Raw genomic sequence first — 72,089 nt, 5'->3', positions numbered from 1 at the left:
AGATTTTGTTATTACCAGGTAGAAAATTTAAAATAACTATTATTCTATTTTAATGTCTCTAATAGAAAAAGTAGGCAACATGAAATAAGCAAAAATTAATGCAAGCAGAGAGCAGAGCTGCTAAAATGGGCAAATGCAGAAAAACTGGGTGCTAAAAACACTATCAAAAATGAAGAACTCCTTAGATGGACTAATCAGTAACCTGAACAGAGACAGAGAAAGACCAGTGAGTTTGAAGGTAGGGCAAGTGAAACTTCTTAAACTAAAATGCAAAGAGAAAAAAAAAAAAATTCTGGGGCAGAAAGAAGAGAATATTCAAGAGCTATGACAATTTCAAAAGATGCAGCCTACTTATAACATCAGCAGGGGAATATTAAGCAAAAAAAGTGTTTTAAGTAATAGCAGACAAGTGCTTTCAAAATTAATTTCAGAAAACAAATCATAGATATAGGAAGTTAGGAGAACACCAACCAGAAAATTATAGCTCTCCAACAACATAAAAAACCAAACAACCAACCAAAAAACCTACACCCATGCATATCGTATTCAAACTGAAGAAAGGAAAAGGAACCCTTCATAGGAAAACAGGAGGTGGCAGAGAAACACCTTACCTTCAGCGCAACAAGTGTGAGAATGATGTGGACATTTTGTTAGAAAATATGTAAACAAGAAGGGATAGCTAAATAGTGTTAAAAAGAAAATAACCCAAACCTAGATTCCTGTATTTAGCAAAACTGTCAAGCAAAAGTGAAACAGGTATAAAAACTTTTTCGAATACATACTATTTTAGTCAGTTTTTTTTTTTTTTTTTTTTGGCTGCTGTGACCAAAACACCTGACACGAACAAGTTTAGAGGAGAAGAAATTTATTTGGTGCTCACAGTTTCAGAGATCTTAGTACATAGATGGCTGGGGCTCCAGGTGAGGCAGAACATCATGGCAGAAGACTATGGCAGAGGAAAGCAGTTGGACTCTCCAGAGACAAAATATACACCCCAAAGGCACACCCCCAATGACCCACCTCCTCCAGCCACACCCCACCTGCCTGCAGTTAGCACGCAGTAGCAGTAATCCCTATTAGTGGATTAACTCACCAATTAGATTAAGGCTCTCAAAACCAAATCATTTCACCTCTAAATGTTTTTGCATTGTCTCTCCCATGAGCTTTTGGGGGATATCTCATGTGGAAACATAATACACCCTCCCCGCAAAACTAGAGAAGTCATCTCTAGCATACCTGTGCTAAAGTATATGTCAAAAAAAAGTTCTTCAGAAAATCATTTTAAGTAAAATAAGCCAAACTCAGAAAGTCAATGGTTGAATGTTTTCTCTCATATGCAGAACCTGGACCAAACTAAGGAAAACAGGGAGAAGGAATTCCATAAAAACAGAAGGGAAAACAATGAAACAGAAGAGGATTTGGGGAGAGGGAGGTGAGAGGGGATATAGGAGGAAGGGTAAGAATGAACTTGACAGAACTATGCTATATACATATATGAGTATACCACAGGAAATTTCACCTTTAAATATTTCTATAAAGTACTAATTAAAAATAACTAGATATAATTAGACGGAAGATCAGTAAAGCAGAGAAAGGGGAATCAGGGGAGGAAAGAGCAGAGAAATAGGGGAAGTTCTGGGACCTGAAGTGGAACAAATTATATTACATGCTTGTACAATTTTGTATAACTATAATGTATTGAAAATAGGTCTTCAAGGAAAAAAGATAATATAAATTAGAAACTTGGGTCCACATGAAGTAAAGAAGAACATGGGAGAAGGAATAAATTAAAGTAAGATAAACATTTTACTTTCCTTATTTCTAATTGTTTTAGAAGATAGTTCTTTGAAATCATAAGGGTCATGATATCAATACTCTGTGATGTTTTAATCCATGAATAAGTGAATTGAATGACATCAATACATTAATTGATCAAGGATGGAATGGAAGAATTGATTACTGTTATAAGATCCCTGTACTACACATGTTACTTCAGGTAGGTCTTAAAGTATACATTGGAAACTCTAGAACAATCACTGAAAGTTATTTTTTAAATATGATTGACATAAAATAAAACAGAAAGGAATTTTAAGACATGTTTAATTAAAAACAGAGAAGGCAGAAACAGGGGAGGAATAATGGCAAACACAATAATAGTAGTTATAAACACAATGGATATTAGTCTAATTATCTCAACAATCACATTAACTCTGCATCACCCAAAGTAGAGTAGGTTAAAAAAAAAAATCTGATATTGTCAAAAAATAACCCACATTAAATGTGAAGACCCTGGTACAGAGTAAAAGTGAAAGATTGTTGAAAAAGACATGCTATCATATTATCAATGGGGAAAGGAGCAGAAATAGCTAAATTAATTTCATATAAAAAAACTTCAGAATAAGAAAAATGATTAGGAATAGAGGTATTACACAATAATAGAAAGGTACTTCTACAAGAAGAAGATAAAATATTTAAAAATATTTGGAACTGAATTAAAGTAAAATATAGCTTAAATAAATCTTAAGGTATAACATTTACATTTTATTAAAGTAAAAATATCGCTTAAACACAGTACTTAGAGGGAAACTTGCAGCAATGAATATATTTTTTAAAAAAAGTGATAGAATCAACAATCTAAATTAATACCTCAGGCAACTAGTGAAAGAATAAAAATTCAAGCCTATGGCAAAAAGAAAAAAATAAAAGTTACCAGAAATCACTGAAAATGAAGACGATAGAGAAAATAAAGAACATAAAATGTTTTTTATTTGAAAAGACCAATAACATGATAAGGCAATTACCTATAGGAGGAATGAAAAAGGGATCACCACTACTGATCCTGTGGATGTTGTAAAGATAATAAAGAAATACTATGAAAACTCCATGCCTGCAAGGTTAATAATTTAAATAAAATGAAACAATTTCTTGAAAGAAACCAAATACCAAACTCACACAAGGAGATACAAATAACACGAATAGCAGTGTGTCTATCAAAGCAATGAGATCAATAATCATATTCCAAATAAGATTGCACCAGACCTGAAAGCTTTCACTGGAAAATTCTAGTGAACATTTAAGAATGAAATAATTTTTGTCAATTGCTTCTGGAAATTGAAATAGAGGGAAACCTCCTAAGCAATATTACCTTTGTTCCAAAACCAGATAAAAATATTCCTATAAAGGGAAAGTGGCAAAAATTTCTCATGAACACAGATGCAAAATTGTTCAACAAAATTTGAGTAAGTAGAATCCAAGAGTGTATAACCAGAGTTATACAATAAGACAAAATGAGATTTATTGCAGGTATACAAGTTTGTTTCAATGTTTTAAAACATATCAATGTAATCTACCACATTAACAAACCACAAAACAAAAATATGATTATACTGCTAGATGCAGAAAAAACATTTGATAAAATCAAAAACTAACTCAGGTTAAAACTCTGAACAAACTGAGAATAGCAGGAAACTACCACAGTATGCTAAACAAGTAATATGAAAACCCATAGCTAGCTTCTTAGTTAATGAAGCAAGTATTAATGGTTCTAAATGTCATGTGATAACAACCAAGTGACCCTGGAAAAAGAAAAAAGTACTTCATAAAATCTAGGAATATAAAATATGGATACAGTTAATAGTTAATATTAACATAGCAAATTTGGATTATTAAATTTGATCAATGTATCATTATAGTGTAAAATATAAATAATAGAGAAAACTAGGTAGAGAACACAGTGAATTCTATGTATTATCTTTGTAGCTTAAGTATAAAACTATTCTAAAATTAAAAGTTTATTTTTAAAAATACTACATATTCTTCACTAACTTGTCTAGAACAAATCTCTTTTAAAATTGAAAACTAATTTATGAAGATTTTGAAACTATTTTAGGTACAAAAATCCACCTGGTCAATATATGTTCTTGGTATTTATTAAACTACATAATGCAAGAAGTGCATCTCTAGGAGAATGGATACAAAGTCATTTAATAAAAGAAGTAAAAATAATTTAAGTTAGATAATACCCTAGAAACAGATGCTTGCAATTTATTGTACCAGATCATTTGTGAGTCAAAATGCACATTTTTTCATGCAAACATGATTAGTGTTAAATTAAAAGTGAACTCACAGAAATGACAAAACCCATTATATGTTGGAAATATATATGCATAGTAAGAACTTTTATAATATTGTTCATCATTTGTTACATGATCATTGCAGTTTTTTCAAAATTATTATGAAGGCTGTTACTCTAGAACTAAAATCTTTGTTGAGAGAGAAGAAAACAATAGATAAAAATCCTTGTAGAAACTCTGAAGGCATTTCTTGTGAATTTAAAGTTTCTAGCAACTGAAATCTTAACAGAACTGTCATTTCATCAATTCTAAATGGAATTTCAACACATATGGTTTCTAAAAATACATTTGCATAACTAAAAATATCTTCACACAACAGAAGTCATATTTATTTCAGATAGGAAAAAGAAGAAAAGACAAAAATATTATAGATATATGTATATATATACATATTCTACATATATGTTTTATATATATATATATATATATGTATATATATATATGCAACTTATTGCAAGCCCACATTTGGAAAAATCAACCTAAGTATCCTGAATACAATGAAAGTTGTTAGTGAAGGAAAGTCATTGAATCTACTAAGCTACACTAACTACCATAGAAATTTTCCCTGACTAGTTTAGTAGTTTCCCAAGGAAATTCTATAAAACATATCAACTTTCAAATTGTGGATGATAATGGTTAACTGGTTTATTTCTGTAGGGTGATTATTAAGGCATTACACACACACACACACACAGACTCAGAATGTACACTGAGCTTTTGTGAAAACAAAAAATAGTTGCAAAACCTGTTACTTTGAAATAACAGAATTCTTAGTTGCCAACAACAGAATTTACAGGCATAAAATAGGGTTAAAGAATGTTAGGCTGGGCTAGGGATATAGCTCAGTTAGTAGAGTGCTTGCCCAATCACATGGCCCTGGGTTCAATCCTCAGTACTGCAAAAAACAAAACAACTAAAACAAAAGAATGTTAGGCAGCTCACAAAAGCTTCAAGGAAAATGAGAAAATCAAGCTGAGGCTTTATACCTAGGTAATGGGCAACTTAATTCACATTTGTATCACTAAAAGAAACCATCACTGGCATTAATGAGAAATAGAAATCCACCCTAGGATCCTACTACTGCTGTTTTTTGAGAAGCCTCCAATATGCATGTTCCCATGGATGAATTTAATTCTCATGAGCTTCTTAACATGGTCCTTTTAAATAAAGTTGCCTTCTGGGTTACCTCTTTGGAAAAGCATAGGACATAGTACTTTCCTTCCAGAATTTCAGTCTTGGCTAATACATTTTTACTTGTACCTTGACAGGCATTTTACATTGTGGGGCTTTGTTCAAAAAGTGAAAGTATATTCCAGAGATGATAGGCAACCATGAACATGAAAATTCCTACTACACTCGTTTGCTTAGCTATGTCATATATGTTGATTTTGCTTTCTAATACTATTTTGTAAAATAGTATCTGGAAACCCCCTACCAGTCTGACTGTAAAATTCTATATACTAAAAGCATGGAGATTATTATTAACCTGTAAAAATTTTGGGTTTTATAGAAGCTTTATACATGTAGTCAGTCAAATGCTGCGATCTCCATTGATAAAATTATTTTAGCAAGTTACTTAGCATGATGCTAATAGAAATTCTAATTTTATTACTGGTGCATCCCATAAGGTTTGCTTATAGGCATTAAAAAAAATCACTGGGAAAAGACACTGATATGCTTGTGTCAGCATATGTTATTGAAATTCTAAATTTTTGCAACATCTCTGTGTGTTTGCGAATCCTATATTGAGAGTTTGACCCATATATAAACATAATAATCCAACTTTCAAGAAGGAAAGGAAAAAAAAAAAAACAAAGTCAAGATGTGAGTTGTGGTCAATTCCTAATTTAACTCTACCTTTTGGGACATATTAGAAAGTTGAATTTTCTAAGGTATATCTTTGTGTCATAATTGTTTCCATTTGCTCAGATTTTCTACAAACTACAATGAGAATTTTTACATTTGGAAATGGAAAGTAATGGAAACTAGGTTATTTAAAAATGGTTATTCAGATTTATTGTTTGCTTTTCATCTCTAACATACATTTCATAGGCTTAAAAGAAAATCTTTGAAACTGTCAGTGACTATTTAAAGTAAGTAGCTTCCTAAATAAATGCCTTGTCAGTTTATATTAGAATTGCTTGCCTGATTAAAAAGGAGACAATAATTAAGTGTTTGCCTGTTAATCTAGCTGTTATTTAGAAGTCATTAATGAAAATGGTTTATGGGTTCAAGAAGCATTCTATATTTAAATTAATTCTGTTGCTAAAAACCAGACTAGGTTCACAAAATATTCAGAACACAGAGAGATGTGAGCCACAGTATTAAAACAGACATTGAATGAAGAGTGTACCTTGCAAAGTCATAGTTTATATTTGTTGCTGTCTTTTAATATAATTCTATCTAAATGTTATTGGTATTACTGTTTACAACCAGCATAAGAAATCATATTGTCATAACATTTAAGAATAAAAGGAGAAAAAGTATCAGAGTACTTTTATTATTCTCAATTTTATTTTGGGAAGGCACAGAATTCTCTAGTACCAATAAATTGTATTTTGAGAAGATATTTAAAATACTGCATCTAGTGTTTTATTTTATCATTGAGAAACATCATCAAAAGTTGCTGAATACACAAACCGTTAAATGAAGAGATTTTCAGGTACAAGATCAAAAACACCCATCTTGATCTTTAATAAAATAAAGGCTCTGGGAAAAACAGACAGTCCATGACATTGATATCTCAGGGGTATGAGATGAAGGTGAGGACTTGAGTTAGAGTCATTACCTCAAATGCCACCTAGAATAGCTTTCTCTGACCTTCACAGGAAGTTCACCCCATTAGCTCTCATGGCTTCTTTTAGTTCTGTTATATTCAACTTGGCATTATTTATCCTTTAGTTTAATAGATTATCTAATGCTTATCTTCCATTTACACTGTAGACTACACGAGACCCTGAAACACACCACATCCTTGCCCACCTCCACACCTCTAATCTTGTATTTAACAGTGTGTTCAGCTCTGACCAATGAATACTTTAATAGACTGGGTATATGTAATTTTGGGATTGAAGGAAAATTACAACAAAAATCAGAGGAGAAAAAGGGTAAGGATTAATATCAAATTTATAAGAACAGAGGACTTAGTTGGCTCTATCAATGACTAGTATTGATTCTTCTTTAAAAGGAGGGAAAGGGAAGTAAGAAAAAAGAGTGAACAATAAAGGTTTTTATCCTGAAGACAGTGGGATATTCATTATTTTGTATAATGGCATCCTTAGGCTTGAACTAATTCAACAAAACTCACAATGTTACCTTGTTTAGCAAAGGGTTGTCATTTTGGCTGATAAATCATTGTGCATTGCATAGCTTCTTGTCTTGCTGAGGAGTGTCATGACACAGGACAATGATTAATTTCTTGTATCATTTCACATGCATTACCTATCATGGAAAGAGGTGGTTTTCTCTCTCACACACACATACTCACCCCTAGAAACAAGATTGTATTAATTTCTCAAATCACTTTTACAAAAAATGAGCAGAAATAAATTGGTCACATTGCAGAAACAGATGATTTATTCCACAGCACATTTTTCTTTGGTTTTATCAAAATTCAGTGAGAATCCCCTTGACAAAGAGTAGCTCCACTCCAGAAAGCACCACTGTCACAGGGACCTCCTAGTTCCTAAACAACTCAGTGTCAAAATGACACATGTGTTCCTAGGGAAACTGCTAAATCATGGATTTTGTTTCTATTTTCCTCCAGAAAATTGGTACCCACTATTGCTTTTGTTGAAGTTGATTGCTGGAATGAAGGCGTGCAAATATGTATTGACATCATCCCTGACACCCCACTTCGAACTCCAGTAAAACCTCAGATATTCACAGGGAACAAGAGAGAATATCAAAAGAACTTATGAATTTTCCCTTTTAGCTATTAGCCTTTCTATTCCATTGAGCTCTTTTAGATTGGGTAACAGACATTCAGTTGGGTGTATGCCTACTACAAAGAATTGTGCTAGAACTATATGCACACAGAGGCAAGGCATAGTCCCCAAGTTCCATGAAGCTTAAATGATTGGAGGCATAAAAACAAGAAAAAGGCAGTCGTGGGCACTGTGCCAGGTGCTTACTGATAGAGTAGATTGCAAGGAGTTAAAAAAGACCCCTTGGAAAAACCAATCTTTTATTGAGCTACTAACAAAGGCTCTCCAAAGGTATTAATTCAAAGACTGCAATATCAGCATTGGAAAACTATATGGATATAAGACAATATGACATATTCAGAAAACTAAAAATAGGGTTCTAGCACTATACAGAAAGATATGGCATTTACAAAGCTAATGTACTCTTCTGTGCTTTATATTACGTACTCATTTAATATTCACATCAATCCTATTGGGGATTAAAAACATCACATCCTATCCCCATTTCACCACCAAATTCTCTGGGACAAAAAGGGATGATGTGGTCTACCATATCCCATAGTTAAGAGGTGAAGTCTTTATTTGGACTCCTTGTACTCTCAGACACTGCTCTATATTGCTTAATTAGTTGTTAATTGGAGTGCAGAAAAGTAACATCGGAAAGTAGGGACATCAGAAAGTTGTTGAAATTCAAGCAATAGACAGTAGTAGCCTGTTATAGATACTATAAAGAAGGAGGGAACAGGAAGGAGCTATGATTTTGTTGAGAATGAATTTATATAAATTATTATTTTGAATGTATTAAAACAAAAAAAATAAAACAGACAAATGTCAGGCTGAAGACTTGAGAAATAAAGTCATACATTTTATTTACTGGGATAATAGAAAAGAGTGCATCTTTAGATATGTTACATTGAAGACAAACATGAAATTATTAGGGGAATAGATAAACAGGCATAAGAACTTATAGGATCTGGACCTATACATACTGGCCGTATGGGATCTAGGACTAATAAAAGGCAATATTTGAGGTGCTTAAGAACAAAATGGTTCATTCATTTGCTCAACAAGTTCTTACAAAGTGCACAATGTGTACTAAACCACTATCCTGGCAAAGCACAGTACTAAATGTGGTAGTGAAGGCCTGCTGCCAGAGCAGGGTTGGGATAACAAAGAGCTTAATAAAATAGTTAAGTTAGCAGGTAATAAGGTAGTAGGATAATTAGGTTGGTAGATTAATAAGATAATAGTTCATTAGTGCTGTGAGGAATATACAAGTTCCTGGTTTTGAAAATAACTCAAAACAGCTACATAGGTTCACAGCAAATGGTCATGAAAGGCACACCTCAGAAGGAGATACTGAAGATACTGATTGACAGGAAGGAGTCCTGAGGTTAGAGAACTTTATTCATACCCAGCCTTGTAACATGGTTGCTATGTGCCCTTGCCAAGTTACTCACCTCAGTTTCCTCAACTGTAAAGAAGGAATGACAAAACCAGTGCTTATTATTTATCAAGAAGGAATTAAATGAACTTGTCTGTATCAGTCACTTAGCACAATTCCAACCGTAAGGAAAAAGTTCAACAAAGAGTGGTAATACTAACAATAAATGATAATTCCATTCTTGTCTTACCCAGGTCACCAGTTCAGGAAAACATTTGAGGTTTCTCTGTCACTAATTGAAAGTAGGCATTTGTCTAGTGTTCTCTCTATATACCTCCTCTGCAGATGCACAATGGCACTAAAAACTGGCTTAGAGTTTAGAACTTGGAAACAGCAGCTATAGGGCTCACCCTTAAAGAACAGAGGGCATAAAGGATTTGGAACCAAGAGGCATATTGTATATAAACTGGAATCCCTCATTATAGATAAATCTCCCTGTTATTGTATTTTGTTGTTAAGTAAGCCGGAGTAAACATTTTAATGTGTTTTCTAATGACTTCGGTGGCAATTAGGTTTGTTATTCATTGATTCAAAAGACCTTTGTGGTCCAGGATAATATGAATCACTTCCTTATTCAGCAGGTTGATAATGACTTCATTTCTTTTAAAGTATTTTATTTTTAAATTATTAGATTGCTCTCTGCTTATAAACAAAAGCATAAGTTTGACTTTTATCCAAAGGGAGAAGTGGAAAAAGTATCGATTCTCCAGAAATTGTTATATTTCAGATAGTAGGAAAGAAAACGGAAGATGGTTTATTCAAAAGAAAAATAAGTTTAAGTCTCACATCTTCTTATGGTAGGATATATACACAAATTTATGTGAGTAGGTTGTATGTAATTTCTAATCAAAATGCCTGTTTTCCATTTTTGGCAAGTGAAATATACCAGGTGAAAAACGAAGTCACTAGAATGGTTTTTCCAGAAACAAAATCGCTATTCCCTGAAGTTGCAAAGAGAAAAGAACTTACTTGTGATCATATTTATACGTATATAATCCCAAGGAAATCAGAGTTACATTGGAGTTTATAAACCATTTTTAAGGTACTTGTTTTTTTCAAATCCTATCTCAATATTTAATTGATAGTCATAATTTTAAAATTTTACAAAGAATAGCTTCAAATTTTGAGAAAATGCATGAAACCTATAGATACACACACAAACATGAAAAAGTAATAGTAAAATCCAAACACCTATTTAGTAGTATAAGAAATAGAATAAAATAGAATATTAATATCTTTGAAGACTTGAAATCTCATTTTGATCAAATTTCTGACTACCAACTTTTGAAGATAACAGCTAAACTATATGTAAATTATTTACATTCCTTTATATCTTAAAGTACATATGTATGAATATATATTTTCATATTACAAGATCATATAAACATTTTGATTAGTTCTGCATATTTTATCATTTAAACTATATCATATTACAATATATTTCTTTCTTCTTAATCTGTTTATTAGAATCAACCTTGTTAATTCAAGTAGCTGCAGTTTGTTCATCTCTATTGCTATATACTATCAATATTACATTATATATATTACATACACATATGTAATATAAAAGTATGCTATAATTTACATATACATGTTGATTCTAGAACTTCTTTAGTTTATTTGCTATTACAAATGATGCTTCCAGGAAAATTCTTATGTCTGCTAGCACATATTAATAGGAGTAGAAATGGTAGATCATAGGAAGTCAGCATCACCAAATTTATTAAATAAGTCACTTTACTTTTTTTGCAAAAGATTGTATAACTTACACTGCTACTTCCGGGTACTCAGTACTATTGGTACTGAGACTTGACTCCAGAAGTGTCCTACCACTGAGCTAAACTCCAACCCTTTTTCTATTTTATTTTTTATTTTGAGTCAGTGTCTCACTAAGTTGCTGAGGCTGACCTTGAACTTACAATCCTCCTGCCTCAGCCTCCTGAGTTGTTGGGGCTATGCTTATTAATGTCTTAGATGTTAAATCCAATAGACATTCTATAGCACTTATCTTTCTACTGTAATATGGATTAAATAATATTTAGGACTACTTACTATTTGCAACTCCCTTGTTAGCTCCTGTGAATCAGTTTTCGCATGGTTTCCTTCCTGTCCCTTGATCTTAAATTTGCAGCCTCTTTTACTGGTTTATCTTAAACATATATTAAGTCAGTATTAGGCTTCTTCAAGCCAGAGGTCGAAGCTCCTCTCTACTGGTGTGTCCATGTCCCAATAATCCCACTCTAATTTCCTAGACCTACGGAGAGGTCACACACATTCATATTATCAGACTTGAATATCCAACTCTTTTCTCATTTCCTCAGAGATGATTTCAACATATTCTCCCAAAATTAAACATGTCCAAAAAAAGAAATAACCAACGAAGTGTCTTACCCCAGTGTTCCTCATCTCAGTGTAGAGCAGCAGTATCTATTCATTCACTAACTCCATTTTACATTCAGTGTGATATTATTTCTGTCTTTCTTTTGCTCTCTCCTTTTCTTGCCCTTTCTCTTCCTCCATGTTTATTGTCTCCATAAAGGAGCTGAATTTGCCCCTTAACTTCTACTCACATCTAGACTTCCATCCATTCCTTTTACCACAGTAAAACTAGAGCCATCTATTTAAAATCCAAAATCTAAACATGCTCCTCTGCCCATACTTTCATTGAATGATTTCAATGACTTACTGCTTCCAAGAAATACTTAAAACTTGTAAGGAAGTTATAGGCTCTGCAGGGTCTGCCCCTTCCAGCATCGCCTCCTACCTCATCCAGGATGTTCCCTGCTTTCTGCGAGTTGGTCAGGGAGACAACTTTTGAAATCCTTATGGCTTCCACCAAATCCCAGGGTGTTCACCATACTCTCTCCACTTCATGGACTCCTCCCCTTCACATTCTATTAATGCCTTATTCTGCAGCTCTTTGACCAACTGTCATTTTCTCAGGGACACCTTGGTTTCACTAACAAGGTCTAATCCGCCTATTTAAGCTCTTCAAGAGCCAAGAGCTATATCTACTCTCCATTGGGCATTTCGACTTTTAAATACATATTTTCAATAATGTTAAAACTTCAGAATTTTGCTATGAGTGGCATGATATCAGGGACCATGCATCTAAGGGTCCCTCAATTAATATTCATTGAATGAATCTGTACCCTAGTGGACACTGTACCCTTGCTCTCCCCCACCCCACACTTTTAATTTTTATTCACCATTACACTATTGATGAAGACTAATTCCCTTAGCAGAAACTCTACAAGCCTAGTCAAATTTTAATATCAAAGACATAAATGCACATAATGAGCATTTAGATTGGCATTCAGTTTTCTTCCTCTTTTTCTCACAGCTTCTGTTTCTTCTTGACTTCTGTCTGAAGCAGATTGAATCGGTACTATAATTAAAAATAAAAGTTATGCAACACCTACAGATACAACTTTATCTTGAGCTAGAAACTCTTTTTGTTTGACCTAGTTCAGCAGAAAGAGTGGGCAATGTTCTGACTGAGTCTATGAGCCATTTACAATATGAAACTAAACCTATGTGCATTCATTTACTCACCCCCCTAATTTACAATAAATGTTGCTACTCCTGATTACATTGTTCACCTTCTTTCTTGTCCTTAGAAACAGTATAGTTTAGCCATTAAAAGCACAGACTTCTTGAGTTAGAGTTCCTGAGTTTATGTCATGGTTTAATCACTTATCTGCTGTGAGATGTAGGGAAAATTACCTACCCTTTCTTTACTTTCATTATATTGTCCATATAATAGGATTGATGATAATTATGGGTACTTACATTTTAGTGTCAATTATTATATACAACACTCTTAGAACACTGACTAGGATGAAGAGTAAGTATTAGTTATGGTTTCTCTCCGGCTGGACTTCCTGTTTTCTTCCTGTTTAACAGCATGTATCTATAAATTCCTTAAAAAAGTAGTTTTATAAAAATGAGTTCAACTTCTTAAATGTTTAGGCTTATAAGGTAATTAATATGACTTAAAATTTCAGTTCATTTGTTTCCATCTATTTCTTGATAACACTATCTAGTTGCTATGTACTTCATTAAATGTATTTAAAAGCATACTAAGAGTTTTTAGATATATTTTCCAATTTGACATATCCTTCCTGTTGAAAACTTCAACCCCAAGGAAGGAAATTTTTCATTTTCATTTCTCTGTCGTCCCTAAGGATTTGGACATGCAAGTTATTAAATTAGTCTCACTGGTCCAGGATGACTATTTGAAATTTCTTTTTTAATTATTTCTCGAATTAAAATCTAGAATAACTAAAAGAAATCTATAAAAACACATAGCACTCAAATGTAATGCTTTGTAATCATAAAATATTAAAGAGTAGTTTGTTTTATTTCTCTATATCCTAGCCTTTCTGCCTCTTTAATAAAATCAGCTATTTTTTGATATCTTCCAAGATTGAATTTCCATCCAAAATGCCTGGATATCATATTTCACAAATAATTTGACAAGAAATTCTACATAATCTTCTAGGTCAACCTGGCAGGATGAATATGTATCAAGTAAATGTACTTGTGTGTGTTTTTAGCCTTTCTATAAATACTTTCAGTCTCCCTCCAGGGCAGATATTGCATCTGCTATGAGCATACAGCTATTTTATTCAGCCCCTGAGTTTACTATATAGTGTCACTTATATTGTAATGGCATTTGAAGTTTTATTCTATTCTATTTCATCTGTATGAAAGTTTATCTCAGTAAACATCAAATTTAGACATTTGCCTTTGAGGAATACTCTATTACATTTCAAAAGTTCATGTTAGGTATTACTCTCAAAATATGAGACATAATTAAAGTCAGTATTTTCATATTTAATAGTAATTATTTAAACTGCATCCATTTTATTAAAAATTGTCCTTCCCTGACTAAGGGCATTTCTGTTCTTTGACTCAAGGTTTTAGAGGAAGACGTGTAATGGAGAAGATTACAGGGAATTCAGATAAGCTTCAGGTATCACAATGAGTTTCTATCATATCCACTTAATTATTTAACTATAAATCTGAGGGATATTAATTCTAATTTTTATTATTTTTTAGAATAATTCATACTATTTCCTAAAAAAAGTATCCAAACACTTAGAATTAATGAGAATTACAAAATAATTCTCTTAGAACCACTTTAATTTTCATGGCTAAAAATATTGATAGATTCCATTTAAATTTGTGTTCTTAAGACAAAAAGCAAAAACCAATTAATAAATGGGCAAATAAACAGACACTTCTCAAAACAGGAAAAACAAATAACCAACAAAAATATGAAAAAATGTTCATTATCATTAGCAATTAGGGAAACGCAAATTAAAACTACACTGAGATTTCATTTCACTCCACTTTGAATGGCAACCATTGAGAATACAAATAGTAAATGCTGGAGAGAATGTGGAGAAAAATAAACGTTTTTATACTGTTGTTGTGATTGTAAATAGGTACAACCACTATGAAAATCAGTATAAAGATTCCTGAAAAAACTAGGAATTGAACCACAATGTGGTCCAGCTATACCACTCCTTAGTGTTTATCCTAAAGAATTAAAGTCATCATACTACAGAGATATATGCATACCCATGCTTTTAGCAGCACAATTCAAAATAGACTATGGAAGCAGTCTAAATGTCCATCAATAGATGAATAGATAAAAAGAAAATGTGACATATATACACAGCAGAGTTTTATTAAGCCATAATGAAGATTGAAATAATGTCATTTGCAGAAAAATGGATGGAACTTGAGAACATAATGTTAAGTAAAATAAGTCAAACTCAGAAGGTGGTCAATGTTTTCTCATATGTGGAAGTTAGAGAGGAAAAAAGAAAAGAAGGGTGGAGTGGTTGGGAATGTCATGAAAATCAAAAGGAAATCAGTAGAGATCAGGGAAAGGAAGAAGGGGAGGAAAAGGGAGAATACTTGGGAACGAGATAGGTCAAATTATATTTTATCTTGTATGCATGTATGAATATGGAACAATGAATAACACTGTTATATACTACCATAGTGCACCAATTTTAAAAGTATGAAAAAAATGTGTTTTGAATATCCCAAAACATTAAAACTGGACTACATGGCAGATTTAAACAAAAAATAGAAAGATGACCTCATACAAGTTGCTTAAAATCATACTTCAATTTTTCCTTCTCAAAATGCACTGTTAATTTTCCTGCTTAAGTTCAAACTTATTAATAAAAAGTTTAATTCGTATTAAATGTTTTTTCATAGGGATAAAGTATTTCAAAATGTATCAACACACATGATAGCAAACATGCTATCATGGAAGAGCTTTGACCCCAATTTTATGATGAATTTAATAAGCTTATTCCATGGGTTTGATTCAGTACACGTTTAAAACAAAAATATTTATTCTACTTAAAATATAAATTAAGAGGTCATTATGTTAAGTGAAATAAGCCAGGCACAGAAGACAAATACCACATGATTTCAATCGTATGCAAAATCTAAAAACGTTGATCTCATAAAGTTGAATATTGGAATAGTGGTTACCAGAGCTAGTAGAAAGAGGGAGGGTTGGGAGAAGGTTGACCAATGGATACTAAGTTATAGTTAGGTAAGAGAAAGGAGTGTGGGTGTTCTGCAGAGTAGGGTAAGGACAAATAGTGATCATGTATTATATATTTCAAAAAAGCTAAGAGGATTTAAATGTTTTACCACAAAGAAATGAGAAATGTTTGAGGAAATTAATATGTTTACCATGATTTAAACATTACATAATGGATAGAGCACACTTACCTCAAATCCTAATTACTTGGGAGGCTGAGCAGGAGGATCTCCAATTCAATGTCAATCTGAGTCACACGGCAAAACTCCATCTTAAATATATATAGTGGGCTACCATATGATGTTTTAATACCAAATAATTGGGATTAGAGATAAGTGTCATCATATCCAGTCAATTTTCATGAATAGAAAGCAATTATAAAAAAAAAAGAAAGTGTGTGTCAATGGAGTTGTATTCAGACATAAAGAAGAATAAAATTATGTTACTTGCTGATAAATAGATGGTTCTAGAGAGCACCATGCGAGGTGAAATAAACCAGACTTAAAAATTCTAGGGTTAAAGTTTTTCTGTCAAATGTAGAAGCTAGGGGGATATGAGGGTAAAAAAACAAAATAAGGAGAGCTCATAAAAATAGAAGGGAGAAAAACAGTAGAAGTAGGGGATCCAGAAGGAGTGAGGGAGTACGGGCATGGGAAGGCCTGGGGAATAGAATCTTCCAAATTGTGCTCTATCCATATGTGAATATGCCACAATGAATCCCGCTTTCATATGTAATTATTATGTGCCAAGTAAAATAATAATGATAAAAGGGCAATCAATAGAGTAGAGCAAGTGCTTAGAGGGAGGGAGGAGGGAAAGGAACTGGACGGTATTGGGGAGTAAGACTGATCCAATGATGTGATGTGCATGGACTAACATGGCATAGTGAATCCCATTACTATGTATAATTATAATGCTCCAATAAAAAATAATGTGCTTGATTCTAGGCAGTGTTTGCCCTCAGTGCATTCAAAACACAAACTTAGGGGAACTAATTGTTTCAATTATATAACACATAAATGTTCATTAAAAAGTTCTTTGGGAATATTCTAGAAGCATCATCTCACAACTTAAAAGGAGAATTTAGTAAGTAAATATCAATTAGGCAAAGTCATATCTTACCTTCTTGAATATATATTTATTTCAAGAAAGCAGTTCTTATATGAAGAATAGAGTGATAAAATAGCATAATACTATATATTTTATGAGTACTTCATAAACTAATTTTAAATGAATTGTAATGTGTTCTAAAGTCCTATAGAAACCTGGCACAGTGACTCACACCTGTAATCTCGACTTAGGAGACTGAAGCAAGAGAATCACAATTTCAGAGTCAGCCTCTGCAACTCAGCAAGATCTTGTCTCAAACTAAAAACATAAAAAGGCTAGGAATGTGGTTCATGGTACAGCACCCATGGGTTTCAATCCCCAGTACCACAAAAAATAAAGTCCCATATAAAATACGTGATGTCTTTTTTTAATACACAGAAGCACAAAGTCTATTTTTCTAGTAAAATATGAGACATTAAGTTTTCCGCAATGTCAGATAGTTGCTGTCTCTGAAAAGGAGAGCGGATGAAGTCTATTATTTCTTGCTGACCTCTGAGCAGAGCTCTGAACTTTGCATTTTCATTTATGTGCAAAGTAGGGGCATAGAGAATTCACCTTAAAAGTGAGGTTACCACAAGCAGAAGATTGGGAGTCTGGAAAGGGCAGTCTTGCTATCATGGTAACAGCCTGAGAAGGTGCACCTCAACTGGTGAAGAGAAACTGTCTTTTGAGAAAATGAACAGGGACAAATCTTCTGTTACTGAATACTTTTAAATCTACATGTGTACACTTCATAATATTTGCTATTACTCTTGTGGAGGAAAATTGTCATAGCAAATAAACACCAATGATTCAATTTTACAAATAATTTATAGAATTTGAGATTTGCTCAAATTACAACAAGTAAGTAAAATACAACAAGTAAGATTTTTATAATGTAAAGTACAGTGGTGCCAGGTAATGGGTAGTGTATCTTCTCCAATAGAGTATCTTGTTCTAACACCTATTTTGTATCCAACAGTTAAAACCTGATGCCAATGTCATAGACTGTTGTGGCTAATTGAATATTGCTGCTCTTATACCACTAATTACAGGAAAATATGGTATGAAAGTGAAATTATCTCTTAATGGCAAGACAAGTTATTTTCAAGTACCAGTTTAATAATGAAGATGCTTTTCAAAAATATCTTCAACCTCCCCCATCCGCATGCTAACAAAACTATCCACCTATCTCACAGTGCAGTTAGGATTACTGGAAATTCATGTTAAAATGTTTTTTCTTACATCACATCTTAGACCTCTTGAGTCAAGTTATGTAGTGAAAGTGTCCTGGAGTCTACATTTTAAAAACATTTTCCATGTGATTTTGTGCGTATTTAGGTTTTATTAGCTCTTAGTTTTGCATTAAAGTATTCAACTGCCATGTGAAAACCCCAGTACTCTTAGGAAGAAATAGGCTTTCACCTATAATGGTTTCTTCAGTATTTGTGAATAAATTTACCTAATTTTCTCACCAGACTCTGGGGGGTGGGTATGAATTTCTACATTAAGAAAGTTTCATTTGATAAAGAGTTTACAAAAAGGACGGAGAGAGTAAATTAACTTCAAGCTTTATCTAATGTGGATTTTATTTACTTATTTATTTTTTACGTTTGATAGAGGGTCTCACTATGCTGCCCAAGCTGGCTTCAAACTCAAGATCTTCCTATTTCAGCCTCCCAAGTATTGGAAGTACAGGAGCAAACCACACCTCAATAATTTGTATTATTATTATTATTTTTTTAACCTAAACAAACTCCAAATATAATCAGGGGCAAATAACTTAAAGCATTTTTTTTTTTTTTTTCCAAAACTGCAGACCAAATACAGACGTGTTAAAAAAAAATTTAAAAGAAAGAGAAACATAAGAAGAAATTAGCCCTATCATGCAAACGAATTTTTTAAAAAATCGATTTAGTAATAATAGCTTTTCCATTCATGCAGAATATGCTCTATACAATGTAAGTATGGTCTGAAAATGAATAATAACTCAATAAGTAATATTTACTTTTCAGAAATTACAACAGAATACATGACATTATATGTCATAAATAGTATTACATTCATTTATGTTACCTCCATTGTGCTATTTGAATTGTATTTACAGAGAAATTAGATCACATTGTGACTCTAATGCTCAAAGTCAATCACTGTTTAATTTAGTACTTATCTTAAAAATTCTGATTTGTGAGACTATATCAGCACACTGAACAGACTTCATGGTATAATTACCACCTCTCTATGTCTTCACATGAATACTGGCTTTTACTTTTTCTTTATATACGGTTACATTATTTTAATTTGGTTTGTTCAGTGTGGCACACCAATGGATACTTTTTCCTTTGGCATTTAGTTGACTTATTTTATTTATTTACTTATGTATTTATTCATTCATATTTTTACAGAGTGCATTTTGATTCATTACACAAATGGGGTACAACCTTTCATTTCTATGGTTGTATAGGCTGTAGATTCACACCATTTGTGTACTCATACATGTACATAGGGTAATGTTATTTGTTTCATTCCACTGTGTTTCCTTCCCCTGTTCCCTCCCCTCCCTTTATTTCTCTCTACAAAATCCAATGCTCCTCCATTCTTCCCTAACTGCCATCCCACACTTATGTATCAGATTTACTTATCAGAGAAAACATTCCACCTTTGGTTTTTTGGGATTAGCTTATTTCACATAGGATGATATTCTCCAACTCCATCCATTTACCTGCAAATACCATAATTGTATTCTTCTTTATGGCTGAATACTATTCCATTGTGTATATATACCTCAGTTTTTTTATCCACTCTTCTATTGAAGGACATCTATGTTGGTTCCACAATCTAGTTATTGTGAATTGAACTGTTATAAACATTGATGTGGCTGTGTTACCGTAGCATGCTGATTTTAAGTCCTTTTGGTATAAACCAAGGAGTGGGATAACTGGGTCAAATGGTGGGTCCGTTCCAATTTTCTCAGGACTCTCCATACTGCTTTCCAGAGTAGCTGCACAAATTTGCAACTCCACCAGCAATGTATGAGTGTGCCTTTTTTCCTACATGCTTGCCAATGCCTACTATTGCTTGTATTATTTATAATAGCCATTCTAATTGGAGTGAGATAAAATCAGGGTGGTTTTTGATTTGCATTTCTCTAATTACTGGAGCTACTGAACACTTTTTCACGTATTTGTTGATTGTTTGCATATCTTCTTCTGTGAAGTGTTGTCTGCCCAGTTCCTTAACCCATTTATTGATTGGGTTCTTTGTATTTTTGGTGTAAAGTTTTGTAAGTTCTTTATAAATTTTGGAGATTAGTGCTTTATCTGAAGTGTGTGAAGACTCTCCCTCTTTGTAGAGTCTCTCTTTTCACATTCTTGATTGTTTCCTTTGCTGAGAAAAATCTTTTCAGTTTGAATCCATAGCATTTGTTGATTCTTGCTTTCATTTCTTGCACTCTGAAGTCTTGTTAAGGAAGTCTGCTCCTAAGCCAACATGATGAAGATTTGGGCCTACTTTTTCTTCTCTTTGGTGCAGGGTCTCTGGTCTAATTCCTTGATCCATTTAGAGTTTAGTTTCGTGCAGGGTGAGAGACAGGGATTTAATTTCATTTTACTTCATATAAATTGAACTTTTAAATGCTCATTACAAAATACAAACAGGAACAACCTCTCATTTTCCTTAAGATTAAACTTCTCAGAATTTCCATAGAAGCATTTAACAAGGATAGTTTTAATAGTCATCAGGTTAAGATCTCCAAAACAGGTCTGTTTTACTTGCAAGGTTATATCTCTTTGCTGATAATTAATATCCCAAATTTATTAAACTGTTGTTCATAGAAAGAACCCTATTTTTTATAGTATGTTTTGCAACTTAGACCAGACATAAGTAAAAATAGAGAATCTATATTTCCAGATTATAGCAGAGTATGGTGGTTTCACTTTCAGACTCTGGAGCCAGAGTCTGATTTTCAGGTCTTAGACCTACCAGTTACTGGATGGGAGGAGATGCTTGACCCAGATTTCTCACGTGTAAAATGGAAAAATATCCACCATAAGTATATCCAGGGTTTCTGTTAGTTAACAGTTTTTACATAGTAAAAATAATGCTAGGTTCATGGTAAGGGGTACAAAGTGTTTGTCAAATGAATCACTATTAGCATCAAAAATAGTAAATTTGTTTTACATCATAAATACCACCTGCAGAAATATTTTTTTAAACTACACTGTATTTACAAGACCCAATGTGCTGGACATAACTTCTATTTGATTATCAATATAAGATGAAAGGAAATGAATTAAGATGAAAGAAAATTAAGATGAAAATGTTTTGATGATATTAGATCCTCTATCTCTATAGAAGGCATGAGGCAGTGATAGGAAAGTTTTTCTGAAAAAAAAAAAACAAGAAGATATTTACATGTAGACATAAAACCCAAGTAGAAGTTTAACAATTTGTGCAACTCGACACGTGTACACATGTGCACACTCATTTAACACACAGAGAAACGTAGCCACAATACAGATGGGTAGGATAATTGTAGGACAAATTCCAGCGTGTTCAGCCAAAAATCAACCAGAGGACCACCATAAATTGAAAGGTGCTAAAGGAGCATTCTAACTTGAGGGACAAAGTTATCAGGAGTTCCATGAATCTTAGAAGAAATCCAGCTAGCTTTGGAAATAGTTAGGAAGGGTTCTAAAAAGCAAATTATTCTTAAGTATAAGTGGTTGCTAGTTGGATATTTTAACTCTTTTTTATTTTTTTATGGTACTGAGTATGGAACCCAGGGTCTCACACATAATAGGAAAGCACTTCTAGCACTGAGTCACATCCCCAACCTTTTTTAAGTTGAGACAGGGTCTTTCTAAATTGCCCCAGCTAGTCTCAAAGTTGGACTCCTGCTGCCTAGCCTCCCAAGTAGCTGATATTATAGGCATGCAGGAGAGCACAGCCGGTTGAACATTTTAATAAACAGAGTTGGAGGCAGTGCCATGTGTAAGAGGGACAAAGAGGAGCAGCTGTGGAGGTCAAAGACGTGTGAGACTCACAGCAGAATATTTCTCTCCAGACTACAAGGAATAATCTAAGTTTTCTAGAATCAGTCTACCTATATATCATTTCAAACTTCTCTTGTAGTATATATTTATAATTTAAAGACAGGAAAATCAAATTTATTTTTGAATTCTTTGAAAAGAAACATTAATGACTTCGATGAAATGTGTTTTTTATGCCACTACCCACATTCTCTGGAGAAAGGACAGGACTTCTATTGTAGTCTCCAAAAAAGAATAATAATACATTCAGGTCTCTCCTATTCTCTTACATATTCCAATTTAAGAGTGATTCATTTAATGATAATATTGGGAGAAATTATTGAGCAAGCATAGCCAAGCCATTTATTGGCAGTCTCTTTCAAAAGGGATGGATCAAATGGATTGTTGCACTCTCTTCAGTCAGTAAACTCAGTAAACTCTCCATCCCATGCTCTGTTCCAGTAAAGGGAGAGGCCTGCACTGTGCACCTGCCAAGAATTAAAGCATAGGAGGCATCATCTGGGTCTTGTCCTCTCTGAACTAGTTTCACCACCTTTAAGGCAGATACCTGTTCTGTTGCACACTCATGTTCACTTAAATGTCTCATAAACCATAAGGAAGAAATATGCTTTGATGACTGCCCCACTCATTTATTATCTTAATTTTTGAAATACACACACACACATATGAATTCATTTTAATGGATCATCTTGTAAACTAGTGTTCCAAAGAAAATGCATAAAGAAAAAATTATTCAGGAGATTTTGGATGACTACTGCAGAGATCAGTGTTTTTCAAAACAAGTTTCACAGAACCCTGACTGCCTCTGAGGGTTGGGAAACTTTTGAATTAGGGGATAGGAATGAGAATAAAAACTCCATGATGTGTGGGAGGCAGTTTAAAACAATGCTGCAAGAATGAATTTCAGTGAATGCTGACTATGTCACCTTCTGGCTCCTACAGTTGTTACCTGAGGATCTGTACCTTTCAAGTAAGTCATGTATAAAATTCAACAATAACATGTTTTGTAGAAAATAGAAACTCCGTAATAATTTTGTGGGACATGAATGAATAAAATGTGGACCAACACAATGCCTGACAGAACGAGAGCAGAGTACCTAGCAGCTCTCATCACGCAGACATTTTAATTACTAACATTAACAATATTGATCAATGAAAGACTGGGGGATTGCCATTAGTTCCTTTTTGAATACATATTATGCAATAGTTTGATTGATGATTTTTAGATCAATATTACTGGCCAAACCTTTGTAGTTAAGAGGAAGTTGGCAGAATTAACTGGGATGATAAATAGGATAATAACAATTAGGAATTTAAAATGCAATCAGAAGTTGGAATAATGAACCAAAAATAACTGGATAAAACATACAGAAATTTGTAAAAAGCACTTAGGTCCCCCAAATGTAGCAGCAGTAATTTATTTATTGTCTAGTTAAATATAGGTACAATGTGAGTAAATGATACCATAGAACTACTCAAAATATATATTAATAGAAGTAGTCTTCAAAGTAGCTAAGCAAATATCCTCAAGTTCTCAGTGATACTCAGACCACATGTAAATATAACATTAGAAAGGAACTCTAAAAACTGGAGACACCTTCGAGAGATGAGCCAGGGAGATGGCAGAATATACAATCAGATAAAGACTAATTTATAAGCACATGGCCTCCTTGTCAGGAGGAAGGAGGTTTAGTGACAATCATAGTCATTTTAAAAAGTCTTTAGAAACCATTAAGTAGAGTGAGGACAGATTCACTTTGTGTGATAAGAGAAGTTGAAAGAGGTGCTATTAAGTATATCATATAAAGAAATCACACTCAAGTTATCATTTTAAAGCACATGAAACGTTTTAGAACTTCAAAAGTCTTCCTCCAGGGATTTACTACATGGTGCGAATCTTAATGCTGCATGCTGGGAATCACCTACTGAATGAACTGGTATCAATCAGTGATCTCTCAGTCCCCTAGAGATCCCAAGTATAAATTCACGTCTCATCATCCTAGTTTTGGAGAATGCCAATGGAAATTGTTAATCACCAGCACATCTCCAAGGTGAACACTTATGAAGTTCAAGTGAATATTTTTCAGAGAAATGTTTTGATTCATTAAAAGGTTTATATGAGATGTTTAGATATCTCCAAATTTAATGCTGTATTTCATTTAACGTTTTGGGCATCAAGTTTTCTGCTTAAGAAGAATTTGCTGAAGATGCATTATCTGTAAAGGTTTATTTAAAATTTTGGGTCCCTTTTTCACTTTAATAATGAAATCTAGAATATCCAGTAAACATTGTTCTGAGGATTGACATTAAAAATCACCCTAATATATAGTATCTTGGGCACTATTTCTGGCATTTATCTTCTTATCCTGAGTCACACATAAGAAACTGTCAGGTGATATGGTGGGAAATAGAAAAGTAAAACCACAAAACTTGTCCCCAAAATATAAAAAAAAAAACAAAAAAATTGTTGATACATATAAAATTCTTGAATATAACTAAAAAAAAATCCATATTTTTTTTACTATAACAGATTATTTTTATTTTTCCAGTTCCACTTATGGTAGAAAACTAGCATAGGATCTGGTTTCCCATCAATAACAACACTAAAATCTTGACAAAATATACAGAAACTATGAGCAGTACTGGAAAGAAACCAACACGGGGCTGTAATCCTTGAGAACAGGAATACACTAGAGGTGACCCCCATTTGACCTAGGATTTCTCTCTCTCTCTCTCTCTCTCTCTCTCTCTCTCTCTCTCTTTTTCATACTGCGGATTGAACTCAGGAGTACTTGACCACTGAACCCCGTCCCCAGAACTATTTTGCATTTTATTTAGACACAGGGTCTCAATGAATTGCTTAGCACCTCACTTTTGCTGAGGCTGACTTTGAACTCAAAATTCTCCTGCCTCAGCCTCCTGAGCTGCTGGGATTACAGGCATGTGCCACTGCACCCAGCGACCTAGGATTTATTTCTGAAAGTATTTTTCAAAGTGCTGACAACACAGAGCATCATTATCACATGGTTATAAAAACAGGGACTGCTAAGAGATATGGAATTCGGGGGTAGGTTATGAGAAGGGAGTAGCAGAGTAGAAACCCAAAAATCTGAGCAGAAATTTCAGAGACCTCCCAATACTGAAAGAAACTGAGGTTCAAACCAGCCAACAAGAAAGACCTGTAGTGGGCTACACAGTTCAGCTGACATCCTGGAAAGGCCAAGTCGTAGAGTCAGGAATCATATCACAGTATGAAGGTCATCCTCTGGGACCACAAGAACACTGGCAGAGTCCACATTACCAAAGCTCAAGCAGGAGCAGGCAAGGTGACCTTCAACTGTTGCCAGAGCCAAACTCAGCACTCTCGAAGATCACATAAAGAAGGTATAATGAAAAGCCTTACCCAGGAATTACCAAAAAAAAAAAAATTTTAAAGTAACTTACTAATCCAAAGACTCTCACAGATACATTATTGAGTGAAAAGGCACAAAATAGTACATATTATATAATGCCATTTTTATGGAGATTAAAAAAAAAATAGTTCAACTCATTATAGGGAGAGACGCCTCAGTGGTCACTACATTTGAGAGTGCTCGAAATGCTCCAAATAAGGATAAAATGGTGGTGGTGAGTCAAAGGGTTGTGAAATTTATGAAGTGGGTCAATTGAGTTACACTAAAGAGAAATAAAAGATGACCATTTTGTAGAAAATAGTTAAAATTTGGCAAGCCAAACTGCTACTTTTCAAAGGCCTGTGTGCAAGGTTGGCCCCTGGCTGAAATTTGGAACCTGGCTTTGGTTGTCTCTTCAGCATTCCCAGAACGGATGAGTCTCACTATGCCTTAACTGGTTTACACACAGTGTGATTTTACGCACACTGTGGTTTATGAGGTACACCTGTTTTCCTTCTGGGAATCTGGAATTGTGGTATGTGCCAGACACAGGCTGCCTGCATGATCAGCCTTCAATAAAAACCCTGGATGCTGAGTCTTTCATGAGCTTCCCTGGTAGACAACATTTTCCCATAACAAACCATAGTCATAAATATATTTCTATTGTTGAGTCCTGTGAGTCTTTCTAATGAGTTACCAAATTTGAGAGTATTTGAAGACTCCTGCTATAGGAATGACATGAGGAAAGTCGTTCTTTTTTTCAATTTTTTAATTTATATTTACAGACTGCATTTTAATTCATTGTACACAAATAGGGTACAACTTTTCCTTTCTATGATTGTACATGATGTAGATTCACACCATTCGTGCAAACATACATGTACATAGGGCAATGATGTCTACCTCATTTCACCACTTTTCATACCCCCCTCATTTCCTTCTACATAATATAAAGTTTCCTCCATTCTTCTCTCACCCCTCCACTCCTCTCCCCATTATATATCATCATCCACTTATCAGGGAAAACATTTGGTATTTGGTTGTTTGGGTTTGGCTTATTTCACTTAGCATGATATTCTTCAGGTTCATCCATTTATCTACAAATGTCAAAATATTCTTCTTCTTTATGGTTGAATAATATTCCATTGTGTATATATACCACAGTTTCTTTATCCATTCATCTGTTGAAGGTCATCTAGGTTGGTATTTTTGACCTAGTTATTCCACTCCTCAATTTATACTCAAAGGCCTTAAAATTAGCATACTTCAGTAACACAGTCACATCAATGTTTTAGCAGCTCAATTCCCAATAGCTAGATTGTAGAAAGTAGTTTTTATTGTGTGCCCATGTGTGCACATTTTAATGCTGTTAATATTTAAAGATGTAATAGCTCTTTCTATGGGTATTGATAGTGGCAGTGGTGGCAGATTTATTAAAATAAAGGAGGTCTCATCGTATAATTAAATCTATAAAGAATAAGAATGATGTAGATTTATCACCATCGGAAAAAAAAAGTTAAAAATACAGAAATGGTGAGAACTAGTATATACCTGGTTCTCATATTAGAACTGGGGATGACAGTGTGAATTCATTACTTTTAAAAGAGAGAGAGACTTTTAGAAATTTATACATAGTTGCACACACACACATACACACAAACTTCTGGGTGTGTCTACTGAAATGACAGAGAACAGTGACAAACCAATGGCATCAGGAAAAATTAGTACCAAGATACTGGTGTCTATAAATGATTCTTCACTAAAAACTGTAAACCTCGGAAAACTGACCAATTCCTGATTTGGGGGTGAAAAAATTATGTGATCTTGGAACATAAGGTTTTTGGTAGAAAACAGAGAAGTCCTCCAAGGAAATATAGATAAGTGAAAGGAAAAGTAAGTCAATCTGAAAGAACTTTCACTATTCAAAGGAGAAATTCAGGATCAAAATAAATAGTTACATAAATGGATTATGTGTTATTGAATATAACCAGAAACATACAAGTCACTACTGACTTAAGTGAATATGAATATATTGGAAGCATAGAAAAGAATATCCTTCTCTTAACATTCCTTTTCATAAAATTATTAGTAATTTAAAAAGAGGTATCTTGAGGATGCAGTGAGGCATAGACCACCCTGAGCAAATGATCAGAATAATCACTGGTACTGGCCCACAGTGAAATCATGTACCAACTGAGAGGATAAAGTGAGAAAACAAAATTATTTCTGTGTTATTCCTGCCAAAGCTGCAGATTTTTGGTCTTGTCATAAGGAGACTTTAAACACATTCAAATTGAATGGTACTTTTAAAGGTAAATACAAATTAAAAAGTAAAAAATTAAACAAAGGACCCTGGTGCAAGTAAGATATTCCTCCCTTCTTTCCTGTATTTACTTCCTAAAATTTAATATGTCTATATTTTTAAAAGCTAAATAAGCCCCTTACCAACATTAGAGACTAAGGGATGTCTTTCTCAAGCATCGGGGAACCATCCCTTTGAAATGTACCCACTGGTAACAATAGCTTCCTATCTCTCAGTTTCTGTGGCAGGGTAGCAGACTAACTGATGGGGGGCACCTCAATCCAGGTTGTAAAATCATCTCCTGTCATAAACACGTAAGATCATTTTTCCTCTAGATAGTCAATTAGCACAACAGATCGTCACTCCTATGTTCAAATGCATTTAGGATATACTATATGTGTCAAATGCTGCTATCAAGTGCTCTTTCCTGAGAACTTGTTACTGATTACAGAATAACATGTATATAATGGATTAGATATACTCACTGCATAAGAGGATAATTTTCTTCTGTCTTTGCAATTGCTTAATGGATCACCTGTAATGTTACTCTATGATTTGACATGCATTCAATAATAACTTTTTCTTATAGTTTTAGAAGTTTAGAAAACTTCTTATAGAAGAAGTTTTCTGGGTTGGATGGAGATTTTGGACTTCTATTTTAGTCAGGTCTTTCACCCCTGTAACCGAAAGATCTGAAAAGAACAAATTTGGAGAAAAAAAAGTTTATTTGGCTCACAGTTTCATAGTTCTCAATCCATAGGCAGTTAACTCCATTATTATGGGCTCAAGGTAGGCAGAACATCATGGTGGAAGCATATGGCAGAGGAAAGTAGCTCAGGACATGACAATCAGAAAGGCAGAGCAAGGTATTGAGGGAGGTGGGGAGGGACAGATTCACTCATCAGGGACAAAACATATACTCCAAAGGCACGCCCCACCCCACTGACTTGCAGTTACCACCCAGTTACTCCCTATCAGCAGGTTAATGCATTGATTAGGTTAAGACCCTGTAATCCAATCATTTCACCTCTGAATTTTCTTGCATTGTCTCACATAAATGAGATTGGGGGGACATTTCTTATCTAGGCCATACCAAGACCCCAAGGCCCTCTGCAAAATAGCTGATCTGTTATCAAAGTGTTAAGATGATAAAAGAAAAAGATGAAGAAATTATTGAGATGGAGATGGATAAAAATGACATCAAGTAAAGACAAAGTAAGATTCTAGACTGTATCCTTCAAATGAGAAAAATACTGAGAATTATTAATTCAACGGAGGCTAAGTATTGGATGTTTGTATTGATGCTCATTTTCTTGTATTTAAGATTATATTCAAGAATGTGCAGTAAATATGAAAATTCATGGTATTTATGGCATTATTTTCAAATGGCTAAGAAAAAAATTATTTGAATTATACTTTTCTGTAAGTTTGAAATGTTTCAAAGTTGGGGGAGGAGAGAGATAAAGAGAGACAACAACACTCACATACTCAAGAAAGAAAACTTCTGCTAGTTAGTTCCTTAAAAAACTAGGTACTCTTTTAAAGTTCCATTCTACATTCCTTACTTTTTCCCTTTTGAGATAACTACTCTATTATGTATGATTCCCACACAAACTTACATAATGTATACTGTTGTTCTGCATTTTAAACTACCTAAGTGGTATTCTACATGCATACACTTTGTAACATTTTTAACTAATGTTATTTTGAGATTTATATGCCTTTTTGCATCTTTCTGAATTTCATTTCAACAGCAGTGTTGTATAAGTCACAGCGTACCCATTCCCTTACTGAGAAACAGATTGGTTTGATTCTTCCCACTATCATAGACATTGTTGCAGCATTATACAAAGATTAAAACAACCAAGCTTCTCCAGGTTCTCAGAACGGAACTGGCCCGCTAGTGAGAGCCTTTCTGACCAGAACAAGCTCCGAGTCCCGGAGCCAGTGCAGCGCAGCGTACTCCGGCACGCAAGCAGATTCAGGGACCAGGATAGGGCAGCCAGAGACTTCCCCAAGTAGCCTGGACCCCTGTGGTGGGAGGTGCCTTTCAAGGCTAGCTTCTTGGAGCAGACCGCCCGGTGAGAGTCTTTCCACATAGAACCAGCCACAAGCCCCCGAACCAACGGAGAGCTTCGATCCGCAAGCAGCCTCTGGGATCAGGGCAGGGCAGCCAGAGACCTCTTCAGGCGGCTCTGCCCACTCCGGCCGCAGGCTCTCTTCACGGGGCAATCCAAGATGGCGGCCTAGAGGGTGACTGCACCCCCAGTCGCTCCAGAACCCAGGAGTTAAGAAGGGGAGGCATTGAGAGACTCGGACAGAAATAGAGCCACAGGTGAGTCTGCCCACTGGGTAAAGCTCAGCCCGGGTGGCAGGCCCAGATAGAGGTGGCTTATCGGAGCCGGGCAGGGCAGCTAGAGTCTCCCAAGGTAGCCTTCCACACTCCAGCAGTGGGCTCCTCCCACACGGCCAGTTGCACGGTGCAGGCCCACAGTGAGAGCCTTTCCACACAGAGCCAGTTCCAAACCGTGGAACCAGTAGGGGGCTAGGGGCAGTTTTCTTCGGATGCGCTGCTTTATCAGATTCCTCCAAGACATTAGGCTACTGAAGGCTGGGAGGTGATACACTGGAAATCTACCAGGACACTATAAGCCAATAGCGGAAAACTGCAATATATCAGGGTCCGACTGACAGCTGACCAATATGAGAAAACAAGGGAAGAAAATGTCCCAAACAAACCTAGATACTACATCAATAAAACCCAATGACAGCACAGCAGAAGAAATGTCAGAAAGGGAGTTCAGAATGTACGTAATTAAAATGATCAGGGAAGCTAATGAGGAGATGAAAGAGCAAATGCAGGCATTGAAGGAGGAGATGAAAGAGCAAATGCAGGCATTAAATGATCGCACCAATCAACAGTTAAAAGACCAAATACGGGAAGCAAGAGATCATTTCAATAAAGAGTTAGAGATACTGAAAAAAAACAAACTGAAATCCTTGAAATGAAGGAAACAATAAACCAAGTTAAAAACTCCATAGAAAGCATAACCAATAGGATAGAACACCTGGAAGACAGACCTCAACATTGAAGACAAATTATTTAATCTTGAAAGCAAAGTTTGCCAAACAGAAAAGATGGTAAGAAATCATGAACAGAATCTACAAGAATTATGGGATATCATGAAAAGGCCAAATTTAAGAATTATTGGGATTGAGGAAGGCTTAGAGAAACAAACCAAAGGAATGAACAATCTATTCAATGAAATAATAACAGAAAATTTCCCAAATCTGAAGAATGAAATGGAAAACCAAGTACAAGAGGCTTATAGAACTCCAAACATACAAAATTACAACAGACCCACACCAAGGCACATTATTATGAAAATACCTAACATACAAAATAAAGACAGAATTTTAAAGGCCGCGAGAGAAAAGAATCAAATTACATTCAGAGGGAAAACAATAAGAATATCAGCAGATTTTTCAATCCAGACCCTAAAAGCTAGAAGGGCCAGGAACAACATATACCAAGCCCTGAAAGAAAACGGATGCCAACCAAGAATCTTATACCCAGCAAAACTTACCTTCAAATTTGACGATGAAATAAGATCCTTCCATCATAAACAAAAGCTAAAGGAATTTACAAAAAGAAAGCCAGCATTACAGAACATTCTCAGCAAAATATTCCATAAGGAAGAGATGAAAAACAACGATGCAAATCAGCAACAGGAGGCGCTAGCCTAAAGGAATAGCCAAATAAAGGAGAAACCAAATCATGTCAAAAACAAATATGAGTCAATTGACTGGGAATACAAATCATATCACAATAATAACCCTGAATGTTAATGGCCTGAATTCATCAATCAAAAGACACAGACTGGCAGATTGGATTAAAAAGAAAAATCCAACAATATGCTGCCTGCAAGAGACTCATCTCATAGAAAGAGACACTCATAGACTAAAGGTGAAAGGATGGGGAAAAACATACCATGCAAACGGACACAGCAAAAAAGCTGGAGTATCCATCCTCATCTCAGATAATGTGGACTTCAAGCCAAAACTAGTCAGAAGGGATAAAGAAGGACATTACATGCTGCTTAAGGGAAGCATAAATCAGCAAGACATAACAATCATAAATATCTATGCCCCGAACATTGGCTCATCCACGTACGTCAAACAAATCCTTCTCAATTCCAGAAATCAAATAGACCACAACACAATAATACTAGGCGATTTTAACACACCTCTCTCACCACTGGATAGATCGTCCAAACAAAAATTGAATAAAGAAACTATAGATCTCAACAACACAATCAACAATTTAGACTTAATGGACATATATAGAATATACCATCCAACAAAGAACGAATACACTTTCTTCTCAGCAGCACATGGATCCTTCTCTAAAATAGACCATATTTTATGCCACAAAGCTACTGTTAGCAAATACAAGAAGATAGAGATACTACCTTGTACTCTATCAGATCATAATGGATTGAAATTAGAAATAAATGACAGAATAAAAAACAGAAACTTCTCCAATACCTGGAGATTAAATAATACACTATTATATGATGAATGGATAACAGAAGACATCAGGAGGGAAATAAAAAAATTCTTAGAAGTAAACGAGAACAAAGACACATCATATCAAAATCTCTGGGACACTATGAAAGCAGTACTTAGAGGAAGATTTATTTCATGGGGTGCATTCAAAAAAAGAAGTAGAAATCAACAAATAAACGACTTAACACTACAGCTCAAAGCGCTAGAAAAAGAAGAGCAGACCAATACCAAAAGTAGTAGAAGACAGGAAATAGTTAAAATCAGAGCCAAAAACAACGAAATTGAAACAAAAGAAACAATTGGAAAAATTAACAAAATAAATAGTTGGTTCTTTGAAAAAATAAATAAAATTGATAAACCCTTAGCCACACTAACAAAGAGAAAGAGGGAGAAAACTCAAATTACTAAAATTCGGAATGAAAAAGGAAACATCACAACAGACACGAGTGAAATGCAAAACATAATTTGAAGCTATTTCGAAAATCTATACTCCAACAAAACAGAAAACCTCGAAGACATCAACAAATTTCTAGAGACATATGAATTACCTAAACTGAATGAGGAGGACATACACAACTTAAATAAACCAATTTCAAGCAATGAAATAGAAGAGGTCATCAAAAGCCTACCAACAAAGAAAAGTCCAGGACCAGATGGGTTCTCAGCCGAGTTCTACAAAACCTTTAAAGAAGAGCTCATTCCAATACTCCTCAAACTATTCCATGAAATAGAAGAGGAGGGAACCCTCCCAAACTCGTTCTATGAAGCCAATGTCACCCTGATACCTAAACCAGACAGAGACACATCGAGGAAAGAAAATTTCAGACCAATATCCGTAATGAACATCGACGCAAAAATTCTCAACAAAATTTTAGCAAATCGCATACAAATATATATTAAAAAGATAGTGCACCATGATCAAGTGGGTTTTATCCCAGGGATGCAAGGTTGGTTCAACATTCAGAAATCCATAAATGTCATTCACCATATCAACAGACTTAAAGTTAAGAATCACATGATTATTTCAATAGATGCAGAAAAAGCATTTGATAAAATACAGCATCCCTTCATGCTCAAAACACTAGAAAAAATTGGGGTAGTGGGAACATTCCTTAACATTATAAAGGCAATCTACGCTAAGCCCATGGCTAATATCCTTCTAAATGGTGAAAAACTGAAAGCGTTCCCCCTAAAAACTGGAACAAGGCAGGGATGCCCTTTTTCACCGCTTCTATTCAACATCGTCCTTGAGACTCTAGCCAGAGCAATTAGACAAACCAAAGAAATTAAAGGGATACGAATAGGAAAAGAAGAACTCAAACTATCCCTGTTTGCTTATGACATGATTATATACTTAGAGGAACCTGGAAATTCCACCAGAAAACTTTTAGAACTCATAAGTGAATTCAGTAAAGTAGCAGGTTACAAGATCAATGCTCATAAATCCAATGCATTTTTATACATAAGTGATGAATCTTCAGAAAGAGAAATTAGGAAAACTACCCCATTCACAATAGCATCGAAAAAAATAAAGTACTTGGGAATCAATCTCACAAAAGAGGTGAAAGACCTCTACAATGAGAACTACAGAACACTAAAGAAAGAAATTAAAGAAAACCTTAGAAGATGGAAAGATCTCCCATGTTCCTGGATAGGCAGAATTAATATCGTCAAAATGGCTATACTACCTAAAGTGCTATACAGATTCAATGCAATTCCAATTAAAGTCCCAATGATGTACCTTGCAGAAATAGAGCAAGCAATTATGAAATTCATCTGGAAGAATAAAAAAACCTAGAATAGCTAAAGCAATCCTCAGTAGCAAGAGCGAAGCAGGGGTATTGCAATACCAGATCTTCAACTCTACTACAAAGCAATAGTAACAAAAACCCAAATAAATACAATTTTCTCATACTAGACAAAGAGGCCAAAAATATGCAATGGAGAAAAGATAGCCTCTTCAACAAATGGTGCTGGGAAAACTGGAAAACCATATGCAATAGAATGAAATTAAACCCCTATCTCTCACCCTACACAAAACTCAACTCAAAATGGATCAAGGACCTCGGAATCAGACCAGAGACCCTGCATCTTATAGAAGAAAAAGTAGGTCCAAATCTTCAACTTGTTAGCTTAGGATCAGACTTCCTTAACAGGACTCCCATAGCACAAGAAATAAAAGCAAGAATCAACAACTGGGATAGATTCAAACTAAAAAGCTTTCTCTCAGCAAAGGAAACTATCAGAAATGTGAAGAGAGAGCCTACAGAGTGAGAGAATATCTTTGCCCCCTCATACCTCAGATAGAGCGCTAATTTCCAGAATCTATAAAGAACTCAAAAAACTCTACACGAAGAATACAAATAATCCAATCAACAAATGGGCTAAGGAAATGAACAGACACTTCACAGAAGATGTACAAGTAATCAACAGATATATGAAAAAATGTTCAACATCCCTAGTAATAAGGGAAATGCAAATCAAAACTACCCTAAGATTTCATCTCACCCCAATTAGAATGGCGATTATCAAGAATACAAGCAACAATAGGTGTTGGCGAGGATGTGGTGAAAAAGGAACACTCATACATTGCTGGTGGGGTTGCAAATTAGTGCAGCCACTCTGGAAAGCAGTGTGGAGATTCCTCAGAAAGCTTGGAATGGAACTACCATTTGACCCAGCTATCCCACTCCTTGGCCTATACCCAAAGGACTTAAAATCAGCATACTACAGAGATACAGCCACATCAATGTTCATTGCTGCTCAATTCACCATAGCCAGATTGTGGAGCCAACCTTGATGTCCTTCAGTTGATGAATTGATAAAGAAACTGTGGCATATATATACAATGGAATATTACTCCGCAATGAAGAATGATAAAATTATGGCATTTGTAGGCAAATGGACGAAATTGGAGAATATCATGCTAAGTGAGATAAGTCAATCTCAAAAAACTAAAGGATGAATGATCTCGCTGATAAGCGGATGAGGACATATAATGGGGGGTGGGAGGGGTTAGCATTAGGTTTAGGGTTAGGTTTAGGGTTAGGGATAAGGAGTGTGGTAAGAATGAAGGAAAGAAGGACTGTATAGAGGGAAAAGAGGGGTGGGAGGGGTGGGGGGGAAGGGAAAAAAATAAACATCATTGCCCTATGTAAACATATGATTACACAAATGGTATGCCTTGACTCTATGTACAAATGGAGAAACAACATGTATCCCATTTGTATACAATTAAAAAAAAAAAAAAAAAAAAAACAACCATGTCCCAGGATGCAGCTTGATTTTTTTCCTTGTTAGACATTTGACATATGAATTTTTAATTTTAATAGTGGTACATTTATTGATCCATTTTTAATGGTATATCCTGTCATTTAAGAAGTACTTTTACTGTACTCATAATAGATATTTTTCCATATACAGTAAATATAGTGGGTGTTTTGAACAAAGTCTATCCTGAAGCTAGAATTCTCAAGTAAATTCACTAAAATTGGAATTCAGATATGATTGTGTGTTATGTATATTCCAGATTGATAGGTCCAACATCCTCTAAATCTAATATTAGCATTAAATATTACATAAATAATATTTTTAAATTATTTTCTGTACTTATGCTTGGGAAAACATGAAAAATATCTGAGCAAGATAGTCAGGTTTATATTATCTCTCAGTTAACTGGGAAAATTAGAATATTGTTTGAATCTACTTCTAACAATCACTTTTTATTCATTTATCCATATATTCATTCAAGTATTCATTCATATAGTCATCAAATATTTGATTTTGCATTCATTCTAGAGCCTAATATCTACAACTGAGTATTAAAGACAAAATAATTTTTGACCTCAGAAGCTTAGTATTTTGATACAGAGAAATAAGCAATGAACAAATGAATAGTTCAATCGTCAGAGGGTGGTAAGTGCTATGGAGGATAAAAAGCGGGGGATGGTCAGGAAATGGCCACTGATTCAGAAAAGATTCTCTAATACAGACATCACCAAGGCATGAAGGTGAAGAGGAAAGATTTGAGGGAAGATCATTCCAGGACATAGAAGAACCAGAACAGGGTTCTGTATTTTACTGTCTGTCCCTTTTATCCAGCAGGGTTATATTCTGATACCCCTAGTAGATGCCAGGGGTTGCATACTGAACCCTATATATACGTGTTTTTACCCTTCATGTGACCATTGTCACACATCATGAGCATAACTTTTTGGTTGTTTACTACAATAAAATTAGCATGACTTTTTTTCGCTACTTCACAATTTCACAGATAAAAGATTTATTACTGCTATAGATCTGAGCAACCTAAACACATGATTTTTTTGTCTTCATATTAAATTAAGAACTTTTACCTTTTCATTTAGAGGAAGTCCTGTAGAGTTTCTCATTAGCATATGTGAATTGCTAGTCTTACTACTTTTTGGAATTTGAACCATTATCAAATTATATATGGGTGAAATAATCACAAGCACTGCAAAACTGACAGTCATTCTGATAACCAAGATGCCTACTAAGTGACTAATGGGGAGGTAGCATATACAGCCTGGATATGCTGGACAACGGGATGATGAACATCCCAGGCAGAATGGAGAAGGACCGGTGAAAATTTTCATCAGGTGATAATCTGAGCAGCACAGAGTTTACAACTTACAAATGGTTTATTTCTGGAATTTTCAATTTAACACTTTCACACTGCAGTTTGACCACAGATAATTAAAATTGCAGAAAATGAATCCATGGGTAAGGATCTACTACAGTATAAAGCCCATGCGTTCCACATGATGTGCATGTGTGTGTTGGAGGACTTTCTTAATGATAAAAAAGACCAGCCAGGTTGGAGCAAATTAGAAATGTGTCGTCACCAATGGGGAAAGGAAGAAGGCATGAGAATAAGAGGTCATGGTGTGCAAAGAGGATCCTAGTAAGAACTCTGAGGCAGTTAGAAAAGTCGATCAAAAAATTAACAAGAACCGACACTATTAAAATACACCCTTAGTTGCTGTGTTCCAAACAGGGTGTGGGTAGGCAAGCAGAGAGATAAATTAGTATACAATTGCAATAAAAAGTGTTGGTTCCTTGGCTTGGTGTGGAATAGTAAACAGGTGAAGAGAAGCTCAAAAGGTCCCGACTGATTCCAACATGTTTTGAAGATAGAAACTGGAGAATTTGAGAGAAAGTATAGTAACAAATGCATAAAAGTTTATGGTTTCAGCAACTCAGAAAAAGGGTAATTTGCTTTATGGTATTTGCTGACATAAAAATCTAGAACTTTATATTAGCTGAGACTACTGTGGTGACTAGTTTTATCCATCATGACACAAATTACTAATGATTAAAGCAAACCTTCTTTTAACAAGATAAAGTAGCAGATGGAAAATACACTGAGGAGTTGATGTATTCATACATTACATGAGGTGGCAAAACTTTGGCCGAATATTATATATATCTTAAAAGTGAAATAGAAAGGAAAAAGACTTAAAATTGGATAATTATTGATTAGTCACAGAAATCAGAGGGGAACAGAGTGAAAAATTTCTTGTCAATTGCAACTAGTTTAAATGAGACCTTAGAATAGGAGATAGTAGCAGAAGAAAAAAAGAAAAAGGTACACCTGCACACCTTTTTCTACAGACTACCTGAGAATATATATGCATTCATAATGTAATATAGTAAAGGAGAGTAAAGAGTAATAGATTATACAGGTAGCCACCCTTCAAATCATTGTTCAAGTGATGACAAAATGCTAGGTATATTTAATAGTCACTTTAGAATAACTTCAGCAGAAATCTGGTAAATCATTATTGAAATGGATACAGAAATAATGATCAGAGATTAAGACATATGCCTTAGATATCACAGAATATGATGATATTTGGGTGAACATCAAATCCCCCATCTGGATGTAGCATCCTGTTGTTATGGGTAAGGCTATATGGGCAATGACCAAACTATAAGACTCCATGTCTTATAAGAAATGTTTCTCCCATGAGGGAACTTGGCCTCTGCCATCCTGATCCAGCTTAGCACTCCTTGCTTAGAAACTAAAATGTTTCTGTTCTTATACAATGTAAAATTATTCTCTTTTTTGTTCCCACTTTTCTTAGGCAATGAACCCTGTCAGAGAATAATTACCTAGACATTAGTAACTATTCTTTAACTTGCACTCAACTAGGGTCATTTTGACCCACTTTCCCTTCTGCTTATGATTTTAGATCTCATGATGTTTGTTTGTAGTTCTGAATCATAGCAACAATCACTTTTGTGCCGACATGCTTTACTTAGGATATAAAAGGTGTACTCTAACATTTGGAGGGTGTCCAGGAGTGTAGACTTGCAGTCTGCTCTCGTCCCACCAGGTGGGGGCCCACTAACTGGTGAATAAAGATGGTTCTGTCCCCTGCTTTAAGATGGACTCATTGATTTATTGCAATCTCACCATAATACTGTGAGCTGATGCATAAGAGAATAATAGCTGATTTGTTGCCATCAGTGAAGTCAAGATTTGTCAAACCTACCCTGGCAAGGCCATTGCCGCACCTTCCCATCTGCCGCATTCCTAGGGGAAACATAGCTGGAGTACAAGTAACTTTACTCTGCCTCTCTGGATACCAGCAAGAAACACTGAATTTAATGTTACTGACACAGAAGTTATAGGAGCTAGGATGAGGGCCATCCCCAGTCTTATATACCTTCAATAACCTTGGTCTTGTGAAGCCAAGAAGCTAATCAGCAGATAGTAACAGATCTTTGCCTCAGTTAAGTAGCTATTAAAAATAGAAGTCCAAAGTATAGGAATTTCCATGAAAGGGGGTAAAGGTTGGGATCAGAAAAGTTCTAAGATTTCTAAGATAAACCTGTTTTGATGTGGAGACATGATGGTAGAGGTTAAAAAAAAGAAAGAAAAAAGTGTGATGTTAAACATCAGACATGTGACTAGACATTATTTGGAGAGAGAGATTACTTGGTGATTGACTAGCCTTCACTCAAATTTTTAATAGTCATGAATACTATTGCAGATATTATATGTAACTACCGTATGCTGCCCTTTTAGTTTTCATGAAAACATTAACTTAGTTTTATTTGGCTATCATAAATGGAAATCTTTAGAAATGTTCCAGTCTTTCTGGTGTTAAAAATTAAACAAAACTATAGTCAAGAATTTAACAAGAGATCATTACTCCAATTAAGCAAATGTTCAAGGTGTGGGTTTATATTCCCACTACTTCCCTTTTTAACAGTCTGATATGTTCTGTATTTAAAAAAATATTTCTGGAGGTTAATGGGTTCTCAAATATTTTGGCACAGATTCTTTGCTCTCTTAAAGTTACTCAAGAGCCTGAAGAGCTTTGGTGAATTTTATTTATACATAGCAAATTCAAAATTGTAACATATAAATTTTAAAATATTTACTTATTAACATATTTAAATATAGAATAATCCCAATTTGTAGTTATAAAAATAAGACTTGTAGTAAAAAGTAACTATTTAAAGAATAATAAAATAGTAAAGTTGTAATATTTTACACCTTTTTACAAGAAGCTTTAAGATAGCTTAATAAAAGGCAACTTGATTCGTACATCTGATCTGCATTCAGATTATTGTGGTGTATAACTTCAATTGCAATAAAAAAAATTCTATCTCCTAAATGAATGTCATTGCAAAAGAGTGTTTTAAGCCTTTTAAGATAATTGTAAATATCCTTATTTGATTCCATAATTCACAAAGAGTAGCTTAAAAATAAGTGGCAATGTGTAAACTGCAAACACATCTATGAATTCCTCATTCTCTTGAAAATCCATTGGTCTATCTTGCACTTCTAATGAATTTTTTGAGGAATGATTTTATGACATCACACATTGGCCTTTAGGAAAACACTGGTTTACTCAGTTATGCAGATTTTCCAAATGCTGACACATTCCATTGTGCAGTAGCACATCTTACATTGCAATGTCACCACAATATCTTTGGCATTTATCTTAAGTGGGAAGCTGTTATATTTGTTTTAGTCCAACTGCAGAAACAATCTGTGGCTTGTTACTGAATTTAATTGAAACCGCCCCCACCACAATGATTCTGGTGTCTGAGGTACCAATTATCCTTCGGGTGATGCAAGAAAAACATCCAATTGGGGAGAGCATAGTAAAGCAAAAATAAATGATAAAGATTCAGTGGCACACTTAAGAAGACACTAAGGGTTTAAGAAATTTATTGCACACATAAGCAGCTTGCTCTTCTTCCTGTAGGGTCAGCAATAACTGAGTAAACCAGTGTTTTCCAAATGGCCGATGTGTGATGTCAGCAATAATGTCCTTTCCATGTGGATGAGTGTGTTCCAGACACTGTGATTCTCTTCTGCTGAGACAAGGCAGTCACTCTACTTCACCAATGGTTGATACCCACTTCTACAGAACCCTTCCTTCCAGAGTTACACAAACTTGGCCTATGAAAACTTTATGCTACACCCAGATGGAACACATTTGAGTTTTTAATGTATCAATTGGCAGTGTCAGGAAACCCAATACTTGGAGGTTCAAACCAGTTTTCCATATTTCACAGATTGTTATCAACGTGCAATGGCAGCAATACATGTGTTGCTATGATAAGCACTGGCTCTACTTTTATACACATGCTGCAGCTGTGGTAGGGGTACATGGTCTGTGCCTCAAGGACAAAATATTCCCAGGAGCTTGTCATAAGGCAAAGTACTTGTTAACCTAAAAAGGGACTGCAGAGGGAGTTACCTTCCAAGAAACAAGTTACTGATGCAAATAACCTGGAGACACCACAATTCAAAAGGACAGGAGGACCATACCACCAGTAAAGCTACCAGAGGCCAAGCCCTCACTCAGGAAGGACTGCTGGATATTCACTGTGAAATGTTTGTATGAAAACAATAGTAATCTTTAAGAGCAGGGTGTTACTGGACAGTGGACTTCATCAATGCTTTCTAAAAACCCTACCATTATGCATTAAGAAAACAAAGCAAAATACATGAAAGAATAAAGTGATCTGTTTTTCCTATGGTACAACTGGTTAGAACTGAACATAAAAAGGAAACAACAAAGTGTAATCCTATGGTTGGGCAGTGTGAGTAGCACCTGGAAGCCTATGTCTTATAAAGATTTATTCTACAACATCTAGGAGATGATTCTGTGTACAATTTCAGATGAATTTCACAATTTATTGAAACATAGTCTTGAGTTACCACTTCAGTCACTGAGAATATGTGTTACATGGTAAAAAGTCATTTCTTTTGGGAATAAAGGGAGAAGGATAAAATTTAACCAATGCATGACACATCAGAAATTTACTTTTCTACCACAGTTATTTAGTAAAATAAAGAATTCGTAGGTTTCTTGATAAAAATTAATAGAAAATGTAGTCTTATGTAAATAATGCTTCCTCAAAATGAGAAAAAATATTTGGGATTTTGAGTTTAAACCACACGTGGTTAGAAACTGATTGGACTGAGAAGGAAGTAATTTTGACTTTAGGAATTTATTTAATTAAATGCCTTCAGCAATACACATAGAAAAACTCAAATTTCAGTGGATCAAGGAGGTATTAAAGTAATTGAGCTACTAAACAAAAATTAAAAGAACTATACCACTGAACAGTAGTCTTCAGTATAATAGAAAAATGTTATGAGGTACATAATGAACTTAATTCTGAGAAATAGAGACTTTTGACACAAAAAAGAAAACTGAAGAAATGTCTTAAGAACAATGGTCTAAGGAAAAGAAAATGGAAAATTACATAATTTTTGTGCTCTCAGGAATTAGAATCTTGTTTGAAATCCCAAGTTCTACTTAATAATAATTAATAGTTTACCTTTTAACAATGAACAAATGCCTTTTTATAGTTTCCTCAGATAATCTGTTTTGTATAAAATACTACATTGAACTACTTAAATTTGATAGCATGTAATCTTACAAAGATATACAGTAAAACTGACATAGGTAGCAAATATTTATAGCTCCTTTTCAAGATTTATTTTTATAACATGCACATAACTTTTAAAAGTACTCCTAATATTTTAACATATTCATAATATTTGGAGTACTCTATTTCTTTTCTCCTCTCTTTCACATTGAATATGATTATTGTGATGAAAATACTGTTGCGCTTGCTAACAAAGCTAGTTCTCTACCAGTGCTAAATCATCAAAAGTAACAGGAGCAAATTTAATTAGAAAGGCAAAAACAAGTTAATTAAAATTACAAAGTAAATTTGTCAATGTGGTTCTTCAAATATCTGCTGCATTGGTGATTAAGCAATTAAAAACTAGGAATCTGTTTACCATGATTTAATAATAGAATATAATATTACCACTTCCAGAACATGAGTGATTCTAATTTTTTAATGTTTATTACATATCATGCATAACAAGTAAATCTGATTTGTTTATATGAAGACAAATGAAAATATAAGTTAATTTTCCTGGATAAATATTTTTCCTTTCCACATAGAAATTTTATTTTGATAATTTTCACTTTTAAACAAATTAAAATTGTATTTCTACAATTGTTAGGTATACTTAATTTAGGCCTTTTTCCTCTTGAAAATTCAAATATGTTCTATTATTTAATGGCTTTGTTAATGGCTATTTTGGAATAATGAGAAAACACTTCCTAAAAAATTAGTAATTTACTTCCAAGAGATTACTGTATTCTCTTAAATTAAAAAAAACACTCAAAATATACCAATTAATTGTATAGTTTAGGGCAAATTAATTTTCTTAGCATCATTTTTCATAATTAAATAATTAATATATATCCTACTATTTCCCTTTTTGTTTTGTTGCTAAAGTTTACATACAAGAAATGTCAATTAAATGATACATAGTAAAGATTTATATTTTATCATTTAATTTTCATATTCTACATAAAATATTTAAAAGAAGTTTATATATAAATTAAGATTTAGAAATAAGTATGTGATCCTGTTTATCACATACATACTTTATTTAAAATTAACAGGTTTTTAATTTTTATCTGCATTTCATCCTTTTTGCAACCAGAGATTCTAACTACCCAAATTATAGGTGAAAATACTATTGTATTCCCGCCAAAAGTAGGCTAAGGTAGGAAAATAACTATGACTTCTATATAGTCATCAAATTAACACCTAATTCTCTTTTTGTGCTTTTGAAAATTATTATTTTTATTTCCCAGAGAAATCATTGTGACCATATTTTTCCATGGAAGTCATTGATGAAGTAAAGCAAAACTAAGGTCTGAGAAATTTAACTGAGACAAAAAATTTGAATATATTTTTAGGTCATATAGTAAAATATGTTGGAAGCCAGTTCCACTTCTTCTCAGGACCAATGATAGGATGCCAGATAGGGCTTCAATTTCAGTGGGTCCTAAGAATGGGGCCCATAGGTGAGCTGAACATAAACCTCCCAATGAGACTTTTTGCTATATTTGGACATAGTTCCTATTGACTGAAAAAGAAGAAGCAGAATCCTGAGTCTCACAGCTTAACGCCCCATATGCAGGACACAGTCAAAAACCACTCATCATGAAACAAACCTGGACAACCAGATTTAAAAATACATGCAAAAGAAGCCAGTAGTGAGATAACTTGGAATTATCTCATAAATATTTTAAGGCAAGTAGGAGATCTAAAGAAGAATCAAAGGGAACTTACAGAACTAAAAAACAAATGCATGCATGAATAAATAATGAATTTTAACACTTCAGTGGATGGCTCAAAAATAGATTGGACATGACAGGAAAGAATGAGTTAACTCCAAGACAGGTAATAGAAATTATTCAATTGGAACAAAAGAAGGAAAACTGAACTGTGAAAACAATGAACTCATTTATCTATAGGGAAATAAGAAAAATCTTGCTCATTATCATGAGGGTCACAAAAGGAGAATGTAAGAACTGAAAAAAATATTTGAAGGAATAATGACCGAAAAGTTTGATATACTATAATTTTATAGGTTGTTGCCTTGGGGCCAGCTGGTTGAAAGGTACACAGGAGTTTATGTATTATTTGCTTGATGTATTGTTTTGTAAACTCCTATGAGTATAGAACTAATGTTAATAAAAAATTTACAATGTTTTGAAGCTATGACAATTAAAGTACCACAGTGCACATTATTAGGCATGTGATCATATGAAATAATACAATTTCATAATAATATAATTTCATAAAAACAGCATCCCTTTTATATGTATTCAATATTTTTAAATGTTTTTAAAAACAACAGATGAAAATAAATAATTAATATTATATTTTCAAGTAAGTGATCTATAATAAGACATGTAAGCCATATGTTTTCAAAGTGAATATTTTCATTTCAAAGAATTTAAGTGAGCTTTTTAAAAAACATTTTTCAATGGAATAGGCCCTTTAAGGAGCAACTAGTTCTTTATACTGCAAAGAGTTTCTCAAAACAGTTTGTAGATACTGTTTTCATATATGACAATCACTTTCAAATATACTTATAGAATTATGGTAAAAATTAAAGAATAAGTGAAAGCAACAAACATAAAAGCAATTAAAAGAGCAAGTAAGAATTTTAAAATTTACTTATTTTAGTGGATATATGTGACTAGATTAGAATGGCAATTTTGAAAATTTATGTGTACCAAAGTAATTCCTGAAATAATTAATGAGTGGAATTAATAAAACAATGAAATAAATACTAAATTTAAATATTAGACTATAATGTCATTTGTGTGATTTCAATTTTATAAGTACAGAATGAAAACTGTTATAGAAATGCAAACAATTAGATTTTATGTAAACCTAGGCAATAGCTGTGGTCAGGCAAGAAGAAAAATATTAATAATAATGTGTCATTTGAATGGTACAGGGAATACTGATGGAGTTAGCTCTAACCTGAGTGTATATGGGAAAACATCTTCTGAGTTAAGTCATAAAAGTGATAAGAACTTATAAAAAAATTATTACCTACAGACCTTAACCTTAACATGTGAGTAACAACCTCACCTAAAAGGTATGGACTTCCAGAAATGTTTTATGAATCTAATGTGCAGGAAGATCCATTTGAGTTTTATGCATTGCTCAAGGAATACAGAAGGTCATCTTTACTTAGACAATAACCCCGTCTTGGCTTGATACTTCTTCTTAGCTGGTAATTATATTGCCTTGGGGATGTTTAGAAATAAATGTGGTGATAATGAAAAGTCATCAAGCTCACACAGATTATACCATAATATAAAAGCTTGGTTAGATTCAGGAAAATATTTGTGTCAGTGGTTTCTAAATTGTTATATATAAGAATATAAAACACATTAGAGAATCTCACAGAATGGCCTGTGACACCAATTTTAAATGGAGTATGGCTAAATGTACAATATCTGCAATTTTTGAGATGCATTCATATTTAGGTAATTAATGGATGGTTGAATATTCAAGTATAGTGAAACACTAGTGATAGAACATAGGAAAGGATATATACAAATATCCTTTATATATATATAAATATATAAATACATATATGTATTTCAAGAGCTTAATAGCTCTTGAAACGTTGCTATACATTAGAGCATTTTTATGTTAAAAAATGACAGGGGAATAAAGGTAATAAAATTTCTCAAAAATGAAATAGTTCTGTTAAAAATATGTAGACTGAATCAGCAGACTGGCACTGTCCAACACAGCAGGCAGCAAGTTGCTAGAGGCTACCACGTTGGATTACATTGCTGCCCCCCTCATTAAGGATAATTCTGAAGGAATGACTTCAGGCAGGAAGAAAATGTCTACAGAAATGTCAGAAATAGTGGATAAAATTGTGAAAAAAAGAACACTGTTAAACATGCAAATAGCACTAAATAAATTCTGGTGATAAAAATCAAGGTTAATAATAATTAGTGAGGTAAGAAACAAGTTAGAACTAAATACTGAACAAAGAATAGTCACATCATTTGTGATGGATAATTAATGTTAAGGCTTATAAATTTCTGGCATCGTTTAGCAAGAAAGTAAAGATAGACCTCATGTACAAGTTAAGAATTTTGAATGGGAAAAACTATAGAATTTTACACAGGAAAAATTAGGAATAAAATGACCAATTAAAAAAAAGACCAACAGAAGGAAGAAATAAATGAAAGAGCTAAAAAGGGGTATATAAAATTTTCTATATGTGAGAAAAATTTCCAAAATATCAATCATAACAAATATAAATGTATGAAAACTTCCAGTTACAAGAAAACAATATTTTATAAGAAAGAAAATAAGTAAAGAAAGGGAATAAAAGGAAATAACTAAATAAATTCAGTTTTTTGTTATGTAAAGTGAAAGTAAGAATGCAAACATTTACCCACAAATAGACCTTATGGCTAAAAAAGAAAAAATTACTAACAATGAAGAAAGTGACTATATATAGAAAACCATAATTTACCAGAAAAACAGACTCTAATGTGTATTCACCTAATAATATATCTTCAACATATATAAGCAAATAATATCTAAAATCACAAAAATAAATTGAATTGTATGTGGAAGAAATTAATGGATCGCCCCTTAAATGAGAGAAGCATGGAAAAAAATTCAGAAAAAGATAACTTTAGAACAAATGTAAAAAAGTGGATCTGATGAATTTTTGAAAACAGTGCACTTTGCAATTAATTATTCAATATTTGAGATCATTGATGAAAAAGAGAAAACCTAGATTATTTTAACTATTTACAAAATATTTGATGAATAATTAAAATATTTCAAAATTAAAATATATCAAAAATTTTCAAATATATCAAAAAAAGGATAATAAGGAACATAGAACAATCCATTGCATAAAGTTGGTATTTCTTTGATTTCAAAACTGTGAAAGAATATTCTAAGAAATAAAAATTAAAGGCTGATCTCAAACACCTAAGTAAAAATTCTTAAAATATTAGTAAGCTGAATCCATCTGTATGTATGCAAACATTTAATTTCTTTCAATACTATTCATCATTAGAAAATTAAAACTTTATTAACAGCTTAAAGGAAAAATCTCAGTTGCAGAAAAAGTGGTTAAATTTATTTTTATTCATTAAAAAAATCTTTGTAACTAAAGGGAGAAAGTACATTGTTTCCATGAAAAAGAATGCCTACAAAAATGTATTTAAAACATTATGCAAGAGGGAGAAATAATTTTTACAGTCAACATAAAGCTCATCTATTATTTGTGAAAAAATTTGTCAGAGAAACAAGAGCCATTCTCCCCTAAAAATGGAATATAGCATTTTCCAGTGCAAAGGGAGAAAAAAAAAATTGTCATTATTCTTTTAGTTCTTTAAATGTAATGTTAACACTAAAAGAACAAAATGATATAAGAACTAATATAATTAAAAATATAATTTTCAAAGTAGGTAGGTATATGTATGATCAATACGTCAGTTGTATTTCTGTAGTTGGTAGTCTTAATTTTTTTTTCCGAAAGTTACATCAGTAGCTAAAAGAAATGGTGTAAGAAAACCAATCAACAGCAAAATGCAATACAATGCATTTTTACTTTAAGAAGAGTAGGAAAAAATCCAAGATAGCCACAAAGAAGTAGCATTTACAATTCCCAGATTGGCCTAAACTTGGAGGACTAACCATACACCATACGCTAACTGTACACCACTGATGATGTGTAAACTTGAAAAACTACTTTGGTAAATAGTTAAATAAACTCTGTGGCACAATAATTCTACTTTGAGATATATCCTAAGGAATCTCCTAAAACAGAGACACATTGAAGAATGTTCAGAACAGCATTGCATTTAAGAAACACACACCCTAAACACAAACCTGGAAACACAGAAAATCCTACATGTCCATCACAACTAGCATGATCAAATAAAATGATTATTCATTCATACTGCATGAAATACCACACAGCAATGAAAATGAAATACATTTCTACACATCTACTTGGGGAACTCTCATGCATACCATGTTGGGAGAACAAAGGAGAATTCAGAATAATATCCATCCTATTTATTTGGATGTCAAAATGATAAAATTAAATAATATAGTATGCAAGAATATGTGCTAAAATAATTTTTAAAAATAAATGACAAAATTTGGAGAAGTACTGATTTATTTGGGAAGGAAGACTAATGAGAATTTCAAATGGGTATTGGTGATGTGCTCTTCTGTAGTTAGGTGAAGATTCTTGTTTTCAGACTGCAAATAAATATGTACTTTTTTAAGAAAATGTTTTTAGTATTGCATTATAGTTATCTATATATACATATTTATTGGGGTTTGTTTTAGTCAGTTTTTCTGCTACTGTGACCAAAGAGCTGAGAAGAAAACAGAGGAGGAAAAGTTTATTTTGTACCCATAATTTCAGAGGTCTCAGTCCATAGATGGTCAACTTCATTGCCTTGCATCAGGACAAGGGTCTGGTGGAGGAAAGTAACTCAAGACATGACATCAGGACGCAGAGAGAGTTCTGCTTACCAGGTAAAAAAATAAACCTCAAAGACTCCACAGAGACCTACCTACTCTGGACACACCCTTTACCTGCCTACTGTTACCACCATGAGTCCACTAAAGTGGACCATGCACTGATTAGATTAAGGCTCTCAAACACAAATATTTCACCTCTAAATTCTCTTGCATTGTCTCACCCATGAACTTTTGGAGGATACCTCATATCTAAACCATAACAGGGTTCATTTTGACATACTCATACATGCATAACAATATTGTTTGCTCCATTTCAGTACTTCCCCTTTCCCTCTATTCCTCCCTCTACCTGTTACTCCTCCTCTTCTCTATTGGTCTTCCTTCTATTTATTTAATGGTGCTTTATAGATATACACAAAGTTGTAATTCACTGCGGTATATTTATATAGGTACATAGCAATAGAGTCAATGATTTAAATTCAACAACTCCCCTTCTGAGAAATGAAATAAATATATTTTAGAAATATGCATGTAATCTTAAATGAAATGTTTATATTTACCTTCAAAACATGGGTTTTTCAAAACATGGGTTTTTTTTTTTTTTTTTTTTTTTTTTGGAGTCAAAAAGGGGAGATGTAAATTCCCTCCTCTAGGAACACACATCTTAATACTGCACAGTGTTAAGAGTGACATTTGAGTATTAAATCCAAAGAGGTCACAGATTGAAATATCTGCAGCAGATATGGATTTGGAGATGGTCGTGGGAACATTTCATTGATGTTTGACCACTGTTCATAAAAATTTGGGGTTGGTTTCTGGAATTTGATATCATTATTACCAGTTCAGCCTATAGATTTTGGGTTTGTGCATATTGTTCTTAAAATTCTTAGGGTAGAGAAGTAGTTTTCTTTATACTACTTTTCCTCATTTTGTTTGAGTATGAATTATCCTTTAAAAGAACTTTATCTCCTAAAATCTAGTGTAACCGAAGTAAAGGCACAAAGAAAGTTAAAAAGGAGATAAATAAGAAGGATTTATTTACAGGGTTAAAGGAGAGAAAGCAAAATATTTTGCAGATTTTGATCAGTTCAGTTAATTAACATGTATGGGGAAAAAAAAGTTGTTTTGACTTTTGCAGTCTTTGCTGGAAAGACTGAGCATAACAAAATTCATTGCTTATGGATGAGGAATTCTGTTAATTCATATAAATTACCATATATGAATACCTATTTAAAAATCACCCTTACTTCTACTTTCATTACTAAATTTTCTACTCCTGTGGCATACTGTTTTAAAATGTTACTAGAAAAAGTTTCAGTTGAAATCTAATTTCTTAATCATCTCTTGAGCAGTTGAAATAGTGAAAAAATTTTGGGGAAAACTCTCCCTTTTACCAGTTAAGCTTGTACACATTGCCTGGAAGATAGGACAGTGTTGAAGGCTGAAAGAACAGTTTTTTAGATTTGACTGATTATATCTCCATCTATTTTAAATGTTGGTTTGTGACATTTACAAGAAAATACACAAAAGGATGTCAAACCCAACTCAGATCATTGTATTCATTCATGACAAGAAATTGACAGCATTCATTTAAAAGACACAATAACTACTGATTAAAGGACTTTATTATGTTGCCCAATAGAGTTGATATTATCAGCACAGATTGAATCAGGCTGAACCAAAGTGGAATTTTATTTTAAACGCTTTGTGATTGAAACAATTTGCAGAGAATGTGTGCCTTGTTAAGCCAATAGCCAATGAATGGCACATGCAGACAATTTCTACAACTACTATATATTGACAGTAACATGCTAAGTAGAAACACAACATTTGTGTGTGTCTGTTATGGGAATGGAAGGTATAAACAGAAACATCAACTTGGCCAGTAATTTTCCATTTTTCACATTTCACCTCTCCCAAATTCAATCAAATAATTAAGTTACCCAATTTTTAAAAATGAAATGAGTATTTTAATGACAGTTATGATTGATACCAATGTATTGCCATATTATAATTTCAAGAAGTTTGAAAACCTAACTTGATGCTTCCTTCAATTGTCATAATTTGTATTTCTATTTTACAAGAAAATCATAAGGTACAAAATGAAACTTATTTTTAATCCTATTTGCAAAATTTACAATGCATTCCTAAATAAAAAGAAATTTTAAAATGTTACTTGATTTTCCAAACCTCAAAATTTTCTAAAAGTTTTCTATCCACATGTAACATATAATCTTAGGAAACTCAATAATATAAAAAAATTGATAAAAACTTATTAGAAAAATTACATATAACTATTTCAAATAATATACAAATCTTTAGCAATATACCATTTCCTTTTTTAACTTGTATTAAATCATATATTTTAGGCTTTCAATTGTAGCATTAGGCATCAATCAATCATTCATTATAAAGCCAAGTTTTATATGGTCTAATTCTGTTTTTCAGAGGATACTCTTTCCATATTTATTTGAAATAAAAAAATTATATGGATATACATTTTTATTTTATATTTTTATTTCAATTATTTAAATATATATATATATATATAGCACTGTTTCTTCATTATGCTTTTATAATAAAAGTTAATCCAAGCTACATGTATCAATTGGAGTAACATTAAAACCCTTTTTGTTCCTTCTAGTATTTATAGTTGTACATATTTATAGTTGCACATAAAAATCAATTATTGTGCTGTTGTTAAAGATGAAATATTAAAGGCTGTACAAAAGAGACTTTTGTTATTGTAAAGTAAAGGAGTTATTCCCAGGAATAATTACTAAATTCAAGTTAAATGTCTCTTAGCAATTTTATGTTTACATGAACTAAGCTTTATAATGCATGGTGTCCTAGTTAATGTTTTAAACTGGCTCTCTGGTAGTGTGGGGGAAAGGAAATCCTGATTTGAACTATTTTCCAATTTCTGTAGTGTAAATACTTCTCTGGTGAATTTCAACCTACCAATACCTAGTCAGCTCCAGAACACCAACAAAACCCCAAAACATCTTTCTTCTACAGATCGTTTTCTCCCAGGTGCTTGTTAATATCCATGTGCTCATCTTTAACCTTGTTTCTTCCCATTCTCCATCTTCACAGAGCATTGTGCTGATTTATTGAGTTAATGATAACATGAGCATCTACTTATTGCTAGGGATACAAACAGTAGTGAATTTCTCTGGGTTCCTGTACTCAAAAAAATGATATTATCAGTTTTTCATGTGGTGATAAATGAATTGATGTGGATTATATAATAGGATTTATATAATTAAAATTAAAATATAATTAAAATTTATATAATTAAAATAATAGGATTTATATAATTTATATAATTAAAATTTATAAATTAAAATCAATCATTGAATCAGTGCCACTTTCCATCTTTGAGTCAAGAAAGAATAAGAATTTTGTCTTTAAATACATTAATTTGAGATCCTTCAAGGTTTTGTCAAATGAACATGATTCAAGTTTGTCCTGAACGCCTGTTCTCTTCCCATGTCCCAGTCCGTCCATCCTTTGGATCATGGGTCCACAAATTTCTTTCCCTTGGCAAATCCCACCCCCACCTGTTTGTATAAATATTTGCTGCAATGCAGTCTGGCTCACTCATCTGTGACCATGCTCCTACTATGCAGGAACAGTTGAATAGTCAGTTGCAACTGAGAGTATATGGCTTATTAAGCCTAACATATTTCCTGTTACTTTGCCAACCCCTGATATAAACAAATACTGATAAACAGTCTAACACTTTTATTAATTTTGAAGCTTTGAATTAATTTGAACACTTAATGTTGACACTAGAAACAAAAAAAAGTTTTCATGTCAATAACCTAAGTTGTCTTCTCAATGAACTAGCAAAATAGCAAAATATATCCAAAGCTAGCAGGAAGTAGGAATTAATAAGAAATCAAAAAAATTGGAAATAGGAAAACAAAACAAAACAAAAAAGAAATCAATGAAACTGAAAGATGGTTCTTTGAAAAACAAATCAATAAAATTTTTAAACCTCAAGCAAAACTAGAAAGAATTGAAATAAGAAAACACATATCACCAACATCATGAATTAAATAGGGGATATCAGCAGCAGTCATTAAAAGTGCACAAGAAAAAAACTTTGAACAACTTTATGCTCATAAATTCAATAGCTTAGAAGAAATCAACCAATTCATCAAAAACCAGTAACTATCAAAGCTTAAGCAAGTGAAATACACAATCTGAATAGCTCTGTAATGAAACTGAATTCACAACTTAAAAATTCTCAAAAAAAGTCTCCAAGCCAAAATAATTTTGAAGAATTCTACCTAATATCTAAAGAATTACCATTAATATTGTACATTATCTTTCAAAAATAAGAGACAGCAATACCTTCCAACTCATTTGATGAAACCAGTAATATTAGGACCAAAACTAGATAAACACAGTACCAAAAAAATAAAAATATGAGTGCTACATAACAATGTGACTCATGAACTTAGGGATCAAAATCTTCAGCAACAAGACGTGAATGTAGGAATCCAACAATGTGTAAAACAAATTGGATAACATTTCCAAGAGGGATTTATTCTACATGTAAGGTTGATTTAATATTTGAAAAATCATTTAATGTAACCCATAATAACAACATACTGAAAAAAAAATTAACAACACCTGACATCTACTCAAGATTAAAAAAAAAAAAAAAACTCAGCAACTGAGAAATAGAAATGATCTCAACTTGATAAAGAACCTTGTCAAAATCCACACCATACTCAATGGCACAAGAATGAAAGTTTACTTATGGATTTGACAAAAAAAAAATAAAAGGCTGTGTGTTTGGATGTTTCTCTTATTACCACAAAGTACTGGAAGTTCCAGTCATTACCATAGGCAAGAAAAAGGTGTAAATAGTATATAGATTACAAAGGAGGAAAAAAAAACTCCCTCTCTTTGTAGAAGAAAGAAAACTCCTCTCTGTCCATTATTGCCTTGGAAAAAGAAATCCCCCAAAGTGTAAAAAAAAAAAAAAAACATAGAAACAAAAATACCTCCTAGAACTAGAGAGCTCAGGATACAATATGAACACACAAAAATCCATCACAATTATATTTCCTTATACGAACAATGAACAATGAAGAAAAGAGTCCTTATATTTTAGAGAAAAATGTTGATGTATTTACGAATACAATATTATTTCTGATATTTGCTTCAAAATATCCGGGTAAGAGAATGGAGTAGCAATATATACAAAGCAAGATTGGCCAAGGATTAATAATGGTTGAAACTTAGTGATGAAAATTTATTTATACTCACCTCTCCATTGCAGTGGTTCCCAAAAGAGGTTCACCAGCTCCAGTAGCACCAGCACTTGGGAACTTGAAGATGCAAACTCAAAGCTCCAACGTTACCACGTGTTTTAAATCCAAGGCTCCACATATGAAGCCTATCAGTCCTTCAGGTGAATGAGTCAAACTAATGTTTCTCAATCACTGGTCTAGTATAGTTATCCTGAGGTTGATTGTGTTTATGTGCACATGGTGATCAGATACGTTTTAAATGATCCACAATACAATGGGAAATAAATAAGGGAAGCATATAGGACGATGTTTCAAAGGCAAATTGAAGTTTGAAGACATATAATGCTAATCTTATTCAAACACTTTCAGAGGATAAAGGAGAATCTCTTCTGTAACTCAGTCTCTGAGACTAGAAAATCTTACCCTGGTACTAAACAAAAAAATGCATAATAAAAGGCACTTATTTTAGTCAGCTTTTTCTGCTGCTGTGACTAAAAGACCTGACAATAACAAGTTTAGAGGAGGAAAAGTTTATTTGGGGGCTCAAGGTTTCAAAGGTCTCAGTCCTAAGTAAGCTGACTCTGCTCCTCCCGGCTGGAGCTGAGGCAGAACCCCAGGGTGGAAGAGTATGGCTGAGGGAAGCAGCTCACATGATGATCAAGCAGAGAGAAAGACTCCACTGCCAAATACGAAATAAACACCTTGAAAGGACCCACCTCCTCCAGCTACACCCTACCTGCCTGTAGTTGCCACTCTGTTAACCTCATCAGGTGATTAATTCACTGACTGGGCCAAAGCTCTCCTAACTCAATCATTCTCCTCTGAACCCTCCTGCATTGTCTCACACATGAGATTTTGGTGGACTCCTCACATCCGAACCATAACAGCACTGTTAAGCTTATCTTATGATCACAAGAGGCAATAATTTTAAGTAAAAGTTAAGTAAATTGAATTCACCAGAATATAAGAAAATATGTCATAACAAAATTGCACTTATCCCAGGAGAGGAAAGTTGACTTACTATTCAAAAATCTTCCAATGGAAGGGAGCAGGAAAGAAGCTTGTGCCCTCAAAATCTGTCTGCTCTTGATGTCATTGATAGCTCCTTCATTTTTGAAAAGACATTAAGATACATACTCATAATTGTTTTGTTTTCTGATGATAATACAAACTTAAAGATTTTTAAAACTTTCTTTAAAATTATATTTAATCTCAAAATTCTTGTTAATTATAACTGATGGTTGAGAAAAACATAGAAACCCCAAAACTGGGGATGCTACTGATTGGTAGAGGGATTGCCTGGCATGTGTGAGGCTCTTGATTCAGATCTATACACCGCAAAAAAAAGGAAAGAAAAATACAAGAAACAAGAAACGCTTGTTGACGTGTAATATTTTAGTGAAGAAAATAAAATTGTAATAATCCTGCAGTTTCTCAACCTGATAAATCTGAGGAAACAATCTATTCAAGTGTAATTGGGATGTAGTTAAGCATCCCTGGGTTCAATCCTGGGTACCAATAAATAATAAGTAAATAAATTTGACATTTAAAATATATCAAACTGGAATTTTCTTCTTGTTTAGAATACAAAATATTCACTTAAGTGATTTGATTTTTCAATGAAAACTCAATAGTTAGAAATGTTGGCGAATATAAGACTGTGAATGTCATAAGGAATAATATATTTCATAATATTCCATTGGTCTCAAAGTCAAGCATGAAAAAAGATCAATTTAAAATTTGATTTTCTACAAATAATTATTAAGTAAACATTTCATTATCACATATAAATATTACTAAATGGAGAGAATTGAAGATTTTATATTATTAATTATTTATACATCATGTATCTGAATAAAATGATATACAATTAAAGCATAACCTAAAATTTAAAAATTATATTCTAAATTTTCTATAATAACATGCCACAGAATAATTAAATTATTTTAAATATTTTTAGAGAAATTGGTAAATTATATATGGAAGATATTAGAATGACAAAATACTTGGAAATTCTCATGTAGTCTACAGGTACACATTAGTTCCTCCCAAGTAAGAAACTTTGATATTTTTCAGAAATACAGTATATTTTCAATTGCAACAAAAACCACATTTACATAAATTTCTTCTGAGCATTTCTTTGATTGCACTTATTATTTGTATTAAAAAAGAGGTACATAAATTAATCCAGTGAAATTGTGCATGTATTTGACTTTAAACATCAGTATATCACATACCCTTTTGATTCTACTTTGATAAAATGTGTGACAAAATAATTTCAATTTTATAATGATCAAAATAAATGTAATGGCAGCTAGATATCTGATAACACATCCCTTAGTAAATTGACTCATTATTTTTCCTTAACTAGACAAAATACAACCATTTTTCAAAGGTTTTAAACTTTACTATGCATATAGGCTTTGTGAGAAAAAATAAATATAAAAAAACTTAATTTCAACCTCTGACTTCTCATGCAGGCGCTAATTGCGTGTCTTCTACTTCTACTTTTGCAAATCTCATTATCCTAGCTTCCACTGGGTGACCTCATAACACCTCTGACAATCCCACAAAACATAATGGTGAATGTTCATTAATTTGTAGTTTAAAAATAATCATTCACTTAATTATAAAATTCAATTTGTGTATCTGTGTGTTTGCATTTTTCTCTTCTGGCTCAGTTGTTTATATGTTACGTATGCATACATCTGTATGTTCATAAATACATATATTATGAATATATATTATAGGTTTTTAATCTGTCATCACCAGTAAAATTGTCTATTTCTGTTTTATTTTCTTCTTTCTTATCTTCTAATACATCTTTGTTTGAGAGAAGTAATCTATCTAAAGTTGGATGATGTCTATTGATTGGTGAACATTTACCAATATGAAGAAAACTTTCTATTTATATTTTATGTCAAAGACAACAGAGTATCTTTTACATATATATCACATAAATACAACATATCAATATGTCAGACTTCACACTTCCAACACTCCTAAACCAATATCCAGTGGTCTTTAACACATTATCAACAAAGTGAGCATCCTTGAATATGCTTTTATCTCTGAAGGGGCAAAAATAATTTGACAGAAATTGTCTTTTGAATAGAGACTGGGAAACCAGACTTCTCTTCTTTATATCTTTGATATTTTGTGAATGTTTTAACAATACATATATTTCTTTTTCAAAACTTAAAGTTGGTTTCATAACAGGAACTTTTTTCTCAGATTTCTGTGTAATTAGGAATACAGGTAAATTAGAACAAAGGGATTACTTGAATAATTTTGAAAAAACTACCTACTTGATGAAAATGTTCACATGTTAAGAAATCAAAATTTGAGGGGGCCAGAGAAAGATGGCAGTTGAGTAAGATCTTCCAGTGAACTCTCATCTTAGGCACATCAAGTAGAATAGCTACACATGTTTGAAACTTTGAACACAGGAGCTAAGGAAATAAAGGGAGGCCTCAATGCCTGATTTTGGCACAGCAAAATGAAAGGTCACATTGGAGAAAACAGGAAGAATTTTCACAGTCACCCCTTCCTTCCTCATCTCCAAGCGGCCCAGTGTGGAGAGAATTGTCTCCTGGTTGAAAGAGGGAAAGAGAACTAAATGTAGGCCTTAGACTTACAAAGTCCTACAACCTCTACCCCCTACCACCAGGCTAATACCTGCAGCCTAAGCCCCTGGAACATAGAGACTGTCTCCCCCACCCCTCACACAATTTGGGACAGAACAGTGGGGATCAGGGCACCTCCCACTGGAAGAGCTAGCACAGGGCTTCTCTCAGTCCAGTGCAAAGCCTGCCGTAATAAGATCAAGCACCCAGTAGACCTACATGCCCTATATTTGCAAACCTCACCTGTGGGACACACCTGAGTTTGGGCCATATCAGTTCCAGCATTAAGTGGGCCTAGGTAATGTGCCCTCCTCCACAGGCTGTATAGGCCTCTGTGGCTGTGAGACTCAGGATGACCCAGCTTCGCATCTGCCTTAATAACCAAGGGACGTTGTCCACCACCCATCCTACATTCTCAAGCTGTACAGAAATCTGTGAGCACTCAAGCTGGTGCTCACAGATGGGACTCTTTTACTGTGTAGGCCCCAGGAAAAAGTCTGTCCCCCAGTAGAACAGATCCATGTTTCAGGCAGCAGTACCACTGGTTCTGATGGATACCTTAGTGTACCCTTGAGATTATACCTTGAGGTATGAGACTCAGGCGCAATACCACTTAGCATCAACAACTTACGTGGCCAACCATCTGCCTTCACCAAGTCTGCATAAAACCTTGGGCAGCATAGTGTGATATAAGACACCACTGTTAATGCTGGGGTTAGGACAGGTAGTAAGCCCAAAACTGTGTCCTGGAACTCAATGTGGGGCTGGTGAAACCTAACATTGAACAGATCATACTGTGCTCCGCCCCCAGATCTACCTATGAACAAAGCATGTCAAAGAACTCTAGTGCCAGGGGAAGACCATTGGCCCCAGTTCAGCAGACTTCTTCCAAGCCAGCCTCACCTGTGGTTTGTTGCAGAGGTCTGAGACCATGAGTTACTTCAGCAATGGTTTACCCCTTTCTATATGATTCAAAATAGAATAGTACAGGTGGAACTTAACACTCACCTGCTGATCCTCCAGAAAATAATGGTACACTTTTATAAATGATTTTATGTCATGTAATGTTAAATAACTATTATATTAATGTGCACTTTGTTGTTTCATAGCTTAATTTATAATTAAGACTTTGAGAAACTTTATAGATCTAACGTCCAGAAAAATTACTCAGTATTACATTGTTAAAACTAATCTGTTCAATTAACAAGTTACCTTTGATTCTATTATTCCCTACTAGACATCATATTACATAGTATTTTTTTCAGAATCTACTTTAAACTTCAAATGTGTGAATAGAGCTTTAATAACAATTTTGATAACTTACCAGCATATGTATTATAGTTTTAAAAGTACAATTACATACAAAAACATATATGATTCTGTTATACCAGCCCCAACATGAAAATATTTATCGGTTATTATATATTAATAAATTAAAAATAACTTTAGCATAAGAAAATGTTACTAATCAATTTTACATCTTGACAATGATTTAATAAATGGCTGAAAGCCAGCAATGTTATTAATTTCTTGTGTATTTCTTGCTTAATTGAGAATAAAAATATTTTGTCAAATAGAACTGTTAATGTTTATAAAGCATTATTTTCTGTAACTATTATAATTATTTAATATTAAAATATTATGTAGATAACTTTAATAGAATAAAATAAAAATGAACACTGGCCTGGGAAGCAATTTGAATGATGCTGTGTTTATCTTGTTATAAACAACACTATGCTTCCAGTATACCTTTGATGGTGTTCAAGCAGATATGACCTCAAAAATAAGAACAAGATACTGTGGCTTGTCATTTAGGTGTCTGTAAGAGAACACGCCCTAAAGTGATGGATCCTAGCTTAAATACAGGTGTGGACCAAGCTAGCAGAGGAAAATACAGATAATCACATTAGTTCTAAGCAAGTAAACTCATCTTGGCCTCATTTTTGTGAGGCTTTGTAATAAATAAATGGCATCTTCAACCACATAATAAAACTTAATGTGAAAATAGTTCAATCAAAAATGGCAATAGGAAAGGGAGGAAGAGATTTGAAAAGTACTCATCTTTCTATCCTGAAATAATTAATCTGCAGAGAAAGTTATTAACATCAATCTCTTTAGCTGAACTCACCTGAGAAATAGATGCTGGTAATACACATTCATTATCTTAACATTTTAGTTTTTCATCTCCAAACTGAAAAATAAGCAGCAACACAAAACAAATTAAGATACAGACTTTGTTTAACAGTCTCCTCTGTTAATTACCTTTACAAAGAATCACTCTTTCAAACTGACATGCAGAATATATAATAAATCTTACAGAACATGAAAAGTATATAAGCAAGCAAGGGATTATTTTATTTTATTTTTGTCAAAAAGAAAATCAATCATAAATTGAAAGTTTTAGCCTCAAGACTAACATTCTTCTTGGATCCTATTTAGAAGCTAGAGGACATGAATATTTGGTTAAATATTAATTTTGTCATATTTATAGACTTTTAGATAAATTACTCTTTAGACATAATTATCTCAATACAATTAATATTTCAAAAAGTAAAATTTAGAGGTTTGAAAAGGGCTCAAACATCTATTTGAATATGTATTGTTATAGCCATAGGTTTTATTTTAAACATTAAAATGTACTTTGCTTTATTATTGCCATTTGAGCACTTATGAAGAATCTCTCTAAAGAGGACAGACATACCATTTGAATTTCCAAAAACTAATCACCAGTTTATTAGTTAAGATACTACAACAAACAAGCTGCTGTAACAAATAACATTGCCCAGCACAGTAGCATTATGCTTTCTGGTCTTCCTGTGCACCTGCTCCTGATGAGTAGGTTTCTTTCCTCCAGCTAGTATTCCAGGTTTCACAAGCCCCTTCAAACTCATGACTTGGTCACTTAAATATACAGCATGTGCTAATTTTCATTTTGAAATGGAGTAGTTGTGTTTAGAAACGTTAAGCTATTAAATAATTGGAACATGAGACATTTGACCTGCTTACCAATCAGGACTTCAGTCCTTCTAAGTAGGATTATGTGTTATAGTAAGTCAAATATTCATTTTATTGGCTTGACGAGGGCATGGAATTGGACTGTGCAAAGATCTAAACCCCTTCAAAGATAACTGTTAGCTATATATCGAGGTAATATGCAAATATGTCATGATAAAATAGATGTGGGGTAAATGCGAGACTTTGTTCTACCTCTGTTTTGGGTCAACTTTTTTCAGCTTTCTTTTCATTTTGATCTCTTTTTAAAATATGTAAGTTTAACACATATTTTTGAACCATCTTGTGATGTCATATGTGCTAATATCTGGAAAACTTAATCGTGAAAATAATATACTTCCTTTTCTCAGAAATACCATAATCCAGCGGAAGAAGCATATATTTAAAGAAACAATAACATTAAAATAACTATAGAAGAAGCGCCATATTATTATAGGAGTAAAAAGGGAATACTAAATTATGCCCTACTGAATGTTAAAGAGGTCTTCACTGAAGAGTTGAGCTACACCCCCCAAATTTTACTTTAATTCAATTAAATAAATGTCACAGTAGTGAAAACTTAAAATATAAATAAGACTTGGATCCTGCTCTCAAGAGTTCCCTGACCTAGGTTAGGAAAAATATAAGATAAACAGACATGTAAAATGTATTTATAAGACTGCAATCAAAGCTTTCTGTGATTAGTCCCAAAGCTTGGACGAATGCATGGGCTTGGACTAATGCATGGTATTATTGTGTGTGGTATTGTGACCACACACAAACGTCCTGAAGGACTTACCATTCAGTAGAGAAGTGAGAAATACTCTTATCCACCTCTACATGGTGAGGGAAATTTATTGTCCAACTCTGGTTCTGGGAGAAATAGAAAATGAAAAGATGTATCTTTTGAGAATCCCTTACCATGTCTTGCATCAGCTTCAAAGGGGAGCAAGAAATGAATCCACCTATATATATATATAGTCCATTAACACTCAAGGCCAAAACTTTATATATAGTGATGCCAAGTCAAAGTTTCTTTTAGGCACCTGGTGTAAATAAAGAAAACCCCACTTGGATCCAGGTCACAAAGATCTGTTTCAAAAATCACTAAATTCATGTCAAGGTGCAGAGATTTACAATTCCAAACTCCAACCAATAAAGAAACTGTCAACCATAAGGCCAAGGTGGGGGATGAAGGGGATTGAATATACCAGCAACCTCTTCTACAAATAACATGATTATCAGATACAATATATATGAACTACGTTAAGTATGTTTAAAAACAAAGGAGATAATTAAAGGCTTGGTGTAAAAGGATATTTTAAAATTTTACCGAACATTTTAAAAACATGAAAAATTTGGAAAAAGAATATAATTACTTTGAATTAAAATATTAGTAAACATGGAAAACAACATGAGGGTTGACTGTTTTCTCCCATACACAGAAGTTAGAGCACCGAAAGGGGGGAAATGGTGAATGGATTCCAGAAAAATAGAGAAAAATCAGTGGAATAGAGGAAGGAGATTATAGGGGAGGGTGGGGGGACAGAAAAAAAGGAGGAAATGAAGAATGAAATTGACAAAATTAAACTATATACATATATGAATGTACCCTGGTGAAGTCTACCTTTATGTATATCTTTAAAGCACCATTTAAAAAAAAAACAGTAAATAAATAGAAGGAAGACCAGTAGAGTAGAAGAAGGGGATTTGGGGTTGGAGGAGAGAAAAGGAAACACTGGCAACTAAATTGAGCAAATTATATTCCACACATGTATGACTATGTCAAAATGAACCCCACTATTATGTACAAATATAGTGTGATAAAAAAGAACATTTAAAAAGAAAAGAAAAAAGCAATATGAACATAGTCAAGAGAAACTATCATACTAGAGGAAAAAATTGCATGAGGGGGAACAAAGAAGAATAAAAAGGGGGGAAAATTATATACTTGAAGGCCAGAAGACAACATAAGATGATGGATTTCCAGAGGGGAACAAAATTGACTTTATAAATAAAAGGCATCAATTTGACTGGCAGAGGGAAAAGTTGAAATTCAATGTGAATTCTTGAATTGGGATGCCCTCTCCGAGTTGTAAGAATGGAGCAAGTCACCTGACTGTTCTCCTTCTGCAGTGATCATTCATTAGGTAGAGGCTGCCCTGCGGGAAGGGGTGTGATCCTGGGTGGTGCCTCTTCTTATGGTTAAGGACTTGCCCACAGAGGAATTCATCTGTAATCAACTACGGCTGACCCTGTCAGTAGCTGTGAAAATGAGTTATTTTGGTTCTGAAGAAGTAATCAGGGAGATGAAACAGCATCACGTTATTTATATATACTCTAAAATAAATATTCATTAATGGATGGAAGTCCTGATATAACTGTTACTAGAGTTGGAATCCTGTTGTCACACATGATACAAAGCTTGAGTTATTGCTACAGAGCACAAAGTTCTAATAACCCTTTAGAACAAAAACACTTGTTCAGACTCTCAAAATTATGTGTGCATGTGTGACTTACTGTAGTATATTTATACATAGACATGGCATAATTTGGTGGATTTCTTTCCCCAGTACTTTCTCCTGCCTCCTCTGCTCCCTCCCTCCTTCTCTATTCCTTTCCTCTACTCTATTGGTCATTCTTCTATTTTCATGAGATTCCCCCACTTTCTTTTAAAAATTTCTCTCTCTCTCTCTCTCATCTCCTCTAGCTTCTACATATGAGAGAATGAATTTGACATTTGAGTTTCTAAATCTGACTTATTTAACTTAGTGTAATGTTCTCCAATTCCTTTCATTTATCTGAAAATGACAAACTTTCATTTTTTATGGTTGAGTATATGCTGTATGTATACCACATTTTCTTTATCCATTCATCTGTTGACAGATAACTAGGCTGGTTCCATAACATGGCTGTTGTGAATTGTCCTGCTATAAACACTGAGAATTACTTATGCGAACATCTAGAAAATTTACCTTTTGATCTTAAAATCTTCAGCTAAAAAGCTGTTACATCTATTGTTGTGACAATGTATGTGAAACATCAACCATACCATTCTATTTCCTTCTCCACCTTCCTCCATTCCTATTACCTACTGGGCATTGTTAGCCCTGATTGAGTTGAGAACTATAGGACTAACCCAATGAGGCACAGTACCGTTGACAGACAGCAAATTATGATCTCCATATTTCTAGGGAGAGAATGGATAATAGTAGAAAAGAAAAGAGGTACTGGATGAAGGGCAATGGTATCTGGCTTATAAACAATTTGTTTCCATTCTGCTTCCCTGTCGCCATGTCCTGAGCTGCTTTCCTCCCCAGGGCTTTTATACCTTGATGTTCCGCCTCTCTTGGGCCCAGAGCTATGTAATCAGTCCACCATGGTCTTAACCTGTGAAACCAAAGATGGCTGCCATGTTGCAAAGCAAATCTGTGAGGCTTCCAAATGGGGAGCTACTGAGGGTTATGGAATTATCAAGAGAATTAAGGTGTGAAAGGACTTTGAAAACTACCAAGTATAGTATAAGAGACAGAAGAAGCATTTGTGTAATGTAAGTGATAGATTATTTCCTGAGTCTGCCCCTTACTCCTACTTAGCTTCCATAAACCTTGCATTCTTTGCAGGTTACAGAGGTTAGTCCCACTCAGGGTAAGAGTAGACCATGATCTAAAATCCTGAAGTCAAGGATTGCTGGTGGCTATCTAGGCAGTTGATCACCACGAATAACTTAATTCAGGTTTTCTTTACTGCTTTGGGCTAAGTTCAGTGATGGGAAAATAAAGAAAATTACATCTAGATTTGTGATTGGAAAATTTGGATGATAAATTCAATAGACTTGTGACAGGAGTTGGATCACAGATAGTGAATATATCTTCTAATAAGATCCTACTGTAAATTATTTTATTTAAGTTTTAGTTGCTTCAGATTCATATGCTTTTTTTAGGTAATCAGGGATACATTTTGCATAATATTTAACATTCTCATGCCTCATTCTGTCAGGCTATCTCACTATCTTATAAACATGGGCTGTAGAATCTATGAATAAAATCAGAAAACACCCCCACTCATAATTTGTGACACCATCTTTACAAAAAAAATGATTGGTCAATTAACTCTTGAAGTTTCCATAGTGGGGTTGGGGGCAGCTAATTTTATCATTAAAAAATTTTCACCACAGGTGTTACCATCCCCCGGGAACAGTATTTGGAGTCAATTTCAATGATGCTCTCATGAACCATCTAGACTTACACAATGAGCATTATAATGAACTCACAGGAAAGAATTCATTGTAAAATGTGCTGCAAGTAACTAAGCAAATTAACTTGTCTATGGGGTTTAGGAGGTAAACCAATTACATTTTAGAGAACATCTGTCAAAAATCATGATTTTTGTTTTCAGAGTAGTTAATATTAAGACATTTCCAAAAGTTGTTAAACTGCAGGACCAATGGTTTACTTAGATGTCAAGAAAAGTCTCATCAAAGGGTAAGAAGAGCCTTGTCCTTGTTTGTACTCTATGTAGCCTCTATTCATTCCTCCAATAAATATATGTTGAGGACCTACTGTGTGCCAGACACTGCACACAGGAGTATGCATTTGGATAACTCCCAAATGACTTTATATCAGTAGAATAATGAGAGAAAATTTATTTGTAAATAAATATGGGAACCTTTTTTTTTTTTAACTGCTTGATATTTTTCAATTCCTTCTGGATCCATTCCTGATAATCCTTTTTATTAGTTTTTAGGGAAGTGCAAACATACATACATATCTACATATGTGTGTGCATTTAATATCTGTCCAGATTATCATAAGTATGCCTTGGTTTTATGAAAAATTAGAAACAGAAAAAACTGGGAAGAATACAATAATATTTACCCAGAATATCACCACCTAGCTATTGCTGATATTTTATTTCTATACAAGTTTTTTTCTATCTTCTAAGAAATGCACAATATTTAGCATCATACTAAATTTGTTATTTTGTGAGCTATCTTAAAAATCAATAGCTAAAATAACGTTTCAATGTTATTAAATAAACTTAGAATGCTTTAAAGGGTCTCATTAATTAATTTTGTTGGTTGTTGCCAGGCCCTCATTAAGCAATACTGCAAAAAATGACCTTGTGAACAAGGGTTCATGTGTGGCGGACATACAAGTTTCTAGAAGTAGAGATAAATATTTTAATATGTCTTAAGAACAGTGAAAATTATAGTTCCAATTTATACTTTCATTAGCAGAGCATCCTTACCTATAATAAATATCAAGTTTTTTTTGTTGTTCATAAAAATATAATAATTTGGTTTGCAGGACTAGGATTTCTAAAGTGTCTTAGTTTAAAACCAGAAAGAAGTGAGCTCAGAGGTCAATGCACAGGCAAGAAAGGTTCCACAGTCTGGGATGTAAAGAAGCCACAGTCATCCTTACTCTTCATCTGTAGTACTTTTTAACAAACTTTTCCTCCCAAGGCTAGAAAATACCTTTCACTGACATATACATACATATACAATAGTTATTCTATACGTATACATGCATAATAGAAGAAGTATAGACAGAGATCTTGGTTACCTGAGGTAAAACTGAAAAGTAAGAAGAAAAAGAAATTGGAAGTTTTAAAATCAACTTTAACAAAGTATTTTTCAGAATCTTCTCCCATTAATCTATTATGCATTGAATCATGGTCCTACCTTATGTATTGACACTAGGGTTACTGTTTGAATTATAATTTGCTAAATAACAATGCATCTAAAACTTTGTGGCCTAAAATGCCTATTTATTGTTATCATGAATGTATATTTGACAAGCCCATTTTTGTCTTGCTTCACCTGAGCTCACTTATATGCCGCATTCAGCTAAGGGATCTTCTGGGCTACAAGCTCTCAATGGCTTCAATTGCACAACTGGCAGTTTGTACAACCCATCAGGATGTCTACATTCTGAACATGCTCTTTCTTCCTCCAGTAGATAGGATCAACTTCCTTACATGGTCATCTTAGGACAGTAGATCAAAATCAGAAGATACATAACCTCTTCAGACAGCCCTCAAAAAAACACACGATTGTTTCTGTTGATCAGACTCATCACAAGATTCATCTAGGTTTTAAGGAGGGAAGAATAGCCTCCACCTCTTGTTAGAAGGAGAGACAAAATCACATTGCAAAGAAACATTGGAGGAATTGGTGAAGCTGTCTTGGAAACAGTTTATCAAAGGAATAAAGCATACATAGAAGATGAGAGGTAAGAGTGGCTTTCCTTGGATTCCCAGTATGAATTATATAGAGCTAGTAGATAGATAAACATTGCTTTGCAGTCATAGTGGGAGTTTGGAGGCAAAATACTTAGATGGAAGTCATTTTGCAAAATGTATGTATTATATTTTCAGTAATTCTTTCCAAAATCTCTCAGGGTATGATCTGACTGCAGGGACACCAGCGGTATTCTTAATAGACAAACTCTTTGGAATCTAGGCAAGAGACATGTAGAGGCTAAGTACTATAATAATCAGGGAGAAAAAAAGAAGAAAATAAAGTCAAAATCACTGTTGTTTCTTTAGCAACACAATATTTTTTTCTTCTGGAACTGTTAGTATTCTGAGATTTTTAACTTTTAAGTGTGAGCATGTATAAAGACCATGAATTTGGGTTCAAAGCACACCTACATGTGAATTTCATTCTTCCACTTCTGCAAGTCTTCTGTCGACATTATTTTTAGCTGAATTTATTTTCCTTTTTAATTTATAACATGAAATATATCAACTGAATAATGAATGTAAAGAGCTAGGCAGTGAAGAGAGATGATATGCAGGTTCTGTTCTGAAAAGGCTACTTGCGCGCAGCAGACTGACAGACAGTACATAGATAAATACGTTTCACTATTATGTGGATTGAAATGTGTATGTAGTGCAGTGGGGCCACAAAGTAACAAGCCGTCATTTTCAGCTGGGAACACTGATGAATTGAAAAAGGCTTGACAGATGTGGTTCTTGAGCTAAATATTGAACAATAACTATGTATGCACCTGGTGGTGACAGGAGAGAGGCACAGCAGGCTTAGAAAGAATTCCAGCAGAAGCCCAGCAGAAGCACAGAAATGTAAAGTAGTATTTCACCTTCAGGGGATGCCTGTGATTTAGCATGGATAGGGTTTATGGTGGAGGGAAAAACAGGAGGAGACGTGCCTGACAAGAAAGAGAGTGGTTAAATTGTGAAGCTTATTTGAGTGCCATTAAAATGACTTTCCAATGTGTTCTTTTGGCATGAGGATACTATTAAATGCACCTATCAAGAGAATAATATGATTGAAGTTTTTACAAGATTTTTCCAGTATAATGCAGTGGGTAGAGTGTAGGTATGAGTAACTGGAAGTAGAAGACCTGTTATAAGACTATTGCAGGAGAGCATGCAAAAACTTAGAGCTCAGACTAGAGCAATAGTACAGGAAAGGGTGCAAAAGCAGTTGCTCAAATAATTTATAGCTAGCTATGTGAGTAGGTATATTGCATCCCTGGATTCATAACACTTTATAGTATGATACGTCCAAAAATAGGACCTAGTTGTTTTTATATACTTTGTCTTTTTTTTCCCTTTCGGCTACAGATGAAAAAAAAACAGTGAACTATGGTTAATTGTCTGACTGAGATATCAATGAACAAAAAGCAGGTCCAAATGTTAAGTAATAATACATGATGTTAAATTACTGATTTCAAAATAAATTGGCTTCTTTTAATCAATTTTTGTTCCTAAAATACCTAGAGCCCATATGTATGTATTTCCCCCAGTCAAAAATGATATATCCACAGTCTGTAAAAAATTTAAAAATAAATAAATATTTTTTTTAAAAATGATATATCCAGCATTTTGGCATAAGACACACATTCCAAGATCAACCTACTTTACTTTGTTCTTTTGAAGCTTCATAGAATCAACACACCAAATGACAGCAGGAGACATTTTTCTACATAATTTATAACTGACAGTGATACTTGCTGATAAATAGAACTCTCACATCCTTTTGGAGGTATATATATGGAGAAGTACACAGTGTTCATTACTGGCAAATGACATTACTCTCTTAGTTTTGACTGTGTAAACATAAATAAATTATCTCAATGTGAAAGTCCACCATTATGCGACTGACTAATGTGCATCTTTTGCACTTTATCTTTTCTGAAGTTGAGTCATACAAAGGAATAAAATAGATACTGTTAAAACTTCAGATTGTGTCTGAATAATTTGGATGGGAAGAAAAACCACACACATGCACAAAGACCCATAAATGTTGTTCAACAGTTCAGTATATTTAGAGATAAGAGAAGTGAAAAACTGATTCAAGGTTTATATAGCAATTCAAGAAATATCACAATAAGTATCAAAATGAATGTCACAGATTGCAGATCACAGTTAATCAGAATTATTATGGAAAGCTTTTAAAAGAAAATATGCTATAAATTGATCTGTAAAAGCTACACAGGAATTGAGTAGGAAAGAAAAGGGAAAAGGAAGTTCTGGCAGAAGGAATAACTTCAGAAAATGTACTCAGCTTTGAGAAGTAGGGCATGTTCTGAAAATAATTGTAAAGTTCATTATAGGAACATTGCTTCCATTATTTTCAGTGTTATCAAAGCAGAAATCATTTCTATGGTAGTAAAATAATAAAATGAAATCTAATTTTAACAAAGAGATAACTGGAAATGGAAATAATATAGACATAAAGAAGGTGGATAAAAGAAGTAAAGAACTTACATTGGCTTAAATATAAGGTTACTTTGGTTCCATTAGTTAGGTGGTCACAGCACTGTATTTCTACATAGGGATACTGCAAAATTTCAAAAATATCTATAAAAGGAGAACCAAACAATGTTACGGATATTTAAAATATAATTTTTTTCTTAAATAATGTATCTAAACTCAGTGTTAGATTGTTTTTATACTGGTGCTATAAATTATTCTGTGTTCACAATCAACAGTGTATATATTATTCTCAACAAATTGCAATCTGCTTCTTGAGTGTTTTAATTCATGTGATTCAAATAATAATCCTCACAAGGAGGTATGGCTGTTTTTCACTATTCAGTCAATGAATACATAGTTTCTCAGAAAAGTAGAATAATTTTGCCTTTTTTTGTTTTTTTAACCTTACTGGGAATTGAACTAGGACCTTGCACATGCTAGGCAAATGCTATACCATTGAGCTACATCCTCATCCCTTTTTGTTTTATTTTGAGACAAGGTCTTGCTAAGTTGTTGAGTTTGACCTTGAACTTGTGAGTCTCCTGAGTAGCTGGGATTACAGGCATATGCCACCAGGCCCAGCATAAAATTTTAAGTTCATATATCTAATAAATATAAAATCCAGCCCCAGATTTAAATGATACCATGTTTTTTAGCAATTCACTAAAATCTAACTGAAGAAATATTGGTTAAGTACAATTGAACATACGTCTATTTAAGGAGAAGTTATTTTTCCATACAAAAAAAATAAAGTTTTGTCAGTGAATAGGTGTATATTCAGAAGACAGGAAACCAACTGAGTATTGAAAATGAAAGCATACAGAAATAGAGTAGCAGAGTACAGCCACTATATGCCAACAGCAAATTATCTGAAACAGAAATCAGGATAGCAAATCCATTTGCAATAGTTAAAAAAAATTTTTTTAGAAATAAATTTAACCAGAAAGGTTAAAAATCTTTACAATGAAAACTTATAAAACACTGTTGAAATAAATTGAAGAGGACACACCCAAAAAGAAAGTACTCCTGTGTTCATGGATTACAAAAATCAATACCATTAGAAGGTCCATACTACCCCAACAGATTCAATGCAGTTCACATAAAGATGCCAATGGCATTCTTCACAGATCTAGAAAAAAAAATCTTAAAATTTGTATGGAATCACAGAAAACCCCAATTAGAAAACAATTTTGATCAAAAAACATTGCACAAAGTATTATTCTACCTGACTTCAAAATATACTACAAAGCTATAGTCATCAAAACAGCATAGTGCTGGCTTCTAAAAGAGACACATAGACCAATGAAATGGAGAGAGCCTAAAATTCAACTCGCACTTCTACAGTCAATTGATTTTTGAAAAATTTGGTAAGAACACACACTAAAGAAAGCAGTCTTTTTAATAACTGGTAATGAGTAAATTGTTTACCATAAACAGAATGATGTTAGATCCCTGTGTTTCATTCATTACTTAGATAACATAAACTCACTACAGGTAGAAGACTTATTAAATGGATAAAAGACTGAAACTGTGAAATCACTAGAAGAAAACTAGGGTAAATGCTTCAGGACTTTGTAATAGGCAAGGATTTTTTGTACAAGACTCCTAAAGCATAGGAAATGAGAAAAAAAAATAGACAAATTGGATTGCATAAAAATAAAAGTTTCTACATGATAAAGGAAACAATCAACAGAGTGAAGATTCAACTTAGAGAGAGAATGAAAAAAAAATCTGCAAACTGCCTCTGACAAGGAGTTTACCTGCAGAATATACAAGGAACGCCAAAAATTTTTTTTTAAAAATTACAAAATGGCCAATGGACCTGAGTATACGTGTCTCAAAAGAAGACAAACAAATGGCTAATAGGTAAATGAAAAAATGCTAATCGTTAATTATAAGGGAAAGGTAAATCAAAACCATAAGGAGATAAGACCTCACTCCAATAAGAATGACTATAATCAAAACAACAAAAGTTAATGTCCTGGTGAATGTGTGGACAAAATTAAGTGTTAAATGGTGTTAGTGGGAATGTAAAGTAGTATGAAATTTCATTATGGAATACAATATGGAGAGTCCTCAAAAAATCAAAAAATGAGCTACCATATGATCCAGCAGTTCATGCCTAGGTATACATCCAAAGGAAACACAGTTAGTATGCCAAGGAGACATCTTTACTTCCACATTCAAATTGCTACACTGTTCACAATAACTATAAAATGGACACGACATGGACATGAGTTTATCAACTGAAGAATGAATAAAGAAAATATGATACAAATACACAGGGATACTATTCACACATAAAATGTAAGATCCTGTCATTTGTGACATGTATACAACTGGAGATCATTATGTTAAGTGAAATAAACCAGGCATTGAAATACAAGCACTGCATGACCACACTCTTATTGAGAATATATAAAAGTTGATATCATAGAAATTGAAAGCAAAATGATGATTACTAAGGAGATGGGTAAAAGCTTGATCAGTGGGTATTAAGTTGAAGTTAGATGGATAGTAGTGTGATATTGCACAGTAGAGTAACTAGATAATGATTTTTGTACCATCTATCTAAAAAATCTAGAAGAAACATTTTGATTTTTTTACCAAGAGAAGTGATA

The sequence above is a fragment of the Sciurus carolinensis genome, chromosome 12 (assembly GCF_902686445.1).
Source record: "Sciurus carolinensis chromosome 12, mSciCar1.2, whole genome shotgun sequence".
NCBI lineage: Eukaryota > Metazoa > Chordata > Mammalia > Rodentia > Sciuridae > Sciurus > Sciurus carolinensis.
This window is presented reverse-complemented; position numbering follows the sequence as displayed.